Below are 60,948 nucleotides of genomic sequence, written 5' to 3' on the forward strand. Positions count from 1 at the left end.
CATAATCTAATGTCAAGAGAAATGTGAAGACCAACAAAGGAATTGCACATAATCAATGGTCAGCATTGATCCTACTATAGATCATTTACGATTAATCATTAACCATAAGAAATTTGTTGTCTAATACCAAAGAGAAACCTAAAGCTCTAGTGTTTTTCACCTAAATGTGTCCCTACTTAGAAATTAGAAATCAATGCACAAGTTATCGTGAATGTCTCTTCAGTCCTTGGTCCTTAATCCTTCCCAAAACTATTTCGATATTCTTGTTTCTATGTCATTGGCACAAAGCTTTTCTATGTACTTTAAACAATAATAAGGTTGCCCCATGCCAAGAGTATGCAACCTTATCCTTTCAATAACAAGGCTATTTACAATTCCCCATAATCAAAGAACGTCATTTACTTCTTCATAATAGTCAGGTAGTACTCATGTTTTGATGAATGATTGTACTATAGTAAATTGTAAGATGAACTTTTTTCTATAGACTTACCCCCATAAAACTAATCTATTCATAAGCCTGCAAAATATGCATTACTACATAAACATCTCGCTTCCATGTTTTCAGGTTTATTTTTGGCAGCAATCATAATTCCTAATCAACTTACACTACCCGAAAGTAATTAATTGGCTTCAATCTAGGTGAGGTTTGAGGGTCAAATGTACACGGCTTACCCATGTAAAAACAAAGAGATGTTTCTAAATGCCCCTTGATAGCAAACTGCATTTGGAATTTCACATAAACAAGAAATTTACATAATTTAACGAGTCATTTTACTACTCCATTATAATTTGAAACCAAATAACTATTAATCTTTGGCTTCGTCATGAATAGATGCAATCAAGATTTTTCAACGGAAAAAATTAAACATTTCTAATCTGGATGAGTACCTTGAAATCAGTAAGATCAGGAACGATATAGTTAGGTAGCTTTTCCTGCACCACAACATAGCCACCTGCAAGAATTTCGATATTACTTCAACAAACAAAACGGAACCATACAAAGAAAAAAGGGATCCTTCCCAGCAACAATTTCGTTACATCATTTTTTTGAAACGAGTGTCACAATATTTGTACATTTACTTGGCCCTTAGTGTCTTTTTCTTTTCATTTTTCAATTTTAGGGAATATTTAATTCCTTGGTGATTAAAATCTAAAAGCCTTCCAAGAAAATTTTTATCAAATAGAATACGACTACCCATATGGGCAAAATGAATGAATTGTTACTGCAAACACAAACATGCAAATGCAAGCATGTGGAATGAATGAATTATTACTGCAAACACACATGCGAATACAAGCACGTGAAATGAATAAATGAAGGCGAAGTACATAACATGTATCTTAAACATCCTTATGGAAAGTTAAGATGAGTTAAGCAGGAAAGCTGGCAGATAAAGTGTGCAGTCAAAAGGACTTAATCGAGCTACTAGCATAAAAACTTGACAGATTGTTAACACAAAACTTGATGGGGATCACACCTTTGCGAGTATGAAATCCAGTAGGTTTGCAATTCTTTCCTTTGTAATAATTTCTAGGGGCTCGTTTTGAAGAAAGGATATCAAGTGATGATGTACGCTTCCTGCGCATTGCCCTTCCAAGCCCAAGTATTATCCCCAGTGGCATTTTTTCTTCTGAAACATTAGGAGGAGCAAAGTGATCACCAAATCCATAAAACTTATAAAGCAACATTACAATGAACAGAGAGCTTGCCAAAGACATATTTATTTGGTTTTAAATTAAAACTAACTTAAGTAAACTCACCAAACTATAAGTGTTTCATATTCATGTGATGTTGCATACAATGTTTCCAATTAGAGGTCAATAAGAAACAATCTCTTTATTGTTATAATTCACATACATTCAAGTATTCAACCCCTTAACATTGCTTAGGTTGGAAATAGGAACCAATTAAATGGCTTGATAAGATGATGTAATCATGTAACCTTTCTGATTTATCACAATGAGAAATACTTCTAGTTCTTCTAGGACCAATCACCGACAATATGGTAATTATCACCTTCTTTAGAACCTTTCTTCATGATGATGATATCATATGATAGTCCATAGGAGAACTATTAAAGGTAAACTAAATAACCATCCAAACTCCTACTATTTAATTTTCTTTCCGTAGTCTTCCTTTCACTGAAAAAGAATTGTGGGGAACTAAGAAGATATGCATCCTTCTATACGATAAACTTCACTTAGATCACTATAAAATCCATTCACTTACAAGTCTCTTTCCTGAGGCCAACAATTGAAAACTGTGTACGCACTCAAATTGATTTTTAGACTTTAGTAATTCTTCACATTGACCTCTCGAAAGTTTTCCACATGTTTACCTTACCATAGATTTTCATCAACTTCTCCACATTCCAAAACACATTGTATACATATACTCCATTAAACACATTTAAAATGCTAATTACAAGGTCCAATCTCTCCTCCTATCTTTCCTTTCTTGGGTAAGTATTGATAATCTTGTTAGCTATAACAATGATACTCTTGGCACCAAACACCATAGCAACTTCAAATAAGTAACAAATGCATATGATTTACCGTGTCATTTTAATATTGTCTCTTATAAACCAAAACAAATGAAACTACTCCTATAAATTTTGCCCCATGGAAACAAGAAACAAGTAAGTTTGTAACACAAAACACAAAATCGGCATGCTGTCTCGCAAACCATCTCAAATCCTCAACACACAGGACAGCGATAATCGATAAACAAGTGATTTCGATACATGATAGAAAGACAACAATCAAAAATCCATAATCCACTTTCAGTCAAAAACATACCAAATGAACAAAATGATTATTAAATTCATGCATCAATTGCGAAAAGAGTATGTGGGAAAGAGAGAAACCTAATTCGTTAGAAACAATTCGGCAGACAGTTTAGATTGCGGTGGCAGTGGCGAGGCGAACACGGCGTTCTTCGGCAGTCGGCAGTGACTTTAGAGTCCCAGTATTGTATCTAGACCCGACCCAATTAGTAGGTGTAGTAGTAGCATTTTGCCAACTCAAAACACCCGGCCCAACGTCAATTACGTCTCGAAATTTTCAAAAATTTGAAATAGATAAGATTAATTATAAAAGAAAAGACACAAAATAAGATCAAAATCAACTTATTTCTAAATATAAGCGCCTTCAGCTCTAGTACTCAGATTCGGTGTTGTTTATAGTTAGTAACTGCGAACAGGAGCTTGATCCCGTTTGACCAGGCTCCTCTGTTTGCACTTAGAAAGAAGTTGTTGTATTTAGGGATATTCCTGTTCGCACTTACTGATTGCTAACAATTGATTTGGTCAAAAAAAGTCAACAGTCCTGTTTGCAGTTAGTAAGTGCGAATAACTTCTTTGGCTTTTTTTTGAATCAAACCACGTGTTCGCAGTTAGTAAGTGCGAACAGACCCATACCTCAGATATGGGATTTAGCCGCTTATATTTGGTAGTAAATTAATTTTGCTCTTATTTGGTGCTTTTTTTTTTAATTAATCTTATTCATTTCAAATTTTCGAAAGACTTTGGGCCTCTTCTCCAAAGTTTAATTCAATTAATGTTTCCGTTCTTTCAACTATTAAGAGACGTATCTCAAGCCCAACCCATCAAAGATTAATGCCTACTTACTGTATTCTTAATGTCTACTTACATTATTCGTAATGCTTAATTACCGTATTCTTAATGCCTACTTTCAATATCTTAAATGTCTACTTACATCATTCTTAATACCTACTTATAATATTTTAAAAAAAATATAAATGGGGCGGCCCAATTAGAAATGGTCTCTTAAAGAGACCGTCTCTCACAAGAACTTGTGCCGTTCTTTTATGTTTGTCCATTTCTTTTTTCGACTATTTTTGTGAGTTCTATTTGAGACTACATTAAAAATAACTGTAGGTCTACTGAGAGACAGTCACTAAGAGAGACGCCTCTTAGCAAGCCCAATCCAATAAAGTTAATTTATACATAAAATAAAAAATATTATAAACGACTAAGAAATAAATCACAACAAAAGATAAAGTATTTTATACGTTAACCATCTCAAGATATCCAAAATATCAAATAATACTCTGTTAATAAATAAATTGAAAAGGTGTTATAAATAATTGAAAAAATAAAATAAAATAAAATATATTATTCTCTAAATGAGAATATAAAAAATAATAATTTGATTGTACTAAGTCAAACATATGAAAATAATTTATGGGAGTAATAAGAATCACATATCATCTAATTTTAGAGGGAAAACTTTTATTAAGAAAGTGACACTTAAATAATTTTTAAAAGTGATAATGTCAACTGTGTTTTATTTTAGTAATAGGTATTATAAATAGATTATAGCTATAAATATAGATTGGTTGACGTGTGAGTTTGTGTTTCATGTTTGCGAAAGATGACTAGGCAGTCACTAGTTTTCAAAGAAAAAGAAAAAATCAAAAGTAGAGACAAATAAAAGGACATGAGTCCACTATTAAGAAAGAATAAAGATAAATGGAGAAAAGTTCAATATTTGATTTTCACCTGTAATTAAAAAGAGTAATCGAGGTCGAGTAAATACAAAATCACAATAATTAATAGGAATTCTATTTTGTTTTTTAAATTTTCTTTGACTATTTTTTGTGAGAGTTCGTTTGATTAAATATGATGAATTTTAAGAAACGAAAAGAGTACTTACTAAGAGAAGTTGAGTATAATTTATTTCTTTTACTTTAATATTAGCTTCTGAAAATTATGGGTTAGTCTTTAACCTAGTTGAATTTTTTTTCATTCACCTTTGTAATAGGGATTTAATTCTCACTTTTTACACCAAAGATTTTTTTTTTTTTCTCCATTGTTTCTTATTAGAACTTATTTTTCCTTAAATTAACAAAAAAAAGCCTCAGATTTCACATTCCTCAAGTCCTCTCTTATTAGAACTTATTGGGGATAAAATTGACTACATTCCTCCAATCGTTTCTTTAAAGAGAATACAAGTAAGAATTTTTCGTCACCTTTGCTCACCAAAACCCTATTTTCGAACGGAATATTAGGTTGATAATGATAATAAGCCTCAAATTCCAAATATAAAGTGCTACTAGAATTTAATATAATAGCTTCAACTAAAGATTTAACACATTGTTTTATGTGATAATCTCACTCAGAGAAGCACCTCATACATGGATTAAATAGCCTATCTAATACATAATATGAAAATAGAGTTCCTTGTTTAAAATCATCTCACTTAGAGACGATCTTTTACAAGAATAGCTCAAGATTTAAGCAGAATATTATACTCCACATTCTAAAAATAGAAAGTTTCCAGCTGACAGAGTATTTCTATGGCTTGAACTAGTTCTACAAGATATCAACAGTACAATACAAATTAGACTACAATCATCTACGGAGTACAAAGAAACATAGCCACTATGAAGTATAAACTACAAAACATTTTATACAATACACTACTGAGTAAAATTATCTGACTAAATAACATTAATAAAACAAAGAAATCAACTGTCAATCTAGGATATTTTCATGGTTGAAACAGGATCAATCAATCATTTCTCAACGAAACAATATCTTTTAGTTTATTTCATTGAAGCTTTCCTGGCAACTCCATGTTTTCTTTCTCCGGAGTAAATGTTAATGACGGGATTGATCGCAGAATCAACTTCCTACAACTCCTCCAACCGGGAGATGTATTAAAGCCGCTATGAGGAGGTGAAATTCTTTTACAGTTAGGAGATGCAGACTTAACGGAAGTAGTAGGAAGTGAGTAATCGCCCTTCAATGCCTCCGACTCAAGGGCATCATCGTCTTCTGCCTCAAAAGCTGTCTCATTGGATTGGTTGGTTATAAGGGGCGCGCTTGATTGAAGGAAAGGTCCATCGGTATGTGTAAGAATATGATGGGGCGTTCTGCTTAAGTGAAAAGGCCTCCTAACGGGTTGCCTGGTCAAAGGCTTTTCATTAGTCTTCTTATAAAGTCTAATCGATCGTTGGAAATATACACATACGAGAGAAGGAATGGAAAAAGGAGCATGTTTAGTACCTTGCATTCTTCAAAGGCTGTGTTGCTTGATCGTCATTCTCGTTTTCTGCTCTATGAACATCGTCGTGTAAACTGACATCTGATGCGTTCCTGTGAAGGAATTTTGTTTCTCGAAATACCATACTTTCAGTTCCTAGAGTCAATGAAAAGTTGAACAATGTTATTGGAAAAAACGTAACTTCGAACCAGTGCAGCAATGCATGATCTTAGATGATGCTGTAAATTGGAGAAATTCTCGATTGATCAATTCTAAACTACCCATATGGTCTGAAATCTGAACTGTTTGTTTGAAAATCAGACTTCAGAATATATGACGTGCACAGCATGAATTTGTGCAGTGTATCATCATCATCATACCCAATATCCCAAGCAGGGTCTGGGTGAGAGAAGGTGACGGACAATCCATACTCATACTCTTTTCATAGGGAGGACTAGAAGAATGTGGTCAATTTATGCAGTGTTTGTTTCACAAAAAGAAAAAGAAATGAAAATGGGATTAGGGAAAGCAAAGGAAAACTCCCAAAAAGTAAACCCGAAAGACTTGCATCACTTCCTTTTTCAACCCTTATGAAGAAACGCTCAAAGAGTCAAGGTTGACAATAATAACTCCAGATTCAACTTTCCTGGTCGAATTTGACCGTCAAATCAACCACTTTTGTTACTAAAGGTAATTCTCATAATTTTATACGTTTCGAAACTATTTACTTACATTTGAAGGCCAACTAAACCTTCTTTCAAAATTACAGTGAAAAGTAATTTGTTTTATTCAATATCTTAATGAGGGAAAAAGCATCGAAAAAAATTAATTCGATTACACTTCCTTTTCTATTGGTGTAAGAAATCGTGAATGGCGATTTCAGCGATTGTTCTAGTTGTTTAATTGTGGGGGTTGTGGAGGTTTCTGTCAGTGTGTTTATGGTGGGGGATGCAATCAAGCGCAAAGATGGGGCGGGAGATGGCAGTTAGCATCTACCAAACAACCACAAAGGCAAAATGAGTTACCAATTACCTTACCTTCTCCTAATTCCTCAACCTAAAATCCTGCTTATCGTTTGAACCGAAAATAACAAGCCTCTCTCTTCCTCTCTCAAGGCTATCAACTAGGATATTTATTACCATCTAGTATTTGAGTTATTTTTTGTCTAAAAAACGTCTCTAGACTCAAATAATCGATTTTGTTGTACTGTTATTCAAAGACGTCAACCCCAACAAATGCAAGACTCGTCTAATCCAAATTTATCCTGATCCGGTCTACGGTCTACCTAAACGAGCAAACATATTAGAAACTTGAGAGTTTACTATTTATGGTTAAAATAAAAGCTCAAAACTCGAGAGCATGCAAATTTAGATTGGATCACATCCTCACCTTCCTTGTGACCAAAGGTGTTTTTACATCCTTCACATCTGCAGCTCAGAGAACATCCGACACCGCCCTTTAAAACAAAATGCAATATTCCCATCAACGTTTGTGAAATAACTACCACGAAATGAAAGAAGAATTAAGGGAGAACCAACCTGAAAGCATTCGCAATATTTCTTCAGGCAACCAGATTTCTTACAGTTGCATCCTCTTTTATGTCTGGCTGAAGCTGGAGTTTTATTCACCTCATCCTTCAAAACCAAGAGAAAACAGATTATATTCATACAATATTTTGTGAAATCAGTGTAGCCGAAGTTGGAAAAGCATTAGCATCCTACCACGGTTTTAGGAGTGTCACCACATAAAATTACTTTAGGAGCAAATGCAAGCGGATTGCGGGACTCTATTTGTCGACGAGTTTCAAGTACGGTATCCTCGTGAATTGGCTTGTTGAAGCAGTCCTGACAATTACAGGGCTCAACGCAGTACAGACCAGCCGCAAAACACTCACAGTAACTGCATCAAAGAATTAGGAGATCAATACATCTAGATAAATACACAATTTTTGAAAACTAAGATGACAATCAATAGCAATGTGACGTAATTCGCTAGCTGATTCGCCTTTTGAATTCTCAATTCGCTCAAAATGGCTAAAAATAGCCCAAAACCGACATAAATTGCTTTTTCAATTTGCAATTTGCAAGGAGATACGCAAATCATGTTACACATTCAATAGTCATTGTCCGCGACTTTTCTTAAATTAATAATGGGTGTAACTTTTATTAGAAAAGAAACAATGCTATTTCCTTCACTTATTCAATTCTTGTTATACACCAAGAATACTATTAAGCAATTGCAGGATCATTTGTCACCAACACTCACAGAATATTCACCCTATTTCAAGCTATGCCTACGCCTATATCATATATGTATGTTAACTTTTAATACCTATAATGACAAGATCAGTGTTACATGATTCGCTGATCTCCTCGCGAATCACGAATCGTAAAAAGCGAATTATGGTCGGTTTTGGGCTATTCTTGGGCAAATTTGAGCGAATCGTGAATTCAAGCGCATTAGCTAACGAATTATGTTACACTGGACAAGATCTTAAAACAAATAAGCAAAAGGTTAAAAGTACAGTAAGTACACTCACAGCTTTAAGCATTTTGACCTCTTGCAGTTACATCGCTTGCAAGATTCAGGCTCTCCTATGTTTTCTGACTTCCGCCTGCCAAACGAAACATCAAAACAGAATTAGATACGATACGAGCAGCGCTTGTCAGCTTGGCTTCAGTAGAGGTGGAAAAGCTGCTCTTGGAGATCCAAAGGAGTATATACCTTTTCTTCTTGGGAGAACACTGAGGAAGCTCAACACCATCCCCAAATATAGAGTTCTCAGGCCCATTTTCAGACACCTGAACTCCATTCTGTTCATCGGATTCTCTTTCAACAATTTCTGGCTCTAATTTCACGGTAGGAAGTCTTGCATCAGAAATGACAGAATCAGACGAGGATATGGTGTGTGGTGATCTTATTAGCTGCCTTCTACAAGTCAAAGTCTGACTCTTAACAATTATTTTGTCTTTAGAAAGAGCTGCTAAAGCATTCAAGTGCAAACCGATACTAGGGAGTGCTGATGAAAATTTGTAGCCACCAGATCTGCTGGACATCACACACTTATCAGATGAGATCACAGAACTAACACCTTGTTTAGTTGGAGAATTGCTCGGTGAATCAGCAACCAGTTTCCGGTAACGAGACCCAGACACCTCATAAACTAGACAACGTCTTCTTGTCGTCTGCTGCTGCTGAGAACAAGGCTAAACATCAAGTGTCAAATGTCAGTTTGTAACTACTAAGTGAGCAAATGAGTATACTAAAAACTAACCCTACCATTTTTCAAGCATAAATTTAACATGTTGGCTACTTCAACTCCACTACCTATTCTATTGTCGTCTTCTTGTGCATTATACGAGTTTTTATACTAATATAAACAATCAAAATGAGATAGTAAAGCAAATTGTGGGTACTACTTGAAGTTAAATTGTGTTTATATCTTTGCCTTACCTTATCATCCATTTCAGTCTTCAAACACTGCATAACTTCCTCGGCCGGTTGAGCACGAATGCTGCCAGCAGGCACTTCTTCCAGGACATGGTTATCTACAACTGGACAAGCAGAATCCAGTTTCTGGGTGTCATTAATATGATCATTAGGAGGCTGCAAGACCGCTGCGACAAAAGCATCCATCTGATCATGGTAACTTTCTTTGGCAGTTGAATGAGAGTGTAACATATCAGAAGTTTCACACACAAATTCCCTCCCCTCGCACGCTTCCTTATTTTGCTCCATTTGACTCGCCTGCACTCTCATTTCATTTTCAAATGAACCGTCCGCTTCTTTAGGATTACCTTGCATGATCTTTACAGGAAACAATTCTTTTCCGGCAACACTAAGAGCATAACGGGGCTTCACAGCATCACGATGGGCATCATTATTCTCGGGGGGATCACATTCATATTTCAAAGCTCTTGGGATCTCAGAAATCATATTTGAGGTTGAATCAGTCGGGCTGACATTCGCCTCCCGTTCAACTTTATCCATCTCGGCAGTATGCAGATCAGTTAGTTCTATTTCAACTGACATCTCTGCCGCTTTAGCTTCACAAACTTTTGGAAAGCTGTCATTTTTTGGTGCCTCGATAGCATGACTTGCCCTAATATGAGGAAAAGAACAAAAGTAAAATTTGAGTCCCCTAATAAATCGGGCTTACATATGACAGGTATCTTAACAACTAAAAATTGCACTTAACCGTCACCTTGGGATCTTAGGTTCCCTTGGATAAGGCGGAGGAGTTTCCAAGGCATGAGGAGAAGAAAACCCCAGAAGGGGAAATGACTGTGTGCTGTTCCCCAAGCTAAATGATTTGATAGGTGACAAAGTGCTTATGTAATTAAACACTGGAGAATCCTGCAAATGAGCATTTTCTTATCAGAAACCTGTATGTAAAATATGAAACACAATATGAAACCAAGAATGAAGCAACAAATCAAGATTTTCCGAGTGCTTCCATGGACCATAATAAGCTAGATAAAGCCTCCCCATCAACGAAATAAGTTGGGTCGATAGAAAGAGGCGGAAGTTGACAGCTTTATAATCTGCTACATGACATTACGAAGCCATAAAGCATAGGGTGAAAACAAGCCCACATTATATCATATCGGTCATGTTATAAAGGTTTTCAGATTTACTTAACCGATATTACCAGGTATACAAGAACCACATTTTAGGCTGGTTCAAGGGAAATCTCATGATTTCGGCCAACATTTGGTCGTACAACACATCAGCACATTACCACATCATTGTGAACTTTACCACAATTGTGACTGAAACTACAGTTTTTGCACTAGGCCATAGAGTGTAATCATACATTTTAATTAATACATGTGCAGTAAAGGGATTTTCATAAATTCTGCTTAGAGAAATGAATGCAAGAAGGGTGAAAAAAGTCTGCTGGAATTACAGATTAGCTACAGTCCCAAAAAGATGAGCTTTAAGTTAAAAGGGTAAGTTTTGATAAACAGCATTATTTACAAGCTCTTGGCAAACTTTACTATGTAAAACTCAATAAACAAAATCAAGCACTTAAATCCCTCAACATAGAGAAAAAAAATTCAAAAAACCCGATTTTTGTGAGGCCCGAATGATATTTACCAAGAATTTAGTCCCTCCAACCCTTTTAATTATTGCGCTAGATAATTCTTTTCAGTACTAGACTAGGGGTTACTGTACCTAGATTCCAGTACAACATTAAAATCATTGTCATCATAAAGTGGATTATTCTCAATTATCTTCTCAATCATTGCCATACTTATTAAATGCAATCAATACATAGCAATATATTCATGATTGACAAATGATTAAAATTCAAGTCTCCGTACCAATATTAAGGTATTCACTTACACAGATCAAAGACATTTGAGTTCAAAAATTTTGAGAATTTTTTCCCATTAACTTAAAAACACATTAAAGGGTTTAGTAAGAACAATTGCATTAGCAAACATAATTTGATCCGACAAGCACCAATGTAAAATGCACGAAATGGGGATACTGACAAGTGGTACATCAATTTGTTGAAACTTTCAAATGAAAACACATCCATAGAAAATATCAATTGTATGGCCTACTTGTTGATACACAAACAAATAGACATCAAGACTAATCAAAAAATCTTTTCATCTTTAAAAATTTATTCTGACAATCCAAAATTCATATCCTATGATGTGAACATTCAAATGTTAAGGTATAGATCCTAGGAGAATTACACAAAATATGGCCAACATATTGGACCACAAGGCCCCAAACTTGCTCTTAGTCTATCCTACCTAGAAAAATACCAAATAAAGAAAAAAGTGCATATAAGTTTCTATATTTTGTGTCATTCTCCAAGCAATTTTCCAAGAAAAGTATAAATAATTTCAAACAAAATGCTACATCAACAAATTCACCTACTTAGCAAAAAACAATGTTTTTTAACAATTATGTAACTCAATTCATACAAATGTTGCATTCCTAACCAATATGCAATATTAAGCCTCAAACAAAAATCATCCCTCAAAATGCACCATAGCTAATTCTACAAGTACAAATTTTACACAAAAAAGGAAAATAAAGGGAGAAGCTTTCATGATACATAAATATTTCCAAATCTTTTTTGTGCACTAGCACAACCATTTTTGAGAACTACAAACTAATACAATTTAGATCTAAACATTACAACCTCAATCTAAACATTTTAATAGTATATATATCTAGATTGTTGAAGTTAAGAAACAAATTATTGATTTATAAAATTTGGGTGAGTACAAGAAATTTGTAAGCCAATTATACAAACTTCCCAAAAGAATTTGCATTTTGTCCTAGCATTTTGAGGCTAATCAAAAAATACTCATTGTTTTGGAATTTTAGACTCCAGAGGATAATGTAACACCTCAATGGTTGACCTAAAGGTCAAAATATCATCTCACTAATCCGGACCTACAAAAATAATCTTTGGTAAAACCAGTTCCCCTTAATTTTCCGTTTTTCCTGAAAATTTTAATATATTTTACAAGGATGAACAAAATCCCAATTCCCAAAAGCAATCAGGATTAAATCTTATGAACCCTAATTCAAACTCATACAAAAATAACCAAATTTTTATTTAAAAAAAATTAACTTCCACAAACACAAACCAGTTAAAAATTACTCTACTTCATTAAAACACATACAAACACACACAAAAAAAAATAATAAAAATAAAAATAAAAATCTACAATTCATAAAAAGTCCCAAATTTGCATGCAGATCCAAAACCCACAAAAGAACAACCAGCAAATTCACCAACATTTCCCCACCATTCCAAAAAACCTTCCTGGGTTTTCAAATTCATGAAACAAAAACCAAAACCCACAAAAAAAGTAAAGAAATACCTCATATTTGGAAACAAATGAAGATGAGGAAGGAGTAAGTTGAGCAATTTTATCAGGAGTATCCATGATGAGATAGAAATACAAACAAGCATGAAGAGCTTTGAAAGCTCTTCCACATTCTCTAACTTTCTCTCTCTTATTTATCTCTGCAAAGATGACCCCAAATTCAAGAACCAAAGAACCAAAAACAAAACAAAAAAATAAAAAAGGGTAAATTTTTTAAATTTCTCCTTTCTCTTACTTTAATATACAGAGAAATTAGAGGGATACATTACAATGACAGACCCGTTGAATATAATTTATAATTAGGGTTTGAAAAGGCGGGAAAACGGGAAAAAATTGGGGGATTTTAATTGTGTCGACATAAAAGGGCCCACATGGGTTTCTTTTTGTTGTCGTTTTCCATTGGCAAGTTTATTTCTTTTGTTTTTGGGAGTTTGGGTTTACAGAACAGTTTTCTTACTGACTTTTCTGACTGTCAGAAATAGAGTATACTCTACAGAGTATAGTCCAGTCTTTGTATATTTATACTTGAGGGACTACTGCTGAATGTACTACTAGTATAAAGAAGGTTTGTACTACTTATGATTTGATTCTGTAATTATGTTTGTTTTTGACATATTAGGAAATTATTAATATTAATTAATGTTGGATATGGCAAAAGAATATTTCATCCGTTACATAATACTTGCACTATTTCGACTTAGCACAAGTATTAAGAAAATGATAGATTAATAGCAAAATATCATTATTGTCCCTAAACTATGAGATATAGACTTATAGGGTAGGAATAAAGAATGTAAATATGATAATTTGTAAATTATTTTATGATGTACTTTCTCTGTCCCACTATACTTGATACATTTGATTTTTTACGCGATCAAGTGTGTTAATTTAATTATTTATATATTGAACTATACACGTTTAAAAATTATAAAAAGTTAGTACGTGATTAGACGATTCAAACAAGATCTCACTTGACTAGATTTTTCCTTACACATTAGCCGCAATATATAAAATGAGCTTGCACGATGAATAGTACCAATAACGATTATATAGTGAGTATTTCAGAACGGAGGAAGTACTATATATTAATGTAACAATTATTATGAAACAGGTAAAAAAAAGTGTAACAAATATTATAAAACGAAGGAAGTACAGGTTGTATGTGACTATTTAGATAATTTAATGCGTTATTCTTATTATTTACTCCTTGAGTTCTTTAGAATTGTTCTTATTTGTCATTTTAGATTGTTCTATTTATTGTTCTCCCAAAAAATCTTTTATTTATATAACAAATTTTTGATATAATCAACCTTGTTCATTCTCATTTCATTATTATGTTTATGGCTCTCACATATTTTTCTTTAACTTCATTTCATTATTTTTTTATTACTCGTGGTCCTCGCATATTTTCTAATTTCCACTAACTATTTTAATACTCCCTCCTATTTACTACAAGTGTCTCATTTGTTTTATGCACTCTATCCAATGCACTTATTTAATCCTTAATATCTTTAATTGTGCATAATTAAAAATTATGGAAACTTGATATGAACAATCCTTGCATTGAAACGAATTAAACAAGATCCCGCTTGATTATGTTTTAAGTTATAGATTAATAATAAAATACAAATTAAGAGTAAGAGATAAATAATATTCAAAAAGCAAATGAGACATTTGTGGTGAATCAGAGGGAGTATTTTTTAATATTTTTGATCTCCACCTTTTCCCATTAAATTTATTATTCAATAAAGTAATATATTCATCATTTAAAATATTATATTTTTCTTAATTTTTGTGAATATTTAAAACAACTTAAGGAAAAGTGGAAATACTATATATTAAAAATATATTTAGTTGGAACAACTTTAGGAAGGGAACAACTTTAGAATATTTCGTGAACAATTTCCACTAACTACATGTTTTTCTTGAATATTCTTTTGAGATGATTTTTCTTGAATATTAGCCTTAATATAAAATAAAATTTAAATAATAAATAATGCTAATAATTATAATGTGACATGATTATGTTATGTATGTACGGTCAATGTGAATTGATTTTTGCCTTTTTGGTCTTTACATTGACTTCTTTTAACATTAATTCAACAAATATTCTAATTATTTGGTATTCAAGTGTATATGAATATTGTTATTATAGTAGTATTATTTAATTATATAATTATTGTTCAATAATTGTGTTTTTTAGTGGTTGGTAAAATGTAATATGTGTAAATGAAAAAAACGAGTTTACATGTGATAAAAGGAGATGCAATAAATCTAATCGTAAAATTTATAAGTTTACATGTGGTTGGTAAAAGGAGATGCAATAAATCTAAACGAGTATAGGACTAAGACTCTATTAGAAACTATTTAGTTTGGTATACATCTAGACATAAATTATAATATTTTATGGACTTTTTAAAATTTTGGTTTATAAGTTGATTCCCTTTGTTTCTAACTCTTATTGGTTGGATTGAGTTAAAAACATTTCTTTCTACATTAGACATATTATATCTAATTGTATAATTTACCGTTAGTTCCTAATTATGTTGATTCATTCAATTTTTGGGAAGTTAGAGCATACTAGTATAGTACTCCCTCCAATTCAGCACTAACGTCCTATTTTTATATAATATTTATTTGTCCTTTACAATTTGACATATGAATAATTTTAATTTACCATCATTCTTTCAGTTTCCTTATATTTTCTTTTTTGGCTATAGAAAGAGAAAGTATTATGATTCTCAAATGGCAAGAGGAGGTATAAAAGATAGTAAAAAATAGAGTATTAACAAGAGCAATACAAAATTAAACATTTGATGAACAAAAAACACACACAGATAAATAATGTTTCCCCCTCAAATCAGATTATATTTTCATTAACTAATTCGACATTACATTTATGAAATACCATTTAAAACGCTTGATTACACACTATCATGCTTAAAACCTTTAATCTTTGATGGAGCTTACTCGTACTAATACTAGCAAACACTCTAGGACTCACCTATGTATTAGCCACCTCTCTATGTGTCTAAACCTAATTTAGGGACTATATATAGGCCCCAAACATTTTAAACAACTCTGGTGAGAAGGACAAACTTGCTCACTAAGCAAAATGTAAAACAGAAAAGTGATTGTGCCCCTACATTAGGGTGCTTGAACGAGCATTTCATGTGCTCGAACTTGTTGAATTGCTATTAATGTTTGGTGTAGCTTGTGCCTTGTTCAAGACGACATCCAAGCACCTCATGCCTGTTTAAGGCATAATTTTGTACATCTTCTGCCTTGTTCAAGACACCTCTAATGCGCTCATATCTTCTTATTCTTTGTTGCTCCATCATCATGACACATCAAAGATCCTCCTTCAACTCACACATCCTCCCTTCCATTCCCACACTTCCCTTTATCAAGGCAAGCTAGTGAATTGCCCAATATAATTAAAGTCATTTCCAAACATGGGTAATTTGGCTCTCTTGTAGTAACAACTACAATCCTACATTCTTGATCTGTTAATGCATCTCATTCCTATATTTCTTACATTCATTTGACCTTTTGTCATATATCAACTAGAAATTAGTAAATTAACTAAAAGTTCCAAAAATTAAAATCAAAGGGATAGAGAAAATATAACCACTTATATATTATTTTATATAGTAACAAATTTCCAAGTAATCTAGATCCAAAATAACCCCCTACAACATTACCATGTAGGGAAAGGATTCATAAACTCTAATTATATACAACAAATTCCATTGCAAAACTTAAAAACAACAGATATGGACTACTAATACATACTCTTTCTGTCCCTCTGAGTTTGCACCAAAGACTCAAAAACTTCTTAGATATATGTGTCATATAGTGTTTTCTCATAGAGACAACGGTAGTAGGCAATAACAAATTCTATTCTTTCTCAAAGGAATTTCAACCTTCTTAACCAAAATGATGATTTGGACACACAAAATGCTGTATGACCAAGCTACTCTACAACTCTTTATGACCTTCAGCAAGGACCTTACCATTGCAAGTTGATGGCGAGCTCTAGTAGCGATATAACTTGGCGAATGGTTCGTTGTTTCTCCTGGTTCTTAAGTCGAACTGCGACAGATTCCGGGTCAAGCCCTTGTGAATTCTCTATTTCCTGCTGTTCGGCTCGCACTTCTTGTAGTAAAGTATCAACCTCTCTTACAAAATCTACCCTTAGAAGAACCTCATCAGTCTCCAATGGTGGACGTAGAGGGCCTTGATGCTGAATAAACCAATCACTCGATCAAAATGTGTTCTTAAAAGAAGAATTACGACGACAATTTAGTTTGCTGAGATTTTATAATCCAAAATCGGTAAGTTTACTCTCATTAACCCGTTTATTATTCTTTTTCAATGGTGAGGCGAACAATGAGCATAACATGACTACATGGCGAAGCCAAAATTCAAGTGAAGAGGAGTCAAATTTTTTTTAATATTAGCACAACAAAATGGATTTCGGGTATTGTCAAAATTTTGACATATTTGAACGATTCTTATAAGTCGACAAGAATACCAAGATATACTATGACTTAAACATCATCATCATACCCAATAAATTCCCTCATAAAAGCTATAATCAGGGAATACTATGACTTAAACATAGAATTAAAATAACTCGGGGGAAAAATACCCCATATATTCTACACTTTCACTAATTTTAAGGGTGGGCATGACCGACTTTCGCCATAATGTAGCTCCGCTATGCACGACTTTCGCCATAATTTTAAAAGTAAGAAATAGCCATTAGACCTTAAATTAATGCTCTTTTCTCAAAACAGTTGCCTACATTTGACTTATTAGTCCAAACTCACCAACTACATTATGAGCGCAAATTTGTCAAAAGTTATATGATGTAAGATCATATTCAAAGGGTAACAACATAGTTCTATCTATTGTATAAAATAATTAGCATTTAGATAATTTGTAGGTTATATAAATGACAACTATTGGTCATAGTGTAAAAATTCAGTAACTATATCACGGTAATGACACGGTAATATCCCTTGAATCTACCTATAACACGGGTTTTCACACCTTGACGGTGCGGGTTTGTCAGTAATTTTGAAAACCTTTACAAAGTGGTAGAGAATTAACATTTCTGCTCCTTTATTCCCCTAACATGAAGGAAACTGCAGGGGTATGAAGCTGTAAGCGTACCTTATCTATGTCAAATCCTGCAGGAACAATGATGCTGAAAGGGTCTTCCCGAGGGAAACTCTCGATCATAAGCTTCTTGCACTCCTTTAACCACCCTTCATTGTCATATCCATCGTGCATATTAAGAAGATCGTTGAGCAATCTCATGGCTGGTGAGGCCTCTCGTTTCAAAATCTCCGTCTGAATTTAATTTAAGGCTCGCATTAAAATAATTATTGTCAAAAAGTACCATAGGCTAACATCAAAACAATGGTGAGTGAAAGTAGAGGAAAAGTTGTCGCTTTCTAATTAGAAACAGTAACAAATCACGCGGCTGAAAAATTAAAAGCATAATGAGTGAAAAAGGATTACTCTATCCGGAAAACTTGTTCACTCACTAGTCCAAACGGTAGGAGAAAAGTTGTTGCTTTCATGATATTTGAATTTATAATGCAGAATGAGGAATGGACGGACGGTGCATCAAGGCAAGTGCACACCTATTGTGCATGTTGTTTTGCAGTCGGTCCCTCCGTGCCCATGAGATTGAGACAATAGGAGAAAGAGAGGAGTGTGTTTTTAATTCGTAGTTGGAGAATAAGACAAAAAAATAAGTAGGTGGGACTTGAGAGGGATATGTGGATGGATGAAAAGAAAAAATAAGTTCGTGGATGAGACTAAAAGAGAGAATCTGGGACAACTAAAAATAGAAATGGTACAAAATGAAAGGAACAAACCAAAATGGAAGTGTGCCAAACAAATGGGGACAGAGGGAGCATGGACTCTACATTCTAGTTTGATTCCTAGAATTAAGAACTTCAATAGCAAATAATGTAGCCGGTCCCATATGTTTGTAGAGGCTTTAAACTGACCCGAAAAATGACTTAAACTGACTCAAAATAGACCCGAGTACAAAAATGAAATTGTATCAACATATCAACTCATACACATTGTAGGCTTTGGCATTTTTGTTCACAGTGTCACATAATTTGCTAATCTCCTCGCGACTCGCGAATCAAAAAAAGCGAATTATGGTCGGTTTTGGGCTAGTATTGGACAAATTTGAGTGAATCGCAAATTTTAAAAGCGCATTAGCAGCGAATCATGTTACACTGATTGTTCAATAGCAAATATTGAACATGTACAATGCATAAGCTTTCAGACTTAATATTATAGTTATCATTTAATTTTAAGGCATGTATTCTTGGATTTATCTTATTATTAGTTAATATTCATTATTTCATTTCCAAAACCATCAAGGAGATTCAGCTACAGAATCAAAAGGTGTCATCTGGAATCCTTTGACTATCTCATGAGCCAAGTGAAACTTTAATTAGATAATACATCTAAGAGCACAGTCCCTTGTCACGTGTTCAACTGCATATCAAACTTATAAAGTGATCGTGTAATTTTCTAGATCAGTCTTACGGGTTTCTTACAAAAATAGTGAGGACAAAGCATACCTCAACCCTTCTGTACAGAAGATCCAAACTCCTGATTGCATCCTTTTCATCCTGTATAAATGTGAGCAAACTGAAATCAAAGGGCAAATGATCACCATACATAAGCAAAGAGAATTATGGTCGGTTTTCGGCTGTTTTAGGGTCATTTTGAGCGAACCGCGAATTCAAAAAACGAATTAACTGGTGAATTATGCACAAGGGTGTTTAGTTCTATGTATAGATACTTCAAGTTAAGTAAAAATGAATGAATATAATGCCTAACTTATTAAGGTTTTGCGGTTATTTTGTAATAGTTTTTGCGGGAATGGGAGAGTAGAGCAGCTTAAAAAGATATCGATCAAAGAATCCTCAATTCATAACGAGTTAAACTTAGCTAACATTAATCATCTCCTTGACGGGTTTTGAAAAGCATTAATCTTACTGTTAGGTTTCAACCGTCACCATTTCTTTAGATTGTCCATTCTGTGATGAAAACACTAAAGTTCCGGTATAAAGACCACAAACATGTCCGACAATTGGCTGACAATGCAACAATTTCGAACCTATTGAAATCGAGATGATATTGCATACTCAAATGAAAACATACATCTCTTCTAGCAAGATCAAGTCGATTCCAGATGACCATCAAAACGAGTTCATTAAGCTCTCCTCTCTCGGCAGCTTCCTCAATTTTCTGCAAAAACAAAACCATAATATAAAATGCTCTAAAAGCTGCAGAACTTAATTCTTGAAAAGGATTGAACCATGTACAACTGTAACATCTTACATAGGTTCAAGATATACATGAATCTAACAAGCAGCTAAGCTGGGATGAGGCTACCTATCATAGTGCAAAAATGCGGTAACGGTCACAGTTACAGTAATGGGATGATGCGGTTGTTGTATCACCAAATACCAGCCTAAAACATAAAATATCGCTTGGAACAGTCTAAAACACGGTTTTTTTTACACCTTTACAATGCGGGTAATACCAGTTCTGTAAATTTGATAATCTTTCCCACACGTCGGATATGGTATGGTGCGCTTGTTTTTGCACTATGCTACCTATATACTACAGCTTACGTAATACTTGTGCTCGGAGATGCTGATTTCTAAGTCTAACTTTGTGTACCAAAATAAGAAAGGGTTGGATTCAATGCGGTAATTGGAAACCTCATATTTGCCTAACATTGGAACATCTGCTTTCCTTAATGGAGTATTTCAGTACTATTCAAGCTAAAACAAAGTTTCCCGAAGAAAATTGGAAACGAGAAAGAAATTCTGCATTCAAACTAATATGTTACCTCTTCCACATCTTCTTCGGCTCTAATAAAGCTAGAAACTAATTTTCTTGCATTCCGAACATCTTCATCTGGAAACTCTTTCAAACGAGTTCCGATTTCACGGTACTCTTGGACCTTCCTTTCCTCCTCTTCTTCCTCTTCCAAACGTCTTTTATGAAGTTCTTTGGTCTTTTTACGCTGTTGTGCCTGCCAATCCTGCTTTTAAGATGACATTAGCTCCATTTACAAGAACACTTGTACCAAAATCATGCCAATTCCCTATTGACTACTAGCCTTTTACTTCTATAAGATCATTAGTTAAAAGAAAAGGTGCAACACCATAATTTACAGCTATTTTTAGTGCTATAAATCGCAATCTATTCCCTTTCAAAGGCTACCCGAAGTGTCGGGTACACCCCTAGCTACTACTGCTACATCATAGGATGGCATGTATAAGCCAAGTCACCTCAAAGTCTTGAAAAATTTGTTTCCACACATTTTTTCAGGGCTTCAAATTATGAAATTGTTAAAAAGATAACTTAGCCATGTATCATGGTGCATAAACATAAAATGTAATAAAAAATGATGGATAAAACTTCCAAAATATAGTAGCAAAACATCGAAGATGTTTGGCAAACATGTGGTAGTTGATAGCTTTGAGAGAAGCTTACAAGCTGACTAAACTAACTAATTTACCAAACACTAACATTATTTTTCATACAGAAACAATTACACATAAACTCTTAAAAGATAAGTGAACATCTAACATACATTTGAGCAGCCTTAGGTATAGATATCATGTTCATTACTACAAATTTTGGGCAGCTGTCAAACTAATTCAAGATGGCAAACATATGCATTTAGCAGTCAAACAATAGAGAACCACATATGAATCATACATATCTACCAGCTAATTCAAGCATAGGCTTATTACTAAGCATAAGAATTGAAACTTTGACGAAAATGAAATTATTCAAAAGCAAACAAAAATGAATAAAAATGGAAAAAAGTGATGCCCAAATAAGAAACGCAAACTACCAGTCTACCACCATCCAATTCAAGCATAGGCCTATCAATATTCATAAAAATTGAAACTTTCAAGAAAATGAAAAACCCAGAAGCAGAAAATGAATAGAGATTGAAAACAATTGATGCCCAGATAAGAAAAACACATATCTACCAGCCAATTCAATCATAGGCCTATCAACAAGCATAAAAATCAAAACTTTTTAAAGATAATGAAAAACCCAGAAGCAGAAAATGAATAAAGATTGAAAACAATTGATGCCCAGATAAGAAAAACACATATCTACAACCCAATTCGAGCATAGGCCTATCAATAAGCTTAAAAATTTAAACTTTTTAACGATAATGAAAGACCCAGAAGCAGAAAATGAATAAAGAGTGAAAACAAGAGATACCCAGATAAGAAAAACAAATAAAAATCATACATCATCATAAAATTCTGGTGGCAATCCTGGAGGTAACTCTTTCAAGTCTTGCTTCCCTTTATTTTTAGTACATCTCATCAACAGTGCTGCTTTAATTCAGACAAAAAAACATCAATTTCATGAAATGGAGTAAATATGGAAAAAGATTAGAACTAATAGGTGATAATATGTATTAGCAGTTACCAGAAGTAAAAGACTGTTGCTTTAATAAAGGATATAAATTGAAGAATGGAGTAGCAAAGTGTGTAATCTGGTAGGGTGAGTGAAATTGGTAAGTTAGTAGCTGGAATCCTCTTGCTTCCATAGCTGTGCCTTCAGAAGAAGCTCAAATGGAGTTTTAGTCCTCTGTTTTGAAACCTTCTTCTGGAATTACAGAAGTGTTTTTCAATTGGATGATTGGATTAAAAAAAATTACGGGATGGCCAAGAAAAGGATAGGGATTAGCGAGAATTGAAGTCAAATTGCTGCGGATAATGTGGAGCTCGTCCTTACTCAGATTCGATAAGAGAAAACTGAGGATTTGATTAGTGTAGGAGGGAACATAGACTGGAAAAATGATGTTTCAAGGGACGAGCAAACATCTGAGAATACTAATGGTAATATTGAGGTGTTTATTAGGCCCATGGGGTTAATTTTGATTCCGCTATTTCGATTCAATTTTTTTTTTATATAGTTATAATTTATTTTTAAAGTCGTGTCATCGGGTCTATTTTGAACACTTTATAGTGCCATCATATTTTCATTCTAAGCACTATAAAAATAAATATTATGGAACATCGATACGTATGTGTGGATGAGATGAAAATATTAGTTTTATATGTGGATGATAATTAAAACAAGAATATCGATCACGATCAAAAATACAAAACAACAACATTTTCAAAATCCAATATCATTAAGTTGTTCTAACCTAGTTTAGGATTTAAGGAGTCAGATATACGCAATCTTACCTATATGATGGTAAAACTAGTAAAAACAGTTAATTTTTATTGACCATTGAAGCAAACATTATTACTAAAAATAAAATAAGATAAATTAAATAGACAAATTAAAAATAAAAATAGTATAGATTTCTTGGGACAAAGAGTAATATATCAAATACTAGTGTAAAAACTCGTATAATGTACGATTTTTTTAGCATCAATACATATAATATATGATATTAAAAAAATAAAGTCAGAGATATCATGCAGTAGAATTACTCAATTTTGACAATTATATGTATAAATTACTTCTGTAAATTTAAAAATTGTCAGCAATATATTTTACGGTATATAATATTCTATAACTTACCCTATTCAACTATAAATAAATGCTAGTCAAAAATCAATTAATCAATATCAATAAAATATACTAATGAAGAAACGACTTGAGACACGTGTTAAAATTTTTCGCCTTTTTTCTAATTATTGACAGAAAAACTTTTGATATTTGACTTGATATTTAGGGTAACACTTAACTCATCTAAACATATAATATTTGTTGATTGACTATAACTATATGCGATGATCTATTGTAATATTATATTTCTTAATATAAACCAAAAAAACTTCATATTGACTATGACTATAACAATTAACAATGAGTTTAATTTGAATTCTATTATTTGTAAGATAATCAACTACCATCGATTGAGGGGACACTCAACAACAACAGCTTTAGGTAAACTACATCTACAGCTACATATCCATAATAACAAAATTCAAAAAAAGAAAATTAAGTCTCATTTATACAAGATGTTAGATCAATCACCAGTGAAGGTGCTAAGTTTGTTTCCGTTACGCAAACAACGAAAGAACTTCAATAATATAAGTTCAAACACATTTTGATTCATTCCCGAAAGAACTACAATAAGTTCATATACATCGTGAAATACCCGTAGCAGTTTACATGACACTTGGGCGAGATAGAAGAAAATTTTTTATCCAAAAGGGATAATGTCGTAACTTGATCTATTTTTGTGCATGTATCAACTTTACTCTAAGAGACCGAGCAACAAAACCTTTCGCTATAATTCACATTCGCCATATATCTCTGTCCTAAGGTCTCGAGTCTCGACCACACCTGAAGTTTTCTTTTCTAGTTTTTAAATAATCAAGGCCGTACTTTCTTCAAAGAGTCCAAACACCAACAATAATACTTTGATCTTGACATGTCGTAAAGTTCATCAGGTGTCAACTTCTCGAGATCCTTCATTTTGGAACACTCGAACTCCTTGGTGAGAAACTCAGTGACACGACTCGGTAAGCATTCTCCAACAAAATCTTTGAGATGATCCTGGTCACGCATTCTCTTGTATAGCCTCATTACGGAGACACAATCTTCATACGGATCATGTGTCCTCATCTGAATATCATATCTACGTTTAGACATTCAAGAACGACATTCAAAATTACTTGAGAAAACCGCGATTTTTCTAGCTCATCACTTGGTTGCCACAGCTAAAATACACTTGCTCTGTCCATCCCTAAATCCTAATAGTGAAAATAGATAACTTTTCAAGGAATCTAATTGAAATATATCAGCTTCGTGTTGCTAAGTAGGTATTCTCAGAGGCAGTGCGAGCCATATGAGGGGGCAAGAGGGGTCTGCGCACCGGGCCCATCCCGAAAAACTAGAACAAGCCTAACCCAAATTCATATTTATCTAATCGTGATAATCCTACTCTTTCACTTCTATATAATAATTACGAGCCCACAATTGTTATCTTGCCTTGGGCTCTCAAAACTCAGGCTCGGCCCTGCCTAGAGGTACTTCGCCAAAGGTAATATGGGAAAGATCGACAATCAACTAGTTAACTACAAAGTGGGTTTTTGTTACAAAGCAGCATAACATATTATTAAGGAACAAATTAATGCAGGTTTGTCACTGACAGGATCGAATATCAGAATTGCGTAAAAATAGTAGGACTGGAGACTACTTTCTCGGACAAAAAAATGTGGATATATATTCGAATCAACAATATCACATGAGGGAATCCAAACCAGGAATGGGGGGATTTGTCTGCAATCAAAGTATGATTTTTTGTTTGTAAGATTACACCAAATTATGTTAGAGAAAGACAGGATGAAGAATGAACAAGATTCAAGTGCAGTAATAACTATATGGAGAACACGAGCTTTGTGAGATAAGACTTACCCGAGATATGTTTTAGTCAGATATTTGAGTGAGTGGCTGACCAAATTTGTTTTCATCAGTGGTTGATATTTGGCAGTGTCCCTGCATTGTAGGGAAAATTAGAATGAATTAATACAGTAGAATAATTGGCAGATATTTTGCTACCAAAGATCAACCGAAACAATTTCTATGTTATCATTAACAAGGGCAAGTTTGTGGGAGCCAGTTAATACGACATGAGTAATAGATGGGTTGGGATCTTTTCGAGAGCCACAACGCGTAGAAATGAACCTCATCAAGATTGTTTTTGGATATCAATCATGGACGGATGAGAGGTGATGGATGGAGAAAGAAAGGATGGGGAGGAAAAATTGAGCTCGATTTTCAACAAAATATTTCAACCCCAGAAGGATTTGGTTTATCAAATACAACATCTGATTATCCCAATGCTATTACGTGGCACCAACAAAGACTCAAGCCCTACCGAGGCAGGGAAAATGAATCCTTTATATGCTCTTCTCTTCTTCTATGTGGTATCCAAATAATAGAAAATGTGTCTCATCAATTCCCTGACAAAGTTCCCTTATCTAGGCCATTGTCACATGATTCACTGATCTCCTTGTGAATTGCGAATTAAAAAAGGGAATTATGGTCGGTTGGCTATTTTAGGGTCTTTTTGAACGAATCACGAATTATTAACTGGCGAATCATGTTACGCTGATCTAGACATATTGTAAGAATTATGGCCGGTTTACTTGTTTCACAAAATTATCATAGTTTACAAATCCTAGCCATCAAAAATGTAAAATCAAACCCTTGATTTGTACATAAGTTAAGAATCTTCAAGATCTAAATGTAAGAGAAGAATAGAGGTCACCTGATCAAGTGGTCAGGATAAGTGATTCTTAAACAATCCAAATCATGCTCTAGCGAGTGACCCACGAGAAGCTTAGCCTTTCCACCATCTATCCTTGCTATTCCTATGGACTCACCATTGTATAGGATTTCCTGAATCTTCTGCTGCACTTCTTTAAGAGGCATAGCATCTTTTAGATGCTCTTCAGTTAAGCCGGTCACTTCAGATCTGCAATATTATTTAAGAACGAATACTTGACAAATCTGAACCATTGATGCACAAAACGCAAAACTATGCCACGTATGTTCGTACCAAAATTGTACAAAAATGCGATTCTAAACACTAAATTAACATTTTCTTTGGAAAAACTTGCCTTTTCTTTTCCCTTCTACTATTATGGTTATAATACGGTCTACGTTTTGGCTACAAGACTTTTGCTTTATGATTTGTGTTATTATTATATTTTCTACTTATGATCAATGCATTTGGACAACGTCATGACCCTATCCAAGCTTCTATTGGATCAAATTTCTGTTTCCTATGTTTCCAAAACACTAGATTAACATTTTTCATTCCTAGCTTCGTTTCTCATATTGAATCGAATTTCTTTTCCAGTAACATTGATTTGAACCAGACATAAAGATGGTAAAAACAAGTAATGCAAGACAATTACCTGTAATCAGTAACAGGCATTTGAGGTTGCACATAAGCGTGAAAAATTACATCCTCACTTTCATCAATAAGGCAAACCCTACCACATAAACTAAGAGTTCCGTCACTACCACCTCCAACCATTTCACAGTCCAGAGCAACTGCTTCACGAACTTGTGAGGCAACATCACCATTACACGTGTTGGAACTTGAGGTTTCCGATTTCATAGACGACAATGATATTGTACCCTGCATGGTAAAGTGTCGAACTATATTTTATTATATACTAGATAGATTCTCGTGCCATGCACGGTTAATTTTAATATATACACATTACACAAGGCAAGTCCATCACAAACAGTTGTCTGTATCAAAGATCACAAATTCTTGTATGAGACGGTCTCACTCTCACCGTGAGACATGTCTCATACTTGGGTTAAATAGCCAATAATAGAAATTTTTAGCACAATAGACCTTTTGTATGGACTCGTCTCACAATGAGACAGTCTCATACAAGAGGGGCTGATCAAAGATTTAACTTACGAGGGGAGTTGGCGGGAGTAACTGACAAGTCCATTTATGCTCACTCAACAAAATGGGACTGCAAAAAACTTTCATGCAAAGATCACATCCCAACTCATGAAACATTCTACTGCAATGGTCTTTCGCTAACAAACCTGAAATAGTTGGTCGTAGAAATGCTAAGAAAATTGTATATATTAAAATAACGAACAAAAAGAGAGCTCATGTGTTTGGGTAGAATTTATAATTCATATCACTTACCTTTTGAATGCTCCCGGAGAGATTCAAAAGATTTACAGTGTTTCTTACATATTCCACATTTAGGTTGGTGCACAGAATGGAATGAGACTTTCATATGTTCCACTAAATGCTCCTTTTTGTTATATTGCTTATAACAAGCTGAGCATTTATGCCTGTTTTTATGAAAGAGCACACAACAGAAGATTAAGTATATTAGCCAAAATCAGTGTTAGGAAAATTTTCAAATAAAAATCATTTCCTGCTTGAAGGAGGAAGAGAAATGTGAAAAACTACAGTGTTTAATTTACCACTTTATCAAAAAATTCCTCATATATTCCCAACTTTTGAAAACCAGATGAAGCATACAATTAAGAGTGAATCATAAAACTCTTGAACTTCATTTGGATAAAGATTTAGAAGGAAAATAGAAGGAAGAGAGGGAAGGGAAAAGAAGGGAAGGAAATAATAAGGGAAACTCCGAACTCCCCTTGTGTGTTTAGGAGTGAAAGGAAGAAAAATATTTTTTGAGAGATTTTGTTATTAACAAATTTAAGGGAGTTAATTCTTCCAAATCCCTCAATCCTTTCTGAATCCCTCCTCTCCAAAATTAGTAATTAAATAAAGGAAAATCCATCCCTCTTAAAATTGTTCCCTTCCTTTCCCTCCAAATCTTCAATCCAAACATACTTTTAGAGTGTATTTGGATAATAATTTAGGAAGGGAAGGAAGGGAATGATGGAAGATCGGTATGTTTTCCTTTCAAAATTTTCCAATGTTGGATAGTTGTTTGATAAAAAATGTAAATATTTCTCCTCTCCGATCCATTCCCCCCATCTTGCTCCGAAATGGTAAGAGTCTTGTATTGGACTTAGTCCACACTAAAATAGTTTGCACCTTTTCATTTAAAGAGTACAATCAAGTGATTTAATAGAAACGAGGAAAATTAGATTGCTGCACACTATTTTAGTCTGGACTTAGTCTACATAAAACTTATTCTCCGAAATGTCATCCCTCCATTTCCCTCATTTCGTTTCTCTCCATTTCCTTTCACCCAAACATAGCATTACAATCTAATTCCGAATTTCAACGGCCATTTTGCTTTAACCAAATAAAAATCTCAACCATACCATACCCCTTAACAGTGTTTCTTGAAACGCTAGTTCAGTACAGACTACATAAATTGCATATTAGGAAAAATTGCCATATAAAGAATCTTTGGAAGAAACTATGACACTCAAAACCACATACTAAGAACAAACACCCATTTTTGTGGGCCGCTAAGCATAAGAAATTTCAAACTACACACAATTCTTACATACCTTACTGATTCATTGTTCAACATATTATATAAGATACACTAAGTTTTAGCATGTTGAACCTTGTTCACGAGAAATCAAATTGCAAATAAACATTAAAAAAAGCTTGTTAAATCCCTTATTATAGGTTAAAGCTTAACAATTTAGCATCAAGCAGGGAGCAAGAAAATCAAGGTATCATTTTCTTATAGATAGTTAATAACTTACAATACAGCACAACCCACAAAGGGATATCTTTAAAACTCAAATTAAAAAACACCCAATTCATCAAACACAAGGAATTGCAAATCTTGCAACAAATTCTAAAATTTCAGAAAGGGCAAAAAAAATGAAATTTGGAAGAAATTTGTAGAAAGCAAACCTTATTTTGACAGATTTAGGAGGGTTAGGGTCAGAATCCATGAAAGATGAAAAATAAAAAGGAATAGAAGCAGCAACAATGTGTGAGCCAAAAGAAAATGGTGATGGATGAATGATTTCTTTGTTTAAATAAGTTGTTATTTGAATAGAAAATATGTCAGATTGAGAATTGGGTCGTGTCCAGCAAGTACCCTTTTTCTGGCAACATTCTATATTGGATTTTCAGTTGGCCTGCTCTTTTCCCTTGACCAAGCAGCCTCAGTGAGAACACAATTATTGTGAGAGAAGGTTTTTTTTAGATCTAATTGAGAAATATTGTCTCCATCGAGTATTTAACAGTTAGAGTGACTTTTAAGTTCGATTAAAAAGCTAATTTTAAAGCTAAAATTTACCTTTTCATTAATTTTTGACTATTCTTTTCTAATTTAGTATTACCTCCTATTCATCTAAAGTCTTCAATTTGACTTTTTACCATTTTTAGGTGATCAAATGAGAGTAAATGTAAAAGAGCGTAAAGATTTAAAATTTTAGAGAAATTCCACAAATTTTCATGAAACGCCAGTGATAGTGTTTTTGTAAGATTTTTCCACATGGTAGCATACAGTTTACGCCTTATTTAACTTTCGTAGCATCTTTCGTTAAATTTTTATTAATTTCTGTTTAATTAACCATTTTGATGTTTCTACCCTTATTAAGTGTTGATTGTTGTCTTTATAATTTGCCCTAAACCATTTTTATGCTCTCGAATGTTTAACTCACAGTTTTTAAGTTTAAATGGTGCATTAAACAGTAAATTAAATGTCAAAATGGTAAATTAAACATTTGAGAGCATGAAAATGGTTTTGGGCAAATTATAAAGATAACCAACACATAATAAGGTTAAAACGTCAAAATGGTGAATTAAATGGAAATTGACAAGAATTTAACGGAAAATGCTACGGCAGTTAGATAAGGCATAAACTGGAAGCTATCATGTGGAAAAATCTTACAAAAGTGCTATCACTGGCATTTCATGAAAGTTTGATGCTACCATGTGGAATTTCTCAAAATTTTAATAGGAATAAAGTGGGATCAGTAAGTATAAAGGTATGAAAATGTTAAGTTTAGTTAGGTAAATTGGTAAAATAAACATACCAAAAATAGAAATGAGACATTTAGAGTGACTTTACCCAATAAGAAAATAAGAATTTTAGGGTGAATAGAAGAGAACATTTAAAATTAATTTATATCCTCTTTATCAAATGATTACTTATTAGAAACCGAAACCTAATGCAATTGTAGAAACCTAAACCCAATATAATCCGATAAACGTAAAAGGCAATGAGAAAGCTACTACCACTTAGTGGCATTGCTCTAACCTAAATAGTAAATTCAATGCATTAAGCTATGCTCAAACCACTTACTCTAACCTCAATACTAGTTCAAAAACAAGGATTGTCGAACACAAGTTCATGCCCTACATTGTGTAGATGTAAAGAATTTGAATCATTCTTGTTTAAATTTGTCAAATATTGTTCTTCCATAAGAATTGCTCCCATCATCTACATTAGGTTCCAAGCTCAAACTCAAAAGATATTTAAACTTGCAGCACAATTATCTGCAATCAATAGTAGCACTTGCAGGTATGAACATCATAATTGAACAGACAACTAATAGACAAAACAAAAACGTCTAGAACCGAGTCCATATACATACAAGAACGTCAACGTTGTTCAAGCTTTTTCAATCGTCTAACAAAAGGCTAAGGCTGGCATGAGCTAAAGTGACAATGAATCGTTAAAGGTCGTTCAAAGAAGCATGAAATTTAATCTACAAGGGATATTTGATCTTTGATGCCCGAATAAATTTGATCGACAAAGTTGTTAAAATCGAAATTCTAATTAAAATCGTTCAGACAGGTAGAATCGAATCGCAAGATCGTAAGATTCTACAATAAACTTTAATTTTGCTATTTAGTCATAATATTTTCATCTCAAAAGTTTAGTTTATGAATTAAAGTTTCATTCAATTTATTTTTAAGAATGAAATGAAAAAACAATTAATAATTGTTTTGAATTTTCATATCGATAAAGAAATTTATTTTTTAAAAATTATGATGTTGGATCCTTGAATAAAAAAAAATAATGAACGATGACATATAAGAAAAATTAATAAAAATTAAATTTGTAGAATCGAATCGCTAAATCGTAGAATCATGCTATAATTCTACCTCGTAAGATTCCACCAACTTACGATTCTACCTACGATTCAAATCGCTTGCTTGTTTTTGGATAGTAAAATCATAGAATCGTAGATTAGAATCGTGATTTTATTAACCATGATCATTGGACGATATTCATAATCAAGAATTTCCAAAGCCCACCCCAGCTTTCCTTCTTTTCCGATTTACGATCCTCTCAGGAGTTGGCAAGCCAGTACTTTCCTCATACTTCATCTCTAATTTCTGTTTACATAGACGGAAAAGAAATGTTTAAATGGGTTCGTCTCTAATTAACGTTTTTAGTAATTTCTTAAACATACAGACAAGAACAGTTCGTACAAAAAGAGCTAAAAATCAACCAAAATGATCCAATTTATGTCAAGGGGAGCTAGGAAAAGCCACACGAGCTGAGAGAAAGACAAAGAGCACTTTACGGAGATATTTATTACCTGCAAACCTTCACGAATAGTATCAAGAACATCGTCTGTCATTCTCTCAAAGAAGAGGACGCCCTGCAATTTTATTATCATTTAGAAAAATAAAAAAAATGCAACCAATAGTTTAGAAAATGGCTAAATTTCTTTTTCATAAGAAGAAAGCATTTTCTCAGGTGAATACATACAGAGGAAATAACGTTCAAGTACTTTCCTTGATCTTATATATAGCCTTGCCATGTTCTATGCTTAACAGAAGGGAAAAGAAACCCCTAAACATTGCACATGAAAAATCATCATCAACCCAATGAGTTCTGCCCAAGGCAGAGTCTAGAGAAGGAGAAAAAGAAGGCAGACCAATACTCTCATCACAAGGAAGTCGCGATCGAAGGGAGTCCCACCCAAGGCAGTGTTTGGGAGGGTTGAAAATAAGGCACACACATGAGAAGTCAATTTTTTTAATTACAACAATTATATATTTTTACATTCATATGGGTGGTGGTGATGGGGTTTGTGTGTGTGCGGGGGAGTTCGGAGTCAAAAAAGGATTATCATTATCTTAGATAAACGAGAACTTATTGGTAATCTGAGCATGTTGTAGTCTCTAACCAATCTACCCTTGTATGGAGATAAGAGACAGGAAATTTTGGTTGAAACTCCATAAGATAAGAAGAAAACTGCAAGAATGCTGGTTGATAAATGGCAGAGCAGTTTAATACTTTAATCAGACCATATGAAATACTGAAATTTTTTGGTTAATAAGAAGAAAACTGCATAAAGTTTGGTCAAAACTGTAGAATCTCGGACCATGTCCTACCAAGACATGAAATACTGAAATTGCTCTAGTATGAATAAAGATAGATATTCATCTTCTATGATTAAATTATCGTTACAAATATTTGTTTAAATCAAGATGCTGAAAGATAAACAAATTTCAGCAATGATACTTGTTTCATATGCAGTAGATGGAAAACTTAGCTTGTAAAACAGGTCTGATCTTATTAAATGATCTTTATGAATTATGACAATTGAAGAGTGATACTACCACTTAGTTATTTGGTTTCATATTATAATGGACTAATATAATGATTTATAAAATAGTGTGGGCTTATTATTTATACAAAGTTGTATATGGTGTTCGCAACCAAAGAAAATAACCTCTTTTTATAACAAGGGGAAGGTTGAGTAAATCTGACCCTTGAACCCCACCCTAGGCATGATTCACTTACCGCCCATTTGATTAATGGTACTAAAGGCTAAAGAGTAGTAACGGGAATGAGTTTTAGGGTAAATTTTGATAAAATCTGCTATGATATTATCATAGCGATTAAACTCTCATCCTCAAACACGTTTTTCCTTAACAATTTTCCATTACCAGCTAATACTACCTTCTCAATTGGTAATGGACAAGAATAAATTTTGTGAAGATAACATAATATTAGAGTAGGACAAACATGATCATAAACTTTGTCGGGTAATTTTCCAAGCTAATTTACATTATATTTTCATTTAGTACCAACAAAACCAAACGGGCTGTTCCACTGGGATTGTGGTTTTTCTAATTATGAAGATTTTTAACAGCTTCACAAGCTAAAGTATATATCGATCAATGACAGCAGGGAACAGAGGCAGATATCATGGATTACCAGCAAATGGTCAAACTCATGCTGAAACACACGAGCAGGAAGGCCTGACAAAGTGACTGTGAATCTTGAACCATTGATATCCTTGGCATCAATTTTGACAGATTCAGGTCTCTGCAAACAATGATCGTTAATATTCAATTAAAATGAACATGGTAGGCCAAATTCAACAATGATGATTGTACAGGGAAGTTCTAAAGTACGACAGCTAAAACTTGGAGGCATGTATAGTCCATTCGATACAACATACAAGTATAACGAGGTTGATTCATCAGGATTCCAGAGCCTTACAGATATGAATTTGCACACATTAGCGACATTTAAAGACTTAGGATGATCATTACATAAAAGGGAAAAAATATCAGAGCAATTACTGCAGGTGCGAGGAAAATTGCTCCCATAAGTTGTAGTACTAGCTTTAGCTCAGGTTAATCAAATTCCTACGGAGTGCTGCTTATGGAAGAACTGAGACAATTTATGCATAGGAAATGCACAAATATGAGTTTGGACAAGTCACTCCTAGGAAATGCATAAATTGACTCTTACGGTCCGTTTGGTTAGTGGTACAAAATGGTGGTAATGGAAATGATTTATAGTGTGAAATTTCATCAAAAGTTCCATGTCATTCCCATGGAGATGAAACTTTAATCATAAAAAAGTTTTTTTGTTTAGAAATTTTCATTACCACCCAGTACCACCTCTCCTAATGGTAATGTATTGGAATGAATTTTATGAAGAAAATAATATAAATGAAGTTGGACAAGCATGGCTATCAAGGTAGCCAAGAGATTTTTCAACCAAAACTACACTAGTTTTCATTCCCATACCACCGTTCATTACTACCTACCAAACGGGCTGTTAAGTTAGATGAATGTGTTATACTAGTCCACAGACACTTAACTTGAAAACAGTTAATGTATCAAATACACCAGTAGCATCTACAACAACACCATACATGACTTAGATAGGATAAAAGTACCTGTACATCAGCATATAACCCAGGAAAAGATAAACAACCTTCATTAAAAATTGTAGTTTTTAGCGAGTATTTGTTGACTCTTGGATTTATAAGAACAATTTCTTCCCCCTCACCACGTTCACCAACAGGATTAAACACCATAAGCTGTACATTAATGCCTACTTGAGGAGCAGAGAGTCCAATCCCATCAGTTCTGCGGAAAAGGAACCCAACAAGTATTGTTCACAATCCTGTACATTAAAATCATTATCTAAAATATTATTATGCATATCATTCTTCAAAGATCATTTTAATTCTCATTGCAAATCCACATACACTACGGAATGGAGTTGAATTGTTGCCTAACTTGCTCATATAGCCTTGCTAATGCGGTAAAACAAAAGGTTGGAGCTCTAACCAGCTATCACATCACTATTAGTATCTATTCTTCAAAATGATTACCATTTTTCTACTATTTCTACTTAAATGCCCTCAATAAGCACAATTTAACATCAAATGAATCCCCATCTTACATACTTATTGGAATCCTAACATTTGCGTCCATTTAACTGGTAGTAATAAATGGCCTAATGATTAAGAAATTGTCTGGCATGTTAGAGTATTACCCATTTGTGATGTCACATCGAAGAATAAGAGAATATAACATATAATCCAGTGAACCGCTCCTTCTACTGCCAGGTTTTAGGATGATTACTAATCACTTACACGGTTACACCCTTTGTACCCCTCAATTTGTCTCATTTTCTACTTTGGATTATTCCACTCATTTTAGCTCATTTCTAAAATGGACCATTTACTACCAGATTTTAGGATGATACTTATCACTTACACCCTCTGTACCCCTCAATTTGCCTCATTTTCAATTTTGAATTGTCCCCCTCGTTTTAGCCCATTTCACAAATGGACCTAATGCTTCTTTTTAATCTTATCCAAACATTTCAACTATCTTATATATCGTCCACACAATTTTAATTTCTCTCTTCATTTACAATCAAATTTTCAACTTCCCTTGAAAGCTCCATGATACATATTCAAGGGGACAAAGTAGTATATAGTTATAAGTGGTTGAAATTCTTCTTCATGAATTTTATAATTTTCATCACCACTCAATAATCAATACAAACGCTTTCATGTAAATGCAAATTCATGAAGAAGAAGAAGGCATTCCAAAATTCATGTCAAATCCTCCAACTAAAATTACCACACATTACTTTAATTTATCCATAACAAAGTCCACATTCATTCTCGAGAATCTTGTCTTCAAGAGAGCAAGTAAAACTTTCCAGGAAAGATTTTGATTTTGGATTCTCACCTAGCACTCCCCTTAGCCTCGGCCTACCCTCTAATAAAAAAAAGTCCTCATTCACTAACTCTCCACCATCATGTCATAACTTAGCCAAAATCTCTACTTATACAAGTGCCAAGGCAGATGACCAAATCAATACAAAATTCATGATTAAATTTACACACAATTCATTACTTAACAAGCACAGCAGCTTACAAAATTCCATGGGTAAACTTACTTGTACATAACATCAAACATCTCATCAACTAACTTCTTCAAATTATCATCAAAAGTAGAAATTGGCTTGTTCTTAACTCTAAGCCTTGGGTCTGGATATTTCACAATTTCCAGCGGTGATTCAAACTGCAAATCAGCACCTATACAAAACAGCAAAAACCCAAAACAAATAAAACACCAAAAAACGCAAAACCCACAAAAAAAAAAGTAATTAAGACTCAATTGAGGTGGGATTTTAAACATACTTAAAGCAAAATCGTTGTCTTTGGTGGGGAAGCTTCGTTTGGCCATGGCAAAAACTTTCGGGTTGGCTATGGAGTGAAGTCTGCGAGGTGAGTTATTAGAACTAAAAGAGGAGAAAGAGGAATTGGGGAAGAAGAGAAGAGAAGAATGGGAGGAGATAGAGGTGAGTTGTGTCCATCCAAATGGATGGAGTTTGAGTTCGGTTGAGCAATGCATTGATTTCTGCTTTTCATGCTTAATCAATTTTAGATATACTTCTATTTTTATATACATGACTCATTGCTCAATTTCTATTTCTATAAAAATCTCACAAAATTCAAAAACTCAAAATAACTTGTTCTAAAACGTGCTTTTGATACACAAATTATTTTAAGACAAAGCTAAGCATTGGTTAATGAGTATAATGTAATACTATTTTAAAAAAATAAATTTTAAAATGAATTGAAAAATACAAATAATACTATATATTTGAACTCGTGATTTAATCTAGTTTTACTATATGCGTTCTTTATTGACATGGTTTTCTTGGCTTTTCTCTCATAACAAATATCCTAAGTTTTACTATACCTTATTAATTTTTTATTTAGTTATTTTTTGACATTTAGTTGAATTATCTTCTACCATATTAAAAATAAATCTAAATCCATTCATGTGCAAAAATATAAATATTTAAATCATAATAAATAATATAAAACTAAATATACTTCCTTCGTTCTTTAAAGAAGTTCTCATTTGCCATTGAGTGTTTCATTTGTTGTTCCCACAAAGAATTTTTCTGTTTATTATCAACAATTTTGGACAAAAATAACTTTGTCCATCCTAATTTTGATAATGCTTTTGGTCCCTAGATTCTTCCACTAACTTCATTTTAACATTTTTATATTCCTTATGTTCTCTAAATATTTCTCACTAACTTTATAAAAACACTTTTTATTAGTTATGGTCCCCATTTTTTTTCCACTAACTATCTTTTAATATTTTTATATAATTTATAGTTCCTACTTTTCCTCCATTAAATTTATTATTTAATAAAATAATATATTCACTACCTAAAAGATTTTATTTTTTAATTCCCGTTAAAGATCTTGTGGAAACAGTTTCTTTTAAATTCAAAATCAAAACGAAACTTCTATAAATGTAAGTAAACTTATTGACTCCTCCCCATTTGCAACATCCCTTTGTGTATACCCTTTTTACAAAGACCGGACCATATCATATCCTTATTTGAGGATACAAGAGTTATGCTTTTGCTACTAATAAAGGGCTGGAGCCTGGAAGTCAAAACAAACTTTTGGCAACTGATATCCTTTACCAATATCATCATAAATCCCACGAAGTCATAATTAAAGTTTGAAAAGAATTGAATAACGACAAATCATACCCTTATCAAAGAAGATAAAAAACAGCACACATCAATCATCATAGGCAAGATAAAACCAAACAATTATCAGCAAATTTTGCATGTGGCGGCCGTTTTCATGCGACCATATATATATGGATTTATTAGCCCATTATTACAAAATAGAAAAGGAATTATTCCTCCCTCATTATATTTTAGCTTTCTTCATCCATATTAATGGCTTTCTAAGTCAGCATTCGCAATCGTGTCCCCCTTTGTTGCCACTATTGGTCAAATTCACGACCACCAGACGTCCTCTTCTCCCTGACCTACTTGCGCCACCAACTCTAGCACCACTATCGTTGTAGTCTCCATTGCAACTGTCATCATCATCTCCAATGAAATTTTAATCTCATGTATTGTAGCTTGTCAAATGGTCTAGAAAATTGTTGTCTTGATCTCAAGTTTAGTGTTGATCATATTTAAACTTTTATAATTAATATTTTAAAGCACTATAAGCTAGCTAATCTATCCAATCAATTAAAAATGAATTATTTTTATTGATTGAGTTTTAATGGAATAGTGCTTCATTGAACTAATAAAATGGTGTGTGTTTGTATGAATTATGAATATGTAAGTATTTGCATTCAAAATCCTTGTTTAATTTTTTCAAGCATAGTTTGTTAGTTAAATACATTGAGGTATTGTACTCAAAAATGCTCGCATTATGAGTGTTTGATAAAATGATTACTTTATTTAAGAACAATAAAATGTTAATATCCTACTTTAAAGTTTTAAATGTATATTTCAAGTATTAAAATGCCATTTTTAAGGGATTAAAATGCACATTTCCAATCTTAACCTTCTTTCTTCAAAACTTAAGTTTAACATTCTACTCCAATACATAAATTTGATATCCTCCCCAAACCTTAGAATGTTAAACTTGAAGCCATGTATTACCAATTTTAAAGTGCCAATTCTAAGCTTCTAAATGTCAATTTTAAAGCTTAAAATGCCTACTTCAATATTTAAGTTTGATATCCTCTCCAAATCTTAAAATGTTAACTTCAAACCATAAATTACCAATTTTAAGCCTTAAAATGTCATTTTTAAATCTCAAATTACTCCAATACTTAAGTTTAATAGCCTACTTTAAACCTTAGAATGACAACAACAAGCATTAGATTGACAATTCCAAGCCTTAAAAGTCAATTCCAAAGCTTAGATTACCTACTCTTATACTTAAGTTCAATATTCTACTTCAAGACTCAAATTGTCGATTTCAAGGGTTATATTGCCTACTTCATTACTTAAGTACTCTAAATTATTAATCCCCTACTCCATTAACTATTGTAACTTCTAATTTAACTTTTACTCTATGATTTGAGTACTATAAATTATAATCTAGAACTGTATTAACTGTTGTCAACTTCAAAGCTCAAATTGTCAATACAAAGGGTTAAAATGTGAATTTCAAGAATTAGCAACAGAAAAAAATTATTCAATTATCAATATTTAAAAAGAATAAAATAAAAATCGTCTATAAACATGTGTTCCAATAGTTTTACACATATTAGAATTGATTGGATGAAGAAGTATTTGTAGGTGTGGAGCACCACTGTGGCAATCTTCAAATACTACCTCTTTCTTTTTCCTTTAACTTCTTCACAACTACCATCATAGTTGCAGAAAAAATTAAATAAGTATAGAGTAGAGAATATAACCTATAACAATTACAACCAATATTAAAATGGAAGAGAGAAGGAACAATTGATGCACAAGAAACAATGAAGACAACAGAATTGAAGCAGATAAGAAATATGTAGAAGACTTTGAAGCAAACACATAAAAGTAATTAAAATTATATTTGAGCTAGAGAGTGAAATTGGAATGATTTAGATAAAAACCCAATAAATAGAGGCCGCATATATGCGGCGGTTGCATAATTATAATGGTAACGGTTTATTTGTCAACAGAACATTCCTATGTAGATCATAATATCAAAGAACCCCTAACTATCCTAAGAGAAGATGAAGAGGAAGTACAAAAAAAATGTAAAAACTAAAAAGTAGTGGTGGATTGACCAGGTTTCTCTGCCTGCTTGTGAGCAAAATTGCGGGTACAAAATTTCTCTACTAAACTCATTCTCTCTTCTCTAGTTAAAATGCCACAAGCTTTAATTATTTGCTTGATTGTCTGCGTGAAATTTCCTACCAGCATCAACTGATTCTCTGCGAAGATACATACAAATTTAAGTTTAGCAGCAATATTTCCAAGCCAAAAGTGTAAAAACTTTCAAGATTGCAACGAGCATGATGGGAAAACTCCTACAAGAAGAAAGGAACTCAGAAATTACCTAAAAGCAGAAACTAGCTCCACGTTTTCAGGGTCAAGTTGAATACCATCATAAAAGGCATTCGCTGCATCCTCAAATCTCTAAAAAAAAAAGATGAAGGGATTAAATCACATGTACAACTTATATTATATACTCACTTTATCCTACCCATTTTGCTACATTGTGATCGAAAAATGCTTTTATATTGGAAAATATAATGAAGTGAAATGGGTTTGACAGATTAGTATGCATGTATAACATAGAAATAAACATACAAGCAATGCGCGTAGTGCTACACCCTCACGATAGCAAGCTTTGGCCCATTTTGGTCTTAGAGATCTGCATGCTTTAGCATCAGCTAATGCTTGCTCAGCTTGTCCCAGACGAATCCAACAGAGGCTTCTATTTGAGAAAAATTTGGCATCAGTAGGGTCCAGGTCTATGGCCTGTCCAATCACCAAAATCCAAACAATCAAGCAATCATATTGAACGTCAGTACATCGGATGCAGATAATTATTACACTTGAAGCAACTAAATAAGAGTCCAATCAGAAACATCACATTTTTAGATGAAAACATTTTCAAATATTGTTGGAATGTGATCATGTATATATTATACATTGCACCAAAACTACATCAACATTGCATTGCTCAATTCCATTTTGTGGCTCTCGCCTAGACAGGATTAGTAGCTCAAATTTACGCAGCCTTACCTTGCTAATAACAAAGATGTGGTTTCTTAAAGAATTGATGGCAAACCTCATCTTGAACTTCACATGATTAAGAAACACACATGATTTATGATCCATTTTTACTATAAAATTCATTATAGGAAAAATCGTGGAAAATAATCCAACCTTTCACTTATTCGCTATGAATAATTTCACGTATGGTCATTGCCAATTAAAAATTCCCACATCAACCTTCAAATTTTGGTTGCCTTTAAATTGGTCATAAAAGGGCAATCAAGTACATTTTTAAAGTGTAGCCATAAACATGCCAAATAACTACTCCACTAAAAAGAATTTCTTCAAGGACTAAAAGAAACTGTTTTGACAGCATATGTCAGGTCTGGGAAGGAAACTCACAATTCACAACTACAGTTCAGAACATTTCAAAAGCACAATAACAGAGAAATAAGTACTCCACAAAAAGCAGAAGGCAACCAAAAGAAAGCCAAATGGAGACATTATACTTTGAACAAGGAAACATGAACATTACATAAAAGCAGAAGCAAGCCAGAAAATGTATTTACCTGTGTATACGCATCTATAGCTGAAGCAAAGTCTTTCCTCTTGAAAGCTTCATCCCCTCGAAACTTTGCTTCATCAGCTTTCAGCCTTGCCTCAGGGGACACCTGTAAAATTTATTTAGTGTTGGTATAGCAATGCACAGTTCATGCGAAATTAACGTAAGATAACCATAAGAAAACTCGAACACGTATAAACAATGCATAAATAAATTTCACAAAAAAGACCCAACTCCCAGTAGATAATATAATTTTCAATCAGGCATACACAGCCTGCACCAATAAAAATGAAGATGGTAAGACATGAGATGAGATGGATATTATTAGTTGCACAACGTTCAAAAATATCCTCCGGTAACAAAATAGTAACCCGAGAGATCAGTTTGTACAGCTTAACTTTTCCAGATTATGCAGATACAGAGGAAGATTTGACACAAAAACTGAAAGTAGACCCATATAATGCTAACATGTGGAGTTCAAAATCAGAGAAAGGTGAAAACATCACATATATATAACAATTGACAGTTTCTCATATATAGCATTATAACAGGAGGAATGAACCAGAAGGTACAGAATGAGAGAAATGTACCTCAGGTAAATCAGGTGTTGGTAAGTCTGTATTTCTTGTTGAGTTCAATTCTTTGGTACTTCTAGCAAGCTCCTACAAAATTTAGTGCCAACAGATAAATTAATACCTGATTCGCAAAAGTGATGTCAGTTTGAAGCAGGACAATATAAATAAGAGAAATTCAAAGCTTCTAAGCTTCAGAGGCACTTCAAGGATGTAAACAGATTAGACCCTCAACAAGAGATCAAAAGAAGAACATATATTTCATTTATCAAAAATCAGTATCACTTAGCACGATATTTCCAAACTCTGCATATCACATTCATTTTTCAGGGACTCCTGAGTGAATAGGGAAGAGATACTTCTGGTTACAAAGTTATAAAAAGCCAAAATGTCCAACAATTTAGAAAGCTGACGTTTAGCTGTCCTTTAACTCTTTTTCTAGCTTAGGCATCAATTGGACCATACAAAATTATTCATTATTTTGCGACAAGATACACCATTCTGGAAAAAAAAACCTACATACTGCTTTGAAAACCATAAAACAGGCATCAAGAGTACATATGCGTCTTGTGTAGTATGACTCAACTTGTGTAATCCACATGTGTTGGGATCAAGGCTTTAGCATTGTTATCATTTTCTGATAATTCTATCTGCACTACCATGAGTCTTCTACCAACCCGTTCCCACGTTCATTCATTCTCAGTCATATGTAGCTCATATTGCACTCTAATAAAAAAAGAGTATCATTTCCAGAATGTTATTTAAAGCCTATTTTGAAAAATTAGATGATTCTAGGTCATGATGTTGGACAGGATAATATTAGTCAACAAGATTATGGAGTGGAAGGGTGAGAAAATGAAATACACGTGATACCTCTTGTTTTTGGGTTTCAGATTGCATGTATTTGATAATTCCTTCAATGGTCCAGTCTGCAATAGATTGAACTGGCGTAGTCAAAGGAAGTAGCATCTCAACTGCATCTTTATTCCCTCTTGTGGCAGCAACCTGAATGGGCTTCTGGCCATCCTGTGTTTTTAGCAAAAAATAATTCAGTGAGACAACAGGTAAGAGAAACATGAAGCAGTTCAGTATATAGGTCATGCCCCAGGTATGATTAGTTGTATAAGTACAACAAAAAAGTATGCCATTACTATGCCCATCTAGCAGGCTTTTCTGAATTGCGGCTTCTCCTAGTTTATAACAAGTCAAAGGATAAGCTGAATTTTTATACATATGATTTCAGTGCCTAATTGATTTACTTCAGTAAAAAAAATTCAAACGCTATTTGCTCTTTTCAATCTTGAGGGTTAACAATAACATCAATCAGTCAACCTTTTGCCTTCTTTAATGTCCCCATTTGCTCTTGTTTCGATTTTATTTCTACTTTCTTTCTTCCTTGGTGAGAAACATTAGGGTTTCCAACAGATCTAAGACTCCAAGTAAAAGAAGGCAAAACATAGAACACTTTTCTTTTTAATTTGGGGGTGTTATAGGATTTATCAAAGCCATCTTCTAGTTTACCTGACTAAGCTCATGTGTAATTTACACGCATTTAGCTAAATAAAGATAAATTGGGTTTGTAACTAAATTTGATCCTCTGGATACTATATGCCAGATGATGGATCATACAGGTCATGCATGCAGGAAGAAAGACAGAACGTCAAGGATGTGAAGAAATATCCTAGAACAAACAAGTTGCTACTAACAAACACAACTTCCAACGACAATTATCCTATAGCAAACATTACAGTGATGGATTCCAGACTCCATACTCCATAGCCATTTGCTAAACTTCAGATTTCAAATACAAGTGGTAGGCATTATCTCTCCCTAATTCCCACCTCCTATTCTTTCATCCCTCAATATAGATCTTAATAAGGCCCTTCACCTAATTAAAAAAGTAGGACTATTTTACCCAGTTCAGACTAAAACAAGGCCCTAGAATCATTGACTAAAATCTTTGGGATGGAAGGAGTGGCTATATAATTTAAATTAATCTAAGATTTTAAATGCTATGTTGCTAACCATTCAAATATTATAAATGATGTAAATTGTGCTGTTTAATATTAATGCAAACATGTCTAATTTAGACCAGTACAATGTCTTACTCCATATATCATATCAGTGTAAGGTCATGATCAAAATGTGGAGAGATGTGTTCTTCATATGGCATATAGACGTTTTTACAATATTCTTAATGCTAGTGAAACCATTTTAAATAATTCCACTTCATACAGTTTTAAGACAGAGACAAAAGGAGTGGGTACTTGGCAATTTCCTCATCTTGGAAAATAAGCAATGAAAGAAGGGCATTCAGTCAAAAACAAACAGAGCTTTAGGCGAAAAAAGCTTGATGGTTGAGCATGTAATGGGAGTATAGGACAACTTTGTCAGTGAGACAGATATTATTGCCCTAGCTTTTACCTATTCCAGAAAAAGAGACAAGTTCCATGAAGATAACCAAAATAGCATCACAGCTAAATCATATATAGACAGAGATATAGCGACTTGACCTCATCTGTAGCATTTGGGTCTGCTCCAGCTTTCAGTAAACAATTGATAAGATCAGAGCTACCAATATCTGCAGCAATATGTAATGGTGTAGTGCCACCTGCAATGATATTGACATTTGCACCGGCCTGGACATGATCGATGCAATAGTTAGCATAACAAAACAACAATACCGAAGCCTTAATCCCAACTATAAGGTTTAGCGTTAAACAATATCATAAATAACAAAAGAGAAATGTCAAAAAATATTGGCAAAGTAACACATTACCAAACTACAAGAAAAAACAATAATAACCAACTGACCTGTATTAATTTCTCTAAGCATGCCAGCGAACCAGCTGCCACAGCTGACAGCAATGGTGTTATATTTTCATCAGTTTCGGAATTGGGCTGCAAACGAAATACAGTAATTATAACAGTCCACCCAAGTATCCGACAATTTGATCAATAGAAGCACATGATGGACAAAAACATATACAAATGATAAAACAAAATCTCAAAATACAAAAGGAAAAATAACAGTGATAGAACACAAGCCAATAAAGCAGCAAACAATAAAACGAAAACATAGAAATGAAGGAAAAATAACATAGAAATGATGAACATATTCATTTTAACATTACATACTAGCTTCTTCTAGTATCCTATTTAAATCCTATACAATTGAATCGCATACATCAGTGGTATCCAGTTTTGGACTCCATTATTAACACACCATATTAGTCATATGTCAAAGTGAGGTCACATTGCCAAGTATAACCAACAAGGATTTCAACAATATGGATTGAATGAAATCCGAGTTACTGAATCTTTACATAAGTTTTTCAGGCAAACAATTTCCACACGTGTCAGCTATTAAACTGAAACACAATGGACCAAATATCACAATCAACAGATGGCCAACATGAAAAAACAAGGTATCGACACAAGTAAAAAGCTAATAAAAGAAGAATGCAAGGCAGTTATCTATATCATAAGTGCAGAAAATTTTAAATTCTAGCTGCCACATACTTACATTAGCATGGTGCTCCAATAGCACCTCTACAGCATCTGTTTGTCCATGCCCAGCAGCCCAGATCAAAGGAGTGCCAGAATCACTTTGTGAATCCACAAGGGCACCCTTCGATAGTAGTAACCTTATCAATTCAACATTTCCTGCATGTAAGTCAACTTTTAACAAAGCATAGAACTCAGAGAATACAAACATAGAAAAATTCAACATTTTATAAAGAACATGGCTCCTTCATATATGAGATTGCTAATACACATCATAAACAAGAACTTCTAGGTAATCGCTTTCTCCTGCCTTCCTCAATATATATTGTTTAACTAAAAATTTTCATACAACAGCATACCTATACCAGCAGCATGATGTAAAGCTGTAGCCCCTAGATCACTAGCAATAGAAGAATCAGCACCATGCTCTAAAAGATATTTGACAGTAGCATTATGTCCTTGTCTGGCTGCATGAATTAAAGGAGTCTCCCCTGCAAACCATCAAGTGATTAATACCAAATCTACATTATTCCAAGTAAATCATTGTTAATTTAAAAAAAAAAATTACCCCCAACTCTGAAATTGTGGTCTAATACTATTCCTAGGTAAACCATGCTATCTAGTCTCTTAACTATATAGACATACAACACACAATACAAAAAGCAATAATGAGAATGTTATTTTTCAAAGGTGTTGTGTGTTGCATGCTAAGTTTAGGACATAGGATAACAAATTGGGTAAAAGTTATTGCCATTAAACCAGAGTCTTGAATGATTTCCCCAACTAAAAAAACAGGAACACTAAATTGACTTTACAAAGTTAACATCCATTGAGGTGGCTGCACAAATATGACAAAATAGCTCTAACGAGAATGTTGTTCCAAATGACAAGTCCCACATAAGATATTACAAAAAAGTATTCAGGTGCATGCATTGGAGTAGTAAATTCTCTTTAGCATTTAGGTGGTCTCCCAAATATGGAAAAATAGCGCTTATGAGAATCTTGGTTTAAATGATGAGTCCCACTCAAGTTAGGCCAATTTAAGTATTCAAATGAATATAAATTTGTAGTTCCACACTGTCAAAGAAACCAATTTTCCTTCACGAAGGATAATGGTTATGGAACTGCAATGATTTTCATTAGCAACAAAGCTCGCATTACTTCAAAATAAAGGACAATCCACGTAACAATATCACAAAATGGTGTCTTTACTCCATTGTTTACTCTTCTAGCATGGCAGCATGTCATTTAGAAGTTGATGTTGTCTGTTCTTTAAGTATACTCCCTTTGTCCTACGAAATTTTACACATATACCTTTTTAGTTCATCCATAAGATATGCCATATTTTACTTTGGCTATGATCTCAAACTCTTTGATTTTTCATACACGCATTTAACTAATCTTTTCTTATCATCTCAACATTTCAAATATGTCGTCTTATTCTATCTCAAACCAAACAACAAAACTAATAAAGTGACCTTATGTACTTGTTGCAAATTTCATGGAACAGATCATTGGATGAGAAGCTATAATCATGATATAACATTAGCAACCGTTAAACTGTAAGGATGCGTTTGATGCAATAAATTGGAACAAAATGGATTGAGAACCCTTTAAAAGGAGGTATAGATTGTGATTTAATAATCCATTGAAGTGTTAGTTGAATCCTAGAACGAGTATCTTGATCCAATGTGGATTCAACTTGTTATTTTTTGTATATATTAACTTCTATTTTTCTTAAGTAGCATTTTAAATTATCGCAAGAAAAAGAATAATAAAGGAAATAGAATTTTTGTAGAATAGAAAAAGAAAAGGGAAAATGAACAATTTTACATTATGATTTGAGTGGCTTTTTTTTCAAAAAGTAGGATTTGAGTACATAATGTGACACTAAGATTAAAAGAAAAATTCCAGCAAATTGCCATTATACTTACATATTATATGATAGACTTTAAGATGAGATCATTGTAGAAAGATAAAGGTGGCATAGAAACATATCATGTATGTCAAGGTGGATGTATCAACTATAAACATATCCTAACGGACAAAATGTGAATATACAAGAAAAATCTTGAAGCCAAGAATATGGTAGATATAGTAGGAGAAAATCCTCTATATTGGTATAGTCATTTACAAAGGAAAGAAAAGTGAAAGATTGAAACTTAAGGAAGTTTAGAAGAGGAAAAGGTAGGATGAAGACAACATAAAGTGAAAATGAAATGACAAAGTGGGTTCTCATGATCATTGAAACAAATTTTCTTAGTTTGTGACATTAGATAAAGTCGAATAAAGTATATTTTTGTCACAAAATATCCAACCCCATATGTTTGTATTAAGTTTTTGGCATGGTTGCAAAAAATTATGAAAGAAATAGTTATATTTGAAATCATATTAGAGAAATAATTGATTGCAAACGTAAAATACAAAGAAAAGAAAAGAAAAGAAAAAGTACAAGATAATTCCCTTGTCATTCAAATGGTACAACGAGTGCTACGTTGTACTCTATAATATATTGGTGGCGGGTGATATATGGAAATGGAAAAGTATAATATCAACGAGACGTTCGATCTAGTTTTCTTTTCAAAGCTGAAAATACAACCAATAACATCAAATAGATCAAAAATTCGAAAATATCTAGTAACAACATACTTTTTGAACCCAATAAATAATGAGTTTTAAAGTGTGTTCTTACTAGGTTGTGTTGTGAAGCCAAAGAAGAAAACCAACGAGTAGAGATGAGCATGGGTCGAATTTAGATAGGATCTGTGTTGGTTGCAACTAGACCTAGATCTAGACCCTATTTTTTATTGGGACCAAATCCATGGGTCTGGAAAAATTAGATCTAGACCAAAACCTAGACCCTTAGGGTCTAGCGGGTTTAGGATCTAGATTTGAGTCCAAAACTTTTTTTATCTAAAACAATATAAAAAATATTTTATGCAATTTTCGTTCGTATAAAATTATCTAAGACATTTTCAACTAAAAAGGTTTCTAATACTTTATACTAATTGAAAGATCAAATATACGAAGTTTTCTACCATTCAAGTTCTTAGAACGAAATATTCACCAAGTCTTACGATTTGTAAAGTAAAAATACAATAATCACATTTCAACTTACATAAACTGAAAAAATTCCAAATAAAACAACCAAATACTCAATACTTTTTAAACAAATTTTTCAAACTACCAAGGGTCTCAAAAGTGTGGACCTGGACCCTAAAATCATGGACCTTAATCTGAACTGCAACCTTAGGGTCCAATCTAGACCCTTAAATTAGGGTGAGTTTGGGTCGAGTCTAGACCATAAGGGTCCAAGAACCATGTCCATCCCAGTTGGTTTAGGAAGATGGCATACTACAATTGCTACACATTATATAGCTTTTTTATCTACTCTATCTCCTCCCTAGGGATTGTATCATGCAAGGACTTGTATCAAACTCTTATAGGTAGAGATAAGTTTCTCATTCCAATGGCTCTTTTAGGGGGAGTATTAGGGTCCACCTCAAAGAGACCAACCAAACATCGGAACAGATCAACAATCCATTTCAATGAGGTGAACTAAACATCCCTTAAATAAACTGTAGCGTCTACTTGTGGTAGCGTAAGACTAGAACCTTTAGACTAATATTGGCGAGGCACTTGAAGCCCACAAGCATCCTTGCAGAACCTATCTTACAGCTTGTCTCCCATGTAATAAAAAGGTGGCTTCTAGGTCCATTTCAAGGAATTTTGTCATGTTACGAAACCTACTGGTTTTAGTCTCTTGTTTTGCTATTTACCTTGCATTCATATCGAGTATTAAGATAACATTATTGCTCATTGATCTGCAAAGATAAACCCTACGTTTGTCGTTTTGTTGGAAACTATTTAGTAGTATTGGTATTGTGAAAAAATCACTCCCAAGGTGAAATGTGATTATCATTTTTCAGATCAGGAAAAAATGTTTCATAATAACAAGCTTGACAATTAACAATGCTTCAAAATTTTCACATAAGATAGTTACAAGCTTATCGATGTCTCCCAATTCTGCCATCAATGAAGTTGGATATATATTGTAAAACCAACTCATTCTAGCCTCTAGTCTAGATTATATCTATTGCGTTCATACTAATCTTAAAGACATGGTTGATGCTCATCAATTAGCAAGGATAAAGCCAATCAACGTTGGCAATGTACTACCTTTGTTTCTATTAAATTGCACCTATTTCTATTTAAGTTTTCCTTTACACTCTTTTTTAGGGAGCATATATGAATTGTTACACCGTAGATATATCTACACACTCTTTTGAAAATTTGACCACCACTCACAAAGTTCTTAAAAGCAAAATAATGATTGGTATTTTTCCAGCTTAAACAAAAGGTGAGATTTTTAATAGCAAGATTTTTAGAATAAAATTTTCCTATAATTCAACGTGATAAAGTGTAAAAATTATACCTTCTGCATCTTTGACATTACCATCAAGCTTCAAGTCCTCTAACAAATACGTGCAAACTTCAAGCTGTCCTTCTCTAGCCGCAAAATGAAGCGCAGTTCGATCATTAGCATCCTTAACTTCCTCCACTGTTTTCGACAAACCTTTTCCATCGTCTAATTTCGCCGCAATTTCTACAATCAACAAAATTCCAAATTCATCTCACAACATCAATAACGAATGAAAAAAGAAGTAAATAAATTAAAATAAGATGAAAAGAACCTACTCTTGAAGAAATCAAGGTTTCCAGTAAGAGCAGCATTCAAAAAATCTTGCACTTTTTGCCGCACTGAGAAATTGAATTGGAAAAAAGTTAGGTTAAAAGTAATGTAAATGAAGAAAGAGAAAAGAGAATGAAGAGATTAAGACCTGCGAGAGCTACTGAACCATCGGCAGCCATTGATGGAAATAAGAACCCTAATTGAGTTGAGTAAAGTAGAGCAAGTAGTATAATAATTTTAGTTTTAAGAGAATTTGACGTGGGAAGCTTCGAGCTGTGTTTAGCGGATACTCTACTATAGTCACTATATACGACTAGACTAAGGGCATATTGAGCCATAATACCAATTTAACGTCTCATTATGAGACGGTCTTCGGACAATTAAAAGTACTATACAAAATATATATATATGTGAAATCTTAGTCTTTTCGTTTTCTAATGTTGTTTCTATTTAGAATATTCTATTTCGAAGATAAATTTGATTAAAGATTTTTAAGATATATATAGATTATAAAATATAAACATGTGAGATCTTGTTAGATTCGTCTTAACCTATGATTTTTTATTATATATTTTTTATAATTTTTTATAATGCGTAACTAGAGATATTAAGGTTCAAAATTCAATTTGAAAATTGTTCAAAAAATAAACGAGAAGAGCAAAAATAAAAGAAGAAGTAACTATTACAAATTATGAGAAATATCGTCTCATCGAAATATAATCTCCTACAATAGTAAGTTTAGTTAACTTATTTACAAAGAGTCTCGTTAACGACAATCTTATTGTGAATAGTTTTAAATTTACGCTGAATAATCTAAGTAAATCAATCAAAACATTAACTTTCTTACTTAAAGGACTCATTTAAACGTATTTTTTATATTTAATACTTAATTTATTTCTTTTTATTTTTTCAATTTAAGTTTTTCCACTTTAGAAGAGAGAAATTTAAATTTGATTTTTAATGTATAAATATTGAAGACCAAATATATTCATATGGGGTCTTGTTAGATTCATGTTGATGCAAAGAATTTTAATATATAAATTTTACAATTTTTTATAATACGTACGAAAAGATATTAAGACTAAAAAGAACAAATAGAGTACATCAGTTGAAATATTAAAATTGACACTTTAAAAAACTCATTAATTTTCAATTTTGAACTATTTCACTATACATATGAATTTATGTATCGTGAGATCATCTTACATGGCTAAAATAGTTTTGTAGAAGTAACAAGGGCTACATAAAAATTTATCCTAACTTACAAATTAATTATGGTATACTGCTTCATTTCCTTTATGAAAAATTAAAATTAAACCATACCACTAGAAGTATTTTTAAAGGATTTGGTTATAAAATACATACTCGATAAATTTTATTTTATGTGTCAGTTTGGTTTATAAGTGTTTTTTTATCTTATTAATGTGCGCTTGATATATTAATATTGATTTGTATCTATTTTTTCATTATAACGTAACATATTTGATCTATTTTGCATAATTGCAAATTGCATCAAACCAAATCATATTAAAATAATTTAATCTCATCTAGTTTAAGGGTAAAAACGTTATTTGTGCCCTTAGATTAGTTAGTTTAGGTGTTAAGCTGAAATTAATAAGACTTTGTTCAACCCTAGGGATGACAATTAGACTTGTTCAATAGAGAAGTCGTATGAAGGACAATTTTTTTTCTCGACTTACTCGACCGTTGCTTTACCTAGGGACATTATCAAAAGTAAACATCTGTTTTCTAATATACTTTCTTTGATTTAAAATAATTATATTTTTTATTTTCACGCTTGATAAGTGTAATTATTTGCACTTTTTAATGTTATTTATATTTTTTTTGATGAATTTATATGACTATTTTGCATGGTTTTGATGTATAGTTGTATAATTTTACCTCATGAGCTTATTTGTAACTAGTGAAGGATTCAGGGTTCAAACTCCCATTAAACACCAATAAATAAACGAAATTTTACAAAAAAATTTCGACAGTTTCAACATAGTATAATTTGTAAAATTAACAACTAAAAATTCTTTATTCCTACACAATGACTTGTACAAACACAATAATCCCAAGCCAAAGCCTAAGTAATATAAAAGCGATCAATTAACATTATCCTCACCTCAATTGATGCCAAACCAAAAGATTAATGAAGTTCAATGAACAATGTTTTTCCAATTATATCCTCACTTCTAAAAATCAATTTAGGAGTAACTTATATTTATGCACAACCTTAAATAAAGATATAAATTATATTTAAGGACAAGGATGTACTCAACTAGAAAAGCATAGAAAAATACACAAAATGTCAATGTGGTATATAGATATTAGATATAATACAAACCAACAAGTCTTGTACGTGAGATAGTCTTATAGTGAGACGAAACCATACAAGCCCATTTAAATATTTTTAAACAAAATTAATTAAGTAAATTGAAATGTAATTAAACATGACATACTTAATAACTGATTCTTTATTTTTTTAAATTGAATATTAAACTAACCCATATCAAGTCATCTTACAATGAGACGATCTTAATGAAAAATTTTTCTTTTTAAAAACCCCAAAGTACCTCAATATAGTACAAGTAGGTATATGAAAAAACATTTACCATGAGTATCTTATCCTCTAGGTAAATAAAAAATTCATTCTAACCTTTCTTCAACCTCCTGCCCACACCTCCATTAAAAGTATTATTAAAACTTCAATTCTTATTACAATGACTATAATTTACCAAAATCTCTTCCTTGTTTGCAATATCCTTCCTCTTTTCTTCTCCTACGCTCTCTTAACTTTCTTATTATTTTTTTAAAAAAATTGTCCCTGGGCACGTGCCAGGGGGTGCCCTGAGGTAGATCCGCACCTGTTTGTAACATTTAATGTGTTTTGAGGTAAAATGGGAGATTTTCTAGGTCAAAGGCGAGAAATAGCCTAAAACCCCTACTAAATGGTGAAAACAAGAGCCAATAAATCAGCAACAACAAAAAGCCATGAGTCGTGGTTCAGTATCACCTTTTCACGAGTATAAAACGTTAATATTATGAAAATATGAAATGAAACGAATCAAACAAAATATACTCCCTTTCCACTTCTTTTTTTAATCGATCCCATCAAATTTATTTCATTTGTATTTTTTATCATGACTCACATTTTTTTCTCTAACTCGAATCTACGCATTCACTTATTTATTCATCTCATCAATACATTTCCCCATACATTTCAATATTGCATTTAATTTTAATCCATAATATTTGATAGATATTATTTTTAGGAGGAATATAATTAGTCAAAAATATTTTATTGATATTATTTTTGACATAATTTTATAATTCAAAATATTTGAATAATACTTATTTCATAAATAAAAAATATTTTATAAAAGTAGATGTCTAAAATTTATTCAAAAGCATAGTAAATCAAAATATAAGAAAGATTATTTTTTTTTGTCTGTTCTTTACTATACCCGAAATACAAATATGAGGATAGCACAAATTCTAATCAAATTATAAGTCAAATAATTGAAGACATATTACATTGGCAGGGGCGAATTAAAGAGTATAAAAATCCTATTTACTTTTTGATGGATACCCAATGCACTAATATAGATTTTTGCCTAATATAGCCAATACAAAAACCAATTAAAATTAACCTTCTCTTACACGTAAACTTAAAAACTAATTTTAGAATAAGTGGTAATAATAATATAATATATACTATTCTAAAAAAAATTAAAAAATATAATATACAAACTTATCAATGAATATTCGCAGTTGTCGTTGTCCTAATAAATCTTTAATTGTTTCCATTAATTTTCTTTCTTGTTTTATCTCCTCCACCTCACAAAATTAGTTGGGATTGTTAATGTGCCACAATTTTCAAAAATAACAAATTATCTAAAAATATAAAACATAATATGTACTAGTAGTACAAATTCGTTGGTAATATCATATTCTAAGAAACTAAATTCAAACACAATAACCATTATCTTATTCTTGTGTTTCTTTGTCCTTCTCGGGCCGCGGTAGCTTTTTTGCTACCACGGCCACAAACCATTCTTCTCATTGTATCGAATAGTATAACTTAGTTATAATGCGTTCGTGGGATAAAATAAGCATTTTTTTCAAAGATGCAAAGGTAAAATCTCCTCCGCTACCACCTCCACCTCCAGCACCTCCTCCTCCTAACAACAATGCTTACAAAATAAGCCCAAAATACGCACCACGACAAACCAATGCTTCCCCACTTGAATCATCAGAGTCGGAGGAGCTACAACGTCTAGTCCATGCGCCACCATTTTGGAAAAGTAGTAAAAAGAAGTTGTCGAAACAAATGTCCATGAACGAGACTCATAGAGACGTCGCATGGGAGAAAAAACGACAACGACAAGTAATAAGAGAAGGGAAGAGGAAAAGTATGAATTTCGATGTAGATGATTTGACAGACGAGGATTTGAATGAGTTAAGAGGATCCATTGAGTTAGGATTTGGTTTTAGCGAAGAAGCATGCCAAAAACTTTGCAATACGTTACCAGCATTAGACCTTTATTTTGCTGTGCATCGTCAATTGTCTATTAGTCCGGTGTCGACGCCACATAGCAATAACTCCACTAATTCTCTGAGAGTCAGATCCGCATCATTTGAGAGTCCTAGGAGCGAAGATTCTTGGAAAATTTTAGGTCCAGGTAAATTCTATTTTAAACTTATTTTTGGTTTTTATTTGGAAAAAAAAACTGAAAACTGAAAACAAAAAATAATAACAAAAGCTAAAAATTTGAATGTAATTTGTACAGGGGACGATCCTCAACAAGTGAAGACGAAACTGCGACATTGGGCACAAGTAGTTGCTTGTTCAGTGATGCAATCCATTTAATTTTTTGAATACCCGTAGTCAAAATCACATCGTCTTTTATGTATATTAACATATAACTAAAAATTTAGTCGTACCAAGAAATTAAACCAAGTGTAATACAAAGGAAACGAGAGGAGATAGGGACAGAAGGAGATAACAAGAAATATTCAAGCTAAGCAATATATGACTTGATTAGAAGTTATATGATCATGCATGACCATTATAGAGTAGCAAAAATTGGGATGATAATATAGTTGTATATGTAAAGTATTGATCACTAACTATGAGGCTAATCAATATGGAAAATGTCTCAATTGTTTGGTGATCAAAGTAATCAACATATGTTTGTTTTTAGACCACAATTGTTTTGTGAGGAGTAGATATATTTTATTGCTCTTTTCAAACTATGATTATGTAAAATATTTCTCATATTTATTTTTAGCTTAATATTATTGATCATATTTAAATTATATAAGCCATAAAAATTTGTGTCTATTGAAAATTAGGAACTGTAAAGTAATAAATGATAAAAAATAAGGTGGTTTTAGTCTCACTCAAGGAGTTTGATCGACTAAGGCCCAAGAAAACAGGGATCTTATGTATTAATTGAAAACGATGCTATTTTAGAGATCAAACAACGTGTTTCAATCTCGAATATCACCAAAATCAAATGTATGAAGTCTTGTGACAAACAAATTACACTATCAATGATATCGATGTTTATAGGAGATAATAATGCAATAAAACGACACAAAGATTTAACGAGAATTACCCAATTAAGGCTACGTCCTCTGGTGTGTAGTATCTCACTTATATTATCAAAGGAGTTCAAAGAACTCTCAAATGGAGAATTACAATGGAGAATAGTTTAGGCTAGTGTTTAGGCTTGGGGTGTATTTTGTGGATATGGTACAATGGCATATGAGACCTCTATTTATAGAGGTTTGTACATTAATGAGTATTACATAATTAAGGCTAAGGATTAATACACAATAAACAACTTCAAGGAACATCAAGAGTCAAAAAATTGAATCCAATGCTCGATCAAGGTAATGCTTCATTACTTGGATGCCTCGTACAAAAATCTTCACCATTTAGTCTTCTCATTAACTATCATTCATCATACTATAATTCATCTTTATTACACCCATGTTTAAGTCTCTTGTTAAATGCCTCATAATTTCATGCATTCAACACCCACTTATACTCCACATTCATCACACAAATGAAGACTCACACTAGATTACCCATAGGATTCCTCTTCTATGCAACCACACTAATGCGTAGAATTTATTTGGTGCACTCAAGTCACCTAACACTAACATTAACAAATTCGTTTTAGTTCATCAGTCAAACGGAGCTCAGTTGGTGATATAACCTTCACGTTGCTTTTGAAATAGGATTTGCAGAATTAAACTGACTAATTCTCATCAATTTATAATCATCATTCTCTTGATTATTACCAATTATTCGCTTAGGAGAGGGATATTCTATAGTGGTGTTTGATTCTTAGCTTTTTGCTTAGCTTTTTTTTTGCTTTTGGCTTTTGGTTGTTTGATCAACTGTTTTGGCTTGTTGTTTGATCAAACAGCCAAAAAACGTATTTGGTAAATAACGTTTAAAGCAACTGAATAGCTAGCTATTAAGCCAAAATGAAAAGGATGGTCCAACTAGTTTTTTTGGTTGGTTTTTCGCTTGTTGACCCACTTTTTTTCTAATAAATAGTTAACAATCAATTTTTAATTTACCAACTCCACAAATAGCTAGCTTTTTTAGCTAACTTAAAAGCCAACAAAAACAGCCAACATTTCTAACTGGTCAAACAAGCCAACTAAAAAACCAACGGCTAATTGTCAAACACCGCCTATATCTGGGTATTGATAAATGAATAAGGCATTCCCGGTGCTTCTTCGTTCTTCGCCATTCGATGAACAGAGTAATTCACTACATGAACCCAGAACTTCAATTCCGTTATAATCAGACTTCATGGTTGCTTGATTATTGTCGAGCGATTGAATATAGATGTTTTCTTTGGAATGTCTGTAATGGAGTTCGATGAATATGCACAATCGATTAAGTATAGCCTCTGTTTTGATATGCAACGGAAGCGTAACAGGGATATTTTAATCACTATAGGATTCGGAAGAATCGCCATTTTTGGTATTTTTTGATAATTGTAAGTTCTGGAATCTGGCTTTTGAAGTTGAAAGATACGATTATTAGGGTTTCTACAATAGAGCTGGGTAATTTTAGGAGACGAGGATGACTAACTATGCACAGATTTTTATTTCATTGTTAAGTCGTACGAGCGTCGTGCACTCGTGCCTGTGGTGCATTTTGATTCCTGCTAAGTCGTGTTATGAATAGAATATATCATGTAAAGCTTATGTCCTAAATTTTAAAAAATTAAATGAAGTTATATAATAAGATAAATTAAATAATCGGCGGATGAAGGAAAGTGAAACAATGAAATGTGTGCCAACAAAAAGAAGCAGTGAGTCCTTGCTTAAGTGTAGTGAGTTGTTGTAAGTCATCAGATGCTGGCAAATTTCAAATGGTCGTCAACTCTTATTTGAGTGTTGGAATTAGATTATATATAATACTTGGGATCCATTTTGAATATTTTTATATATCTGAGATATTTGATAATGAAAATGATAATTTTTGGATATTGGATATCGAATTCGAAACCAATTCGTCTGCTTGTTTCAAATTGAATATCAGACTTTGCTCAAGCCTATAACAAAGATTACATTGTCTCAATCAGAGAGGTCGCTCGACCTACCCGCTCGACCGAGCGAGCCATATTGGTGGGTCGAGCGGTCAGACAGAATGCTCCAGAATGTAGCTGATGCTCGCTCGACCAAGCCGCTCGACCGAGCGAGCTCCCTGTTCCGGTCAAGCGGATCCTTTGATGTGCATGGGAAGCTGATTTTCGACCTTTCAAATCCTTGGAGTTATTTCATATTATTCATTACTCAATATTAACTATGTATTCAAGTGAGCTATTGATATTCATGTACCTAAAACTATATATAGAGCTCTCATACTCACACATCAAACACAAACCCCTAAGCCAAACACATAGCCTTTTGTTTTTATCTCTTACAGAATTGTAATTCTTCATTTAGAAGTGTTGTTTATACTCTTTTGATATAATATAAACAGAAACTACACACCACGGAGGACGTAGCCATCATTGGGTGAACCTCCTTAAATCCTTGTGTCTCTTTTGATTAGTTTACATTGTCAAACGTTGTTTTGTTCATTGTTGTTTGTATCGTTCTTAGCATCGTAATGGTTTTGGCAAACATTTTCAAATATAATTAAAGAAGTAAATTTATTTCCACAGAAGCCCTTTTGACCATTGTCTCATTTTCATTTTTATTCAACTCAATAATTTATCATATTTATGTTTTTGAACATAACCCATTACCTTTACTCCATATATTCTCTTTTATTTATAAATATTTCACTCTTTTAATTTATTATATTCAATTTTTTAATCTCTATGTTATTTAATAATGAGGCTAAGCATGTAATATCCTAACCCAGTATGGTTGGTTCTCAAAACTTAGTACTTAAAGTTCAATAATTTGTAAATGTATGTGGTCAGTTTGACGAAGCTACTCTATCTTTAAAGAAAAGCCACAAGATCCCATGGAGTAGGCCTTGCTTTATGGCTAGGCATCTAGATTGTTCCACACCATCCACATAACACTAGATAAAGTAGTCAAAGTACCTATATGGCTAGATTCCACATAAGTCATACTCCTAACTTCAAATAGGTAGTTAAAGTAGTTAAAGTAGTTAAATTGTGACTTAGAGTAATTTAAGTAGCTTTTCTTTAATCCAAATTATTTGGATTGATCTAAAAGAAGCTTATTAGTTAAGAAAAGTACCAAAGTTACTATAATTGATAAGTTATAATTGAACTAAATTGATTAGTTCAAATTGAACTAAATAAAATATTAGAGTAGCAAATTAGGTAATGTTTAAATTGACTGCCTTTTGTGATTGATTTTAAATGAGGATTTTTTCATACTCCACCAAATTGCCTTGGTAGAAGATAATTGATAGATGGAACGATAGCACGAAAACGACAATCATGTAAAGAACTCCTAATCATTTCACTCTCGGCTATTTTGTCTTTAGTAGGTCACACCAATCTCAGATGAGATGTAGGCCTTATAACCTAATAACCCATCAAAACAATGAAGTCATGGAAACTAAAAAGTTGTTAAACACAATACTAACGGAAAGACGAAGGGAAGACAATGAGTTGGCGATGCCCGTTTCAAGTTGGGGATTGGGATTTTCATTTTTCAGATGTAAAGGAAGGAACATTTTACTAAATTAGGGTTGGGACAAAGTAAAAAACTTAGAAAAATTCTTTATTTTTTCCTAATAGCACATACTACTAGGTGCTCTACTACTAGATGTTATAGGGTACGTTCGTTTTTAAGTAGAACCCCTCTTTAGTTCCCTTATTATAAATCCTCATTAAGAAATGTAGAGCAAAAGAGTAGCTCTCACTTAAAAGTCAAAACTATGAGTAACTCCATATTACATATAAATACACTCGGTACACATATTTTCGAGTTGATCTAATAATTCAATAAATTTTTTATTAAATTAGTTTTTCTTATAATAATCTATAAATACTTTTTTATAATTTATGAGGTTTTAATGATGAAATATTGACGCAAATTACAAAGTTGATTGAAATCGAGTGACTACCTAAAACTCCATATATGTACCAAACATTAAAATTGATCAAAATGCATCATTGATCAAAATGCATCAGATAAAAAAATGATCTGGCGTTAGCCATTTTTGGCTATTGGTTGATTGAGTTTTTTTCAAATCACAAGTTAATCACAAGTTAACCAAAAACTATAAATTTTAGCCTCCCACTTGAATACTGGTGCTCTTATAACTTTGTTGACACAAAAATCAAGTTGATGGTGAATGTCATGTTAACCATGTTTAGAGGCTGTTTGGTTGGACTTTTATCAGGAAAAAAATAATAGATTCAGATAAAAGTATTATTATTTTGTGTTTGTTTCGAAAAATGTAATAACTCTTTCCCTTACTCGGGAGTAATGAAAAATATTACATGTTATCTTTTATCGTTCGAAACCATGAAGAAACACTTATCCTTCCCCTCTCTCAAACCTATTCTCTCATCCAATCTCACACTCTCTCTCACCATGAGCCACTTTCCAACCAACAAACACCACCTCCTAAACTATTCCCTTCCAATTCCATTCTCCCTTTATTGTTAGAGGTTGGTAAAACTTCATAGATAAAATCATAATTATTATACTTCATTTTACCTGATATCATTTATATATTTAATTTGTAAAATAAGAACTTATTTACGCGCATAATAAATTTCCAACATATATATTAGATTTGAGTATATTTCTAAGAATTTGCTGACTTAAGGCAAACTTTAATACAAAAGTTGAATATACTCTTATTACTCATTACTCGTACAAAAATAAGCGGCTTAACTTTTGGCCGTTGTGCTCAAGACCTTTAAAAAGTCTAAATGGACCCCATATATCTAATACTCACACAAAATAATTTTAAATATTTAAAACACAAAATACATTTCTTAATTTTTATGTTGGGACCAAGACAAACTCTCCCTCATTCCATAGGGCATAGTCCATCCCAGCTCGGATTGAATTAATGGTGAATTAAAGAAAAAAGTTAGAATGTATACTTTTAAAACGAATTTGATTCGCCACTAAGATATGATTTATGTAAAGTACACTAAGGCTATGGTCTATGATAATATTGTAAATTAGAATTACTACACCATTAAGTATAGAGTATATTATTCCCATTTCCCACATATCTAATGATATCATTACATTCGATACTCTCTTTTTTACTTCTTGTAATTAAAGATTATTTGGCCCCAATGTTTGGTGCCTTTTTTAAGTCTAAGATAAGATTCGCAAACTATATAGCATAGTGAATTGCTTGCTCAAAGAGACTCTTTTCTGCTTTAATCAAATATCGTATTCCTTTTATTTTATATGTTTTTCTCAAATAGAATTTATGAATTTTAGTGTCAAATTTTAACTATTATTTCTC

General features: G+C 32.8%; 7 protein-coding genes across 10 annotated transcripts in view; 1 reads left to right on the plus strand and 6 right to left on the minus strand.

The window, feature by feature from the left end:
* Positions 1-3,030, minus strand: part of LOC130828239 (uncharacterized) — a 3,833-nt gene extending 803 nt beyond the window's left edge. The window contains exons 1-3 of the mRNA XM_057694093.1: positions 2,868-3,030; positions 1,479-1,631; positions 889-953 (exon numbers count right to left, since the gene is read on the minus strand). Of these exons, the coding sequence (XP_057550076.1) occupies positions 889-953; positions 1,479-1,623 (210 nt within the window). The 5' untranslated portion in view covers positions 1,624-1,631; positions 2,868-3,030. The remainder of the gene's footprint in view (positions 1-888; positions 954-1,478; positions 1,632-2,867) is intronic.
* A 2,112-nt stretch (positions 3,031-5,142) lies between these two features.
* LOC130828240 (protein tesmin/TSO1-like CXC 4) lies at positions 5,143-13,151 on the minus strand. Its single transcript, XM_057694094.1, has 10 exons — positions 12,867-13,151; positions 10,214-10,365; positions 9,463-10,111; positions 8,734-9,215; positions 8,549-8,623; positions 7,731-7,908; positions 7,548-7,643; positions 7,399-7,465; positions 6,033-6,165; positions 5,143-5,932 (listed from the first exon to the last, which is right to left on the minus strand). The coding sequence occupies exons 1-10, from the start codon at positions 12,930-12,932 to the stop codon at positions 5,575-5,577; spliced, it is 2,256 nt and encodes a 751-aa protein (XP_057550077.1). The 5' UTR covers positions 12,933-13,151; the 3' UTR covers positions 5,143-5,574.
* Positions 13,152-16,467: 3,316 nt separating this feature from the next.
* LOC130828241 (protein PALE CRESS, chloroplastic) lies at positions 16,468-22,825 on the minus strand. 2 transcript variants are annotated; one of them, XM_057694096.1, is made up of 7 exons: positions 22,389-22,820; positions 22,206-22,291; positions 20,776-20,970; positions 20,079-20,165; positions 19,493-19,543; positions 18,054-18,233; positions 16,468-17,118 (listed from the first exon to the last, which is right to left on the minus strand). In XM_057694096.1, exons 1-7 carry the CDS (start codon positions 22,507-22,509, stop codon positions 16,885-16,887), a joined length of 954 nt encoding a protein of 317 aa, XP_057550079.1. In that variant the 5' UTR covers positions 22,510-22,820; the 3' UTR covers positions 16,468-16,884. The 2 variants fall into 2 exon arrangements, with proteins under 2 accessions (XP_057550079.1, XP_057550078.1); XM_057694095.1 differs by having other exon boundaries at positions 16,469-17,118; positions 22,206-22,294; positions 22,389-22,825.
* A 1,184-nt stretch (positions 22,826-24,009) lies between these two features.
* Positions 24,010-30,031, minus strand: LOC130828244 (RNA exonuclease 4). 2 transcript variants are annotated; one of them, XM_057694098.1, is made up of 7 exons: positions 29,269-30,031; positions 27,613-27,764; positions 27,373-27,506; positions 26,852-27,078; positions 26,200-26,406; positions 25,344-25,424; positions 24,010-24,564 (listed from the first exon to the last, which is right to left on the minus strand). In XM_057694098.1, exons 1-7 carry the CDS (start codon positions 29,307-29,309, stop codon positions 24,300-24,302), a joined length of 1,107 nt encoding a protein of 368 aa, XP_057550081.1. In that variant the 5' UTR covers positions 29,310-30,031; the 3' UTR covers positions 24,010-24,299. The 2 variants fall into 2 exon arrangements, with proteins under 2 accessions (XP_057550081.1, XP_057550082.1); XM_057694099.1 differs by having other exon boundaries at positions 24,010-25,208.
* A 137-nt stretch (positions 30,032-30,168) lies between these two features.
* LOC130828245 (peptide deformylase 1B, chloroplastic/mitochondrial) lies at positions 30,169-36,679 on the minus strand. Its single transcript, XM_057694100.1, has 6 exons — positions 36,291-36,679; positions 36,047-36,185; positions 34,524-34,716; positions 33,548-33,658; positions 31,917-31,979; positions 30,169-31,710 (listed from the first exon to the last, which is right to left on the minus strand). Exons 1-6 carry the CDS (start codon positions 36,559-36,561, stop codon positions 31,609-31,611), a joined length of 879 nt encoding a protein of 292 aa, XP_057550083.1. The 5' UTR covers positions 36,562-36,679; the 3' UTR covers positions 30,169-31,608.
* Positions 36,680-38,341: 1,662 nt separating this feature from the next.
* On the minus strand, positions 38,342-50,284 carry LOC130828243 (uncharacterized). The gene is made up of 13 exons (XM_057694097.1): positions 50,131-50,284; positions 49,988-50,050; positions 49,725-49,895; positions 45,649-45,780; positions 45,309-45,448; positions 44,597-44,683; positions 44,296-44,421; positions 42,656-42,808; positions 41,801-41,872; positions 41,218-41,319; positions 40,238-40,408; positions 39,984-40,063; positions 38,342-39,858 (listed from the first exon to the last, which is right to left on the minus strand). Exons 1-13 carry the CDS (start codon positions 50,159-50,161, stop codon positions 39,804-39,806), a joined length of 1,383 nt encoding a protein of 460 aa, XP_057550080.1. The 5' UTR covers positions 50,162-50,284; the 3' UTR covers positions 38,342-39,803.
* A 3,659-nt stretch (positions 50,285-53,943) lies between these two features.
* On the plus strand, positions 53,944-55,309 carry LOC130828246 (uncharacterized). 2 transcript variants are annotated; one of them, XM_057694102.1, is made up of 2 exons: positions 53,944-54,670; positions 54,779-55,309. In XM_057694102.1, the coding sequence occupies exons 1-2, from the start codon at positions 54,079-54,081 to the stop codon at positions 54,856-54,858; spliced, it is 672 nt and encodes a 223-aa protein (XP_057550085.1). In that variant the 5' UTR covers positions 53,944-54,078; the 3' UTR covers positions 54,859-55,309. The 2 variants fall into 2 exon arrangements, with proteins under 2 accessions (XP_057550085.1, XP_057550086.1); XM_057694103.1 differs by having other exon boundaries at positions 53,944-54,664.
* The last annotated feature ends 5,639 nt before the right edge of the window (positions 55,310-60,948 follow it).

The sequence above is a fragment of the Amaranthus tricolor genome, chromosome 12 (assembly GCF_026212465.1).
Source record: "Amaranthus tricolor cultivar Red isolate AtriRed21 chromosome 12, ASM2621246v1, whole genome shotgun sequence".
NCBI lineage: Eukaryota > Viridiplantae > Streptophyta > Magnoliopsida > Caryophyllales > Amaranthaceae > Amaranthus > Amaranthus tricolor.

Excerpts from the sequence above, each read along its gene's own strand:
- LOC130828240 (XM_057694094.1), bottom strand. The coding sequence starts at position 12,932 with ATGGATACTCCTGATAAAATTGCTCAACTTACTCCTTCCTCATCTTCA. Across the intron at positions 10,112-10,213 it reads AGGGAACCTAAGATCCCAAG|GGCAAGTCATGCTATCGAGG; the intron begins GTGACGGTTAAG and ends TCCTCATATTAG. Across the intron at positions 7,909-8,548 it reads AGGTCAAAATGCTTAAAGCT|TTACTGTGAGTGTTTTGCGG; the intron begins GTGAGTGTACTT and ends TCTTTGATGCAG.
- LOC130828241 (XM_057694095.1), bottom strand. The coding sequence starts at position 22,509 with ATGGAAGCAAGAGGATTCCAGCTACTAACTTACCAATTTCACTCACCC. Across the intron at positions 22,295-22,388 it reads GCAACAGTCTTTTACTTCTG|CAGCACTGTTGATGAGATGT; the intron begins GTAACTGCTAAT and ends TCTGAATTAAAG. Across the intron at positions 20,971-22,205 it reads CACCAGAATTTTATGATGAT|GATTGGCAGGCACAACAGCG; the intron begins GTATGATTTTTA and ends TCTTAAAAGCAG.
- LOC130828244 (XM_057694098.1), bottom strand. The coding sequence starts at position 29,309 with ATGGATTCTGACCCTAACCCTCCTAAATCTGTCAAAATAAG. Across the intron at positions 27,507-27,612 it reads TCTCCGGGAGCATTCAAAAG|GTTTGTTAGCGAAAGACCAT; the intron begins GTAAGTGATATG and ends CAACTATTTCAG. Across the intron at positions 27,079-27,372 it reads TACTCCCGCCAACTCCCCTC|GGTACAATATCATTGTCGTC; the intron begins GTAAGTTAAATC and ends TTTACCATGCAG.
- LOC130828245 (XM_057694100.1), bottom strand. The coding sequence starts at position 36,561 with ATGTATATAAAAATAGAAGTATATCTAAAATTGATTAAGCATGAAAAG. Across the intron at positions 36,186-36,290 it reads AGACAACGATTTTGCTTTAA|GTGCTGATTTGCAGTTTGAA; the intron begins GTATGTTTAAAA and ends TGTTTTGTATAG. Across the intron at positions 34,717-36,046 it reads ATGTTTGATGTTATGTACAA|AACTGATGGGATTGGACTCT; the intron begins GTAAGTTTACCC and ends CCTTTTCCGCAG.
- LOC130828243 (XM_057694097.1), bottom strand. The coding sequence starts at position 50,161 with ATGGCTGCCGATGGTTCAGTAGCTCTCGCAG. Across the intron at positions 44,422-44,596 it reads GCTTAGAGAAATTAATACAG|GCCGGTGCAAATGTCAATAT; the intron begins GTCAGTTGGTTA and ends GATCATGTCCAG. Across the intron at positions 41,320-41,800 it reads CAACACCTGATTTACCTGAG|GTGTCCCCTGAGGCAAGGCT; the intron begins GTACATTTCTCT and ends TAAATTTTACAG.
- LOC130828246 (XM_057694102.1), top strand. The coding sequence starts at position 54,079 with ATGCGTTCGTGGGATAAAATAAGCATTTTTTTCAAAGATGCAAAGGTA. Across the intron at positions 54,671-54,778 it reads TTGGAAAATTTTAGGTCCAG|GGGACGATCCTCAACAAGTG; the intron begins GTAAATTCTATT and ends TAATTTGTACAG.